This window comes from Erinaceus europaeus, chromosome 13 (genome assembly GCF_950295315.1).
Source record: "Erinaceus europaeus chromosome 13, mEriEur2.1, whole genome shotgun sequence".
Classification (NCBI taxonomy): Eukaryota; Metazoa; Chordata; class Mammalia; order Eulipotyphla; family Erinaceidae; genus Erinaceus; species Erinaceus europaeus.
In genome coordinates this window covers 63460369-63532457 of record NC_080174.1, presented here as the reverse complement: position 1 = coordinate 63532457, position 72089 = coordinate 63460369, and the positions used below count along the sequence as shown (strand labels likewise).

General features: G+C 40.8%; 5 protein-coding genes and 1 pseudogene across 5 annotated transcripts in view; 4 read left to right on the top strand and 2 right to left on the bottom strand.

Annotated features, from left to right (window-relative positions):
* The window catches only part of LOC103116264 (L-amino-acid oxidase-like), a 7032-nt gene extending 5306 nt beyond the window's left edge, over positions 1–1726 (top strand). Inside the window, exons 6-7 of the mRNA XM_007526120.1 lie at positions 223–359; positions 925–1726. Coding sequence (XP_007526182.1) covers positions 223–359; positions 925–1726 — 939 coding nt within the window. The remainder of the gene's footprint in view (positions 1–222; positions 360–924) is intronic.
* An 8507-nt stretch (positions 1727–10233) lies between these two features.
* LOC103116262 (olfactory receptor 2A12-like) lies at positions 10234–11251 on the top strand (annotated as a pseudogene).
* Positions 11252–33773: 22522 nt separating this feature from the next.
* Positions 33774–34721, top strand: LOC103116261 (olfactory receptor 2A12-like). Its single transcript, XM_007526119.2, has one exon. It carries the CDS (start codon positions 33774–33776, stop codon positions 34719–34721), a length of 948 nt encoding a protein of 315 aa, XP_007526181.1.
* A 19351-nt stretch (positions 34722–54072) lies between these two features.
* LOC103116260 (olfactory receptor 2A12-like) lies at positions 54073–55080 on the top strand. The gene has a single exon (XM_060204953.1). It carries the CDS (start codon positions 54073–54075, stop codon positions 55078–55080), a length of 1008 nt encoding a protein of 335 aa, XP_060060936.1.
* Positions 55081–58961: 3881 nt separating this feature from the next.
* On the bottom strand, positions 58962–59909 carry LOC103116235 (olfactory receptor 2A7-like). The gene has a single exon (XM_007526092.1). The coding sequence runs from the start codon at positions 59907–59909 to the stop codon at positions 58962–58964; it is 948 nt and encodes a 315-aa protein (XP_007526154.1).
* Positions 59910–69325: 9416 nt separating this feature from the next.
* Positions 69326–70297, bottom strand: LOC103116234 (olfactory receptor 2A5-like). Its single transcript, XM_007526091.2, has one exon. The coding sequence runs from the start codon at positions 70271–70273 to the stop codon at positions 69326–69328; it is 948 nt and encodes a 315-aa protein (XP_007526153.1). The 5' UTR covers positions 70274–70297.
* Between the last annotated feature and the right edge of the window lie 1792 nt (positions 70298–72089).

Sequence of the window (72089 nt, the reverse complement as noted above, 5' to 3'; positions counted from 1 at the left end):
AACAAAATTCCAGAACAGAGATGGACAGGGTCCATACTCAGCCTTGTTCTCTGGGGTTATTCCCTGCCTTGCAGGACTCTCTCCCACTATCAAAACCTCCACTTCCCTGGAGAGTCCTATGCTTGCCTGCCCCAGACTCTGAGGAAGCCCCTTCCTGTGTGCTGGATCCCCTCCCCTACTGCAATCTGGTACTTCCACCTACTGAGAAGCCCCTCCCCACAGGCTTACCTGTTGAAGGAAGGGCATCTGAGCCCAGGAGCAGTGAAGATGATTGGGGATGTGATGAATGAAGATGCTGGATACTCTAAGTCCCTCCTGGAGTCCTTGCGGATGGAAATCATCTTCTCCCAAAGTGATGAGTAAGATCCACCAGAACAAGGGCTTAAGCCTGCTCCTCCTCCAACACTCAGAGCAGAGAAAGGGAACTTTGATTCTGTCACAGATATTATGAACCAGACATTGTACCCAGCACTTTCCAAGAACTTTTGCATTTAATCCTCTGGCCACCTGGAAGGAAGGTATTGCAACTCACTTTTGTAAGTGAGGCTTCTGATGTGCCAAAACGTTTCTTAGCCATGTGCTTGCCTCTGGCAGCTCGGGTTTGGAATCTGAATCCAAACCACTGGCTATAGTAACCCTCCTGGGACCAGTCCAATTATTGGGCCATGGAGCTTGTCTACATGGGCCATCCTGAGAAAGTCCGAATTTTCTGCATGTCAGCTTCCAAGCCATAAAATAGACTGAAACAATAATCCCCTCTTACAGAGATTAATTAGGGCAATGAACATGAAAGAATTGTCACAGGTTGCAGGAAGTTTAGCTCCTCCCTTTTCAGACTAGAGATACCCCTGCAGGCAGAAAATGCCTCCCCCTCCCCCCTGTTTTCCCCCACACTCACCTACTCTTTTCTCTTTGCCACTGCAGCTTTTCTGAGATCACAGGTGGCTTTGACCAGCTCCCCAAAGCACTTGGTGCCAGTCTGAAACCTGGCACCATCCAGCTGGGCTCCAAAGTGGAAAGGGTAGTGAGGACTGGACCTGAGGTCCAGATTTCCTATCGGGCAGAGGGGTCCAACTCAAGGCTGCACACCCTCACTGCGGACTTCGTCATCATCTCGGCCTCGGCCAAGGCTACCCGCCTCATCACCTTTGAGCCACCGCTGTCTCGGGACAAGGAACGCGCGCTGCGCTCAGTGCATTACACCAGCGCTACTAAGGTGGTCCTAGCCTGCGACCAGCCCTTCTGGGAGCAGGATGGCATCCGGGGAGGCTTCTCTGTCACTGACCGCCCCTCACGCTACATCTACTACCCCAGCCACAGCCTCCCTAGTGGCAAGGGAGTCCTGATGGCCTCCTACACCGTAGACGATGACTCCCTCTTCTTCCTGTCCATGAAGGAGGAGCAGGTGTTGGAGATCGTCCTGGACGACCTGGCAGCTGTGCACCAGATGCCCAAGGAGGAGCTGCGACGCCTGTGCCCCACCTCCGTTATCAAGCACTGGTCTCTGGACCCCCACAGCATGGGCGCCTTCACTGAGTTCACACCCTACCAATTTGTGGACTATTCATGGCAGCTCTTTCAGTCCGAGGGCCTCATCCATTTTGCAGGAGAGCACACCTCCCTGCCCCATTCCTGGATAGACACTGCCATCAAGTCTGGCCTCCAGGCCGCCAGGAACATCCAGGCTGAGGTGGACATAAAGGCTGCAAAGAGGCCAAGACCTTGACCAATGCAAGGAATCTAACCTGTAGCGAATCCTTGAGGAAACTGGCAATAGACAGGGTGGGAAGTGGGAAGTGAAAGGTGAACTTCTAGAGTAGGTAGCTATCAGTCTCTCTGGCCTACAGTAAGAGACCAGAAAGGCCAAACAAAGATCTCCAGTGGCACTTCCTCAAGAAGTGCCAATTGCCTCCTTTCCTGCTTTTCTTCCCTGACAGCCCTTGGAGAAGGATGCAGTGGGGTCAAGGTACAGAGAGAGCTAAGGGGAGAAAAAATAAAAAACAAACACCAAACAAACAAACAAACCAAGAGTGGAGAATGCTAGAATCAGCCCTAAGCTTGGAGGAAACTAACTTCTATTGTATGGGGCCAACAGACAAAAAAGAAAAGTTTTAACACACTGATTTCTGTCATCTGATACCGGAAGTTCCCAGAGGAACGGGTAAAACCTGAACCACAGTGGTGTTAGTCCAGACCAACCACATCAACCCATAGTACACTCAGACCCCATCACTGTGTGCCAGCACCATGGGCCTCAAAGCTTGGCTCTATCAGCTAGACAGGATGGCTTCTCTTTTTGTTCTTGTTTAATCTGTGAGATCATAGTTTTGGCTTCCTAGAGGTTCTCCTGAATCACAGACTTTTCCTCTCCACCCTCACCTCCCCAACACTAACAAGAAATCTCCCCTTCCAGACCCTGTTGGTCCAGTCCACACATCCTCACATACCCAAGGAAGACACCCAGGGGATTGCCTGGGAGACATCAATCCACATTCCTGCTCTAAACCACACTTGCCCTTCCAGGTCCGGCTTAAGTTATTCCCTCTTCCCAACTCTCCCCTGAACCTTAGGGATCTTTCCCCTTTGAACTATGATTCCCTAAACCTTAGGGCTCTCTCTCTTTTGAACCATGACCCCACCTTGCCTAGGGCCTCTGCCTTTAGAACTGAGGGTCTTCTTGTACTGTTGCATAGTCCCTTTATGGGAGGTTATCATCTGTCCAGCTATACCAAAGTCTCCAAGGGCTAGGACTGTACCTTATATGACTTTTTGCATTTTTCTGGATAACTGCTAGGTATATGTTATTTCCCTCAAGCCTGTCAATAAATAGTTGTCATGCATCTACCATGTGTCAAGCACTGTGCTGAGTACTAAATACAAAGAATGTGCAGTAGTATGCAATTGAATCAAACTTCTGCCTCCACCTTTGTCCCTCCCCCTTCAAGGATACACTTCCAAGTTCTGTTCCTTTTTGTTTCAAGTTCTTGGGTACTAAATATAATTATTGCATTCTATTTGAGTTCATCTAGGCAAATGAACAAAGTAAAGAAAGTGGTCACTCTTTTTCCTGGGTAACATTTCTATTCTACTAGGAAAATTTCAATGCAGACATACACAGAGGAAATTTAGTCACGTGACAATAAAAGCAGTTGAAACGATTTATCATAAATTACTAAAATCTAGGAGAGAGACATGAAACAGTTTCTTCTACAGAGACCCCAATGGAAAATAACCCTGTTGCCATTTTGATTTTGAACTTCTTTTTTTTTTTTGGATTGATTTTTTAATGATGCAAGCATATCAATAGTATTTTATTTTCTATTTTTTTTAATTTATTTATTTAAGAAAGTAGACATTAACAAAACCATAGAAGATGAGGGGTACAACTCCACACAATTCCCACCACCCAGTCTCCATATCCCATTCCCTTCCCAGATAGCTTTCCCATTCTCTATCCCTCTGGGAGCATGGAACCAGGGTCATTGTGGGTTACAAAAGGTGGAAGGTCTGGCTTCTATAATTGCTTCCCCACTGAACATGGGCGTACTTCTAACCTAGTACTAATAGAAAAATAGTTTTTGCTACTTTGAGTCATATAATTGATAGAATGTTGTTCAAGTAGCCCAAGGAAACTAATATTTCTTTTGTCCAAGGTCCACACCTCAGCCTAGAAAGTAGGTAGAGTGAGTGGCTGTGCCATAATGAGACATTCATGGAGTTTGATTAGGAAATATAGCTGAGATGCTCTAGGATTTGCAGTGTGGGGGAACTAGAGAGCCCCACCTCATCTCACTGAGGATCTCACACATAATGAAGTGTGCACGCTACCTGCTGAGCTAACCAGGGAATTGAAGGCTGTGCCTCTGTGGAAACAAGAGAATTTTGACCCTTCTCCCCCATCTTATATGTTCTAGTAGAAGCTCTCATTGGGTTTGACCAACTGTGAAGTTCAGAGGATCCCAATAGCCTTCCATGAACCGTAATCACAGGGCTACTGCTGGAAGGGAGAGAAAGGGAATGCATAGGCTGAGTGTAGGCGTTACTGGGAGGCCTCAACATCCAGTCATGCTTTAGGGCAACAGGCAGTCACTTTGTGAGACCTCTATCCGTATACACCAGGACACTTACCCCAGCTAGTCACTCCACTGTGCACCTTGGAAACACAACATCCCACTTTCACTTTCACCTGGATCTGACCAGGCTCAGAAGGCTCCAGAGGTCCCATCAGACACTTCTACCCAAGGCTTCTTTAGCTTTCATCAACTGTGCTGGACCAAGATCTCTTCCTTCTTGCCCCCATGGGTCTAAGGGTAAAGTGAGCCTTTCCCATGAAAAAGTTATGTAAAGGGCAGAAGGTGGCCTAGAGGGTGGAGTACAGGATGTGCATGTGTAAAGTCTCTTGATTTGCTCCATTTTTCTTTTTTTTTTTTTTTCTCCTCCAGGGTTTTGCTGGGCTCGGTGCCTGCACCATGAATCCACCACTCCTGGAGGACATTTTTTCCCCCTTTTTGTTGCCCTAGTTGTTGCAGCCTCGTTGCGGTTATTATTGCCATTGTTGACGTTGCTTTGTTGTTGGATAGGACAGAGAGAAATGGAGAGAGGAGGGGAAGACAGAGAGAGGGGGAGAGAAAGACAGACACCTGCAGACCTGCTTCACCGCCTGTGAAGCGACTCCCCTGCAGGTGGGGAGCCGGGGGCTCGAACCGGGATCCTTATGCCGGTCCTTGCGCTTTGCGCCACGTGCGCTTAACCCACTGCGCCACCGCCCAACCCCCGATTTGCTCCATTTTTCAAGGGGATAAACAGTGACTGAGGTGGGGGGTTCCATGAACATATCTTTTCTGATATTTCTTTTTTTTTTAATTTTTTTTATTTTTGAGAGAGATGCAGAGAGAGACACACACAGAGAAACACCAGAGCACTGCTCAGCTCTGGCTTATGGTGGTGTGGGGGATTGAACCTGGGGACTTAGGAGCCTCAGGCATGAGAGTCTGTTTGCATAACCATTATGCTGTCACCCCACCCCTGATATTTCTTCATTGTCTCTAATTTAAGGCAATCAAATCCCAATTTCATTCCATTACTCAATATGCTTGTCACCTTTATGGTAGCCCCTAATAAATTATGGCTTGTACACATTATTTCTGCATTAATGTGGCAAGAACTACATATTAATTTGGAGAACATGAGGTCCCCTGTAGCAGCACAACTTTGCATCATTTTCTGATTCCTATTGTGCATACATACACCAAAGCTGGTTTCAAGATTCCAATGGACTTGAAGTTTGGGGAAAATATATCAAGCTGCTAAGCTGGTATAAACCAGCATACTTACTAGCATGTTTATGTATCAGAGTCCTGAATTATAAGAGCTGATATTTAGTTAGATCTGGCATAATACTTCATATATCTCTACAACTATCCAAATGAAATTGGGGGTGGGTGTAGGAGGGAGAGCATGGCTGGAAAACCAACAGCTTGATTTAGAGAGAAACATGAAGGGTCTAAAGTCTTTGGAGATTCCAGCCACCTGGACTCTGAGGGCCCTCTTCCAGCTTTTGAACCAATTTACATTCCCACCAACAGTGCAGAAGGATTCCTTCTTCCCCACATCCTTGACAGCACTTGTTTCTATCCTTTTAAGTTATGACTCTTTCACAGGTTTAAAGGGATATTTTTATTTACATTTCCCTTTTTATCATTTACATTTTTCTAATAGTGATTTTGAGTATTGTTTTTCCATATGTCTGTTGGTAATCTCAATATCTTTGGTGAAGATTCTATTCATGTCTTCTCCTTACTTTTAATGGAGTTGCCTGCTTTTCATTGCTGAGTTAGCAAACTCTTTATAGATAAGCTGGGTTTCTGAATTCATCCTGCTTGGCTTCTCCAGTAGCCCAACAATCTACAGGATTCTTTTCATTGTCTTCTTTTTGCTCTACCTGAGCTCAGTCCTGGGCAATGGACTCACTATCATCCTGATCTGCTTGGACACACATCTCCACACCCTGTGTAATTCTACCTCTGTATCTCAGCTAGATATGAGCTACATCACTTCCACAATGCCACAGATGTTTGTGCATCTTCTTGCTCACTCTCAGACCATCTCCTTTGCTGGTTCTCTACTTTAGAGATTTCAACTCTTGGGCAAGATCCTCACTCCAACGGGCTTCAACTCCCTCTTGCAGAACATGATACTGGCATATTTACTTCCAAGAGCTGTTTGCCAGGATTTAGTTGAAGCTGCTATAGTGTAGGTGCTGCATGGTCAGTTCTAAACTGTGAGGGAGATTAAGTAACATGTCTTGGTACCATCCTGGTGGGATACAGAGGAAGATATTTCTCATTCAAGGTTTTTCATTAAGGAATAGGGCTGTGACCAAATTGTGTTGTAATTGACAAGGCAGGGACAGGAATTTAGGTGAATTTCACAATAAGCCTTCAATTGTGGTATGGTTACAGCATGATCAGGTACTGACTTCTCTCTGGTTTGCTCATATTCCCTAGATGCAGGGGAAAAAATATCTCTATTCTCCCCCTACATTACCCTCACTAACCTGGGTTAATTTGCTCTTGCTCTGTCCCTAAGGGCTACTCCCTTGTGTGGTTGCTCTTGATAACATCAGGGAATCCCATCTTGGTATCTCTCTGGGGAAAGGCATAGTGGTGGCAGAGATGCAGTGGCTCTTCCTCAGCTTTCCTAGCATGTCTGCTGAGCAGGCAGAGCTATAAAACCATATGACTGGGAGTCGGGCTGTAGCGCAGCGGGTTAAGCGCAGGTGGCGCAAAGCACAAGGACCGGCATAAGGATTCCGGTTCGAACCCCGGCTCCCCACCTGCAGGAGAGTCGCTTCACAGGCAGTGAAGCAAGTCTGCAGGTGTCTATCTTTCTCTCCTCCTCTCTGTCTTCCCCTCCTCTCTCCATTTCTCTCTGTCCTATCCAACAACGATAACAACAATAATAACTACAACAAAAAAACAACAAGGGCAACAAAAGGGAATAAATAAATAAAATAAATATTTTTTAAAAAAAAGAAAAAAAAATATGATTTCAGAGCTCCCTCCGTTTACACCCTGGGACTCAACAATCAGGGATTTGAGAAACCAGAGCTAGTCCAGTGTGGGGAAATTGTGCAGATGTGGTTGAGTTAGGCAGGACCCACAAACCACCATATTTCCATGCGAGTATTATTATTTACATGTCAATCTTCTGCCTTGTTTTAAAAGTGACTCCTCCACCACCACATTATCCCCTCAGGGTATTGCCATTCCCTCCAGCAAAAACTATAGCAACCGTAACTAAGGAAATTCCCAGAATGCCTTTTTCTTTTCTCCACCCTATTCCCTAGCAAATTACATCCAACTTGCCACTTCCATTTTTACCCTATAAAACCCGCTGCTGATCCTGGTTTTGCCCCATTTTTTCTCTTCCGCTCCCAACCTGGAGAAGACCTGGAGAAGGGCTGGCATGCATAGTGGGAGGCAGTCATTTTGCTAGCTCCATGTGGCCTAAACTTGCTGCGTTCACATCCGACTCTAGGGTGTCTGCATGAATAAAGATTTGCGTTCAGCTCTGCCACGAGTTCCTGGTCTCTTTCTCTCCTGCTACACAACCCTGACAGTCCAGCCAGGTGCAGAGAGCTGCACAATGGAGACAAGACAGGAGCTTCTGCCTTTGATCCCTCAGAATTCTGGGTGTTTGTTTTTCTGGAGACTGAGTTGCCTGGAATTCTGGCTTCCTGGATTTGTCTACACATGGAGTTTGCTGTACAGTCATTTTCCCTTATGAGCAAGTGACAGATTCTTCACAAGTTGATTCTGTAGCTGCCCTAGAGGTGAGATGTTTTGCCATTGATGTCAAAGATGGGATCCAAGAATCTATGTGAGTCATTTGTCATCATAACCAGACCACCCATTATTGAGGTCCTCTCTGGGCTTAAACCAATATTACCCTAAATCTTGTCCGATATTTTAAAATTTTAATTTATATATTTATTTATTTGTTTTGCTTCCAGGGTTATTGCTGGGTCTCAGTGCCTGCATCACAAATATACTGCTCCTGGAAGCTATTTTTTCCCCTTTTGTTGCCCTTGTTGTTTTATCATTGTGGCTATTATTATTGTTGTTATTGATGTTGTTGTTGGATAGGACAGAAAGAAATGGAGAGAGGAGTAGAAGACCGAGATGGGGAGAGGAAGATAGATACCTGCAAACCTGCTTCACCTCTCATGAAGTGACCCCCTTGCAGGTGGGGAGCCGGGGCCTTGAACCGGATTCCTTATGCTGGTCCTTGCACTTCACTCCACATGCCCTTAACCCGTTGCACTACCACCCCCCCCATATTTCTATGTTATTTCCTTACCACCTCATGCTTCAGTGTATTCCCTTTTCTCCTAGACTCCATTCCTCCTTTAACCACTTACTTAACTTACTAATTTTAATTTTATTTTGTTATTATTTTAAATTTTATTACAAGAGCATTGTTCAGCTTCGGCTTATGATGGTTCTGGGTGTTGATCCAGGGTCTTTAGAACCTCAGGTACGAAAGTCTCACCATTATGCTATCTCCCCTGTCACTTAATTTATTCTTTAACCAAGCATAGACCAAGTGCTAGAGATAGAGAAGTTAATCATCCAGTTTCTTGAGAAAGGTCTCTGTGTAGGAGTACCTTTGAAAGAACAACTATCACTATCTTGGGAGAAAGCTTTTAATAGTTAGACAACTTCTGAGCTGACAGAACCTTCAAAGATACTTTCAAAACCATAGAAAATATGAAAGAAAACTACAAAGTCCTCTTGTATGCCAGACTTAGTACATTTTATATTTATCACATTCTTGTTTTTGAAATTTTCCAAACCATTTGAGAATAATCAAAGATCCTATCCCTTCATTATTTAATAGTTAATCAAATACTCTCAAATATATAAGAGAATAAGGGTATTGTCTTATAAGTAGTTATCAAATAAGGAAACTTAACTTGGCTCTTTCTTTTTAATTTTACCCATAAATTCACTTTTATCAGTTGCTTCAATGGTGTTACTTATAATGTACTCTCTTTCCAGGATAATGTATTCACGGTTATGTTGTTTCAGTCTTGTTGCATATAATATATATTGCTAATCTTTGTACTTTAAAATATTGAAAATTTTAAACATAAGAAGCTAGCTATTTTATAGGCACTCTATTTGGATTTCTTTGATGTTTCTTCATAGTTAGATACAGGTTTTTACATTTTCACTGAAATAATATAAAGGAAATAAAGTGTTAAGATTTTCAATATTTTAAAATTATTTTTAATCTTTTTTAAATTTTTACTTATTGGATAGAGACAGAAATTGAGAGGGAAGCAGGAGATACAGAGTTAGAGAGACAGAGAGACACCTGCATCCCTGCTTCACCACTTGTGAAGCTTTCCCCCTGCAGGTGGGGCCTGGGGGCTCAACCTTGGGTACTTGAGAACTGTAACGTGCACTCAACCAGGTGAGCCACCAACCGGGCCCTGTTAAGGTTTTCTATACGGAAACATGTTGTCTCTATCCACTTCTCATTTCTGATGCTAATCCTGGTCAATCAGTTAAGTTTTTTGTCCAGTTTTTCCATCTCTAGTTTCTATTTTTAATGTATTTGTAAATAATATATACTTATCTACATGTATTGCATGCAATTATGTAACATTTTGTCCCTTATCCAACTGCTTCTAATACATTTAGCCATTATACCACACATGAAGATTGAAGGAGAGTACATATTGATGGAACCTACCTCAAGTGGCCCCAGTCATGGTCCTCACCGCTGACACCCATGCCCTGCCATTAAGTATAAATTCAGACTTTCCAAGAGGGTGTAACTATAGGATTGTACAGCCTGCTTCTGACTGATGAGACCAGAAACCCCACCAAAGTGGTCACTGAAAGGAGTAGTGGCCTGAGTGTACATTCAGTACTAGTCTGTAGGTGGAGAGACAGTTGTCATGCTTGCCATGAAGCAACGTGTGTGTGTGTGTGTGTGTGTGTGTGTGTGTGTGTGTGTGTGTGTGTGTGTTAAGTACTATGTAGTTATAGATGATCAGTCGAGGTTAGTATTACTGAGCTTTCCACCCATCCACTGGCTCTCCACAGAGTGACTGAGGAAGGAGGAGGGAAGTCCCAGTGAAGTTTCTTCCTGCTATATCTAGAGTACTCTACTGACAAAGCCTCACATTTCAACTGGCATTATTCATATTTAGAACACACTATGTGAAAGCTTCCAGGACAGAATCAAAGCTGGGTTTCTGAATTCATCCTGTTTGGCTTCTCCAGTGATCCCACAACCAACAGGATCCTTTTCATTGCCTTCCTCCTGCTCTACCTGAGCTCAGTCCTGGGAAATGGGCTCATAGTCACCCTGGCCTGCCTGGTCTCACATCTCCACACCCCCATGTACTTCTTCCTCTGTATATTCTCCCTGCTGGATATGAGCTATGTGTCTACCACCATGCCCCAGATGTTGATGCATAGCCTTGTTCACTCTTAAACCATCTCCTTTGCTGGGTGTTGGGTGCATATGTATGTTTTTTTGTGCCCTGGGCCTAACTGAATGCATCTTCTTTGTAGTCATAGCTTATGATCAGTATGTGGGCATTTGTCACCCACTGCGTTACACTGTCATCCTTAACTGGGTTGTCTGCAGATGGTTGACAGCTGGTAGCTGGATCTGTGGCTTCTTCTTCTCTCTGATCCATATCTTCTTCACCATGAAGATGCCATACTGTGGGCCCAACATAATCAACCACTACTTCTGTGAAGGCCTCTCAGTATGGAGCTTGACTTGCATGGACACCCACTCCATTGAACTGGTGGACCTAGTCATCAGTGTCTTCATGGTTGTTGCCCCACTTTCCCTCATATTGGCCTCCTATATCCATATTGCATTGGCCATTCTCAAGATCAAGCCCACCAGGGGTCACTGCAAGGCTTTCTCCACCTGTGCTTCCCACCTGACTGTGGTCACACTCTTTTATGCTCCAGCCACCTACATCTACATGAGACCCAACTCAAGGGATTCCCCAGAAGAAGATAAGAAGATCTCACTCTTTTACTATGTGTTCACTGCCCTGCTTAACATTGTGGTGTACAGTTTGAAGAACAAGGACATCAAAGCTGTCCTTTGTTCTCAAAGTGAAGGGATGGGAAAGGGTGGCTTTGCAAACTGGAATGCAGGAGTAGGATGTCAAATGCTAAGGAACAAGATAGCATCTATAATGTATATGTGATAAATGCATGTATGTATGTACATGCATAAGGAAATATATACCACAAACATAAACACCCAGATAATGTGGCTAGTGGAACAGATAAGCAAGATAGCTCACTTGATCATCTTGCTGCATTGTGGTGCAGTGACAAACATCTCCATGATACCAGTATTTTACAGAAGCAAAACTATTCATTGTTCTTGTTGGTTCAATTTCCTAACAGTTGTATATAGACTTTGAATTTCTCTCATTCAACTCTTATCTGTGGCAGAAACATATGATGATTCTTATAGTTCTATTCAGGAATGATATATTTATTTGCTTATATTTTTTTCAACTATGATTACCTCTGGGACTATGCTGATTCATGACTTCGCTTTTTCCAGTAGCTTTTTTTTTCTTAGATAGATGGTGAGAGAGAGGAAAATAGAGACAGAGGAGAAACATCATAACACTGCTCCATTGTAGGTTGAGTTTCTTTCCTGGAAATGCTCCCTATGTTGGTCCGATGCTTGAATCTGGGTCTTTGTGCATAATGAAAACTATTCTTCACAGGGTGTGCCACCTACCTGTCCTCTTTACTCATATCCTTCAATGGACTAAAATCAAGCAAGGCAGATGGTCAAGTCTGATGACATGAAATGCAGGAAGTACATCCTTTCCTGAGAAAGTAATGCAAATTTTGTGGCAGTAGGTATGGATACATAGTCCATAGTGTGAGAACACACACACAATGAGGATATTGATGCATTCTGTCATTAGTGGCACTGGAGTAAAAAAAGAATACATATAGATAGTTTTAAACATTGTTATTCTAAGTGTCATGTCACATGGAATTTGTATAGGGTTAATATGGCACAGGCAATAGTGTGGCACATGGAAACAATATTTATAGCTAATAATAAAGTTAATCCTACTGTCTACAGAGTCAGTGCATCCCATTGACCTGACTTGGTATATATGACTTGGAACAGCAATGCAGCTCGTGGACTTACATGATGTATTCTTTGTTTTGTATCAATAGAAGAGCTTAGTGACTGATATTAGATAATTTGGTTTCTAGTTTGTTGTTAAAATTCAGAGGCTCTAGCTGGCTGGGCTAGCTTCATGGGTGGGTAACAGACGACCAGAGACATACAGCTGGGCAGGGAAGCTGTATTTCTTTATTCAGGAACAACGATTTATAAACTAAGACAAACTAATCACCAAACAGAACTCTGCTGCCTTTTTCCCCTGCGGCGGCGCCAAGCACTCTCCAACTCTGGAACTCTCTTGGGGTTCCTTGGGGTGGGGACAAGTGGGCCCGCGAAACTAGCAGGACTGAACCAATTTTCTTGGCAGGGGGAGAGCTAGAAAAACCCAATGTAAAGCATACAACAATTCCCCCCTTTTCTTTTTAACTAAATGACCACAGTATCAGGGGTGTGGGGTGAACAGAAACCTCTATCATACAGGCATTTTTTAAGAAGAAACTGGCACAAACATGGAGAAACATGTAAGCAAGTAACAAGAACCAGTGTGCTGCCAAGGGAAAGCCTGAGGGGGCCATTTTTTTGCCTCTGTGGGCAAAACTTTATCAGCTTAAAAGAAAACATTTCTTGACTCTGGGGGGGCGTACTTGCCTCGACAGGCATTTGCATGGGGGTGGGGAACAGCCTAGAGTCCCAAAGGCAGCTGGCTGTAATTTACTTACTATGAAACAAAACTTGTTATTAGCATAACCACAGCACAATCTAAAATTTCTAATAGAGAAGGAATTTGAGACTTTTACATATCAACAACGTCTTTTTAACCTTTTGTTACACCCATTCAAGATGGAGACACACCCTATGTGTGTGCAGGAAAGGAAACCTCAGGCATGAGAATAATTAGCATAGCCATTGTGTGATATACCATTTCTAATAGAGAAGGTAATGGAGAGTTTTACATATCAACAAGTCTATTTAACCTTTTGTTATACCCATTCAAGATGGAGACACACCCTAGATGTGCGCAGGTCTTTAGACCAACTTAGTTAAAATATATTGATTGTTAACTAATTTTTACCTCAGACTTTAAATGTAAGTTAATTTTATCTTTATGAGAATTACGTTGAAAACCTTTTTCATTTAACTTTGACTAATAAGAATTTAGCCTTAAAGTTACTGTTTACCAAACTTTAAACATACACATAAACATGGTCATTAATACACAAGGAGAGAAACCTTTGTTACAAAGACATGTCATTTTAAACACGAATTTAGATATGTACTGTCTTAGTTGTTGGGGGGGTTACCATCCGGAGGTGGCTTCCTGCGCAACTCCACTTCAAGGAATTGCAGGTTGCGATCTCTGCACGAATCTCTGCGTACTCCAGCTTGTCTGTCTTCAGACCGGAGCTGAGGATCTCGGCCAAAGTGTCCAGTTTGGGCAGGGGGCCTGGGGGGTCCAGGAGGTCCGGGATCGTTCCAGAATTCATAGCACGAGTGCGGGTGGGCCAGCCTTGTAGAAGGTGCAGGCCGAGGTGCCCAGGGGTGGCGGCCATGATAGGCTGCCGCGGCCCTGCCCCATGGCCCTGTCATGTCTGCTGCCCTGTTCGCAGTGGCTGAGCAGCATGGAGGGATCACGCGTCCAGTGCCCTGCGCCACGTGGTGGAGAGCTGGCTCCTGTGGGCTGGCCTGTGTGCTGGCATTGGGCTTCTGTGTGCTGACATCAGGCTCCTGCGTGTTGGCATCGGGCTCTAGCGTGTTGGCATTGGGCTCTTGCGTGTTGGCATCGGGCTCCTGTGTGCTGGCGTCAGGCTCCTGTGTGCTGGCATCGGCCTCCTGCGGGCTGCAGGGCTGCGGGACTGTGGGCGCGGTGTGCGGGATTGTCTGGGCGCAGCTGGCTGACTGGCTGTTCCACCAGGTGGAAAAGGCAGCTCCGTGCCTCGCCTCTTGCCCGCTGACTCTTCCTGACTCCTCTGGCTGTTTTGAGTGCGCCCGAGCGCATGGAAACCACAGAGTGGTCCAGAGATAAATGTTCCAGAAACAGCAAAACAGTCTTGTGAAGAAAGAGCAGAGGCCTTTGGAGATCTCTTCACAAGCAGAAGAGAAGGACATAGTACATAGGTAGCCAAATTGTCTTCACTTATCTGAGAGATGCGCAGGTCAGGTCCACATGGGCACCATTTGTTGTTAAAATTCAGTGGCTCTAGCTGGCCAGGCTAGCTTCATGGGTGGGTAACAGAGATGACCAGAGACATACAGGTGGGCAGGGAAGCTGTATTTCTTTATTCAGGAACAACGATTTATAAACTAAGACAAACTAATCACCAAACAGAACTCTGCTGCCTCTTTCCCCCGCGGCGGCACCAAGCACTCTCGAACTCTCCAACTCTGGAACTCTCTCGGGGTTCCTTGGGGCAGGGACAAGCAGGCCCGCAAAACTAGCAGGACTGAACCAATTTTCTTGGCAGGGGGAGAGCTAGAAAAACCCAATGTAAAGCATACAACACTAGTTTTAACTTTGTATGACTTTGGACGATTTAATTTATTTCTCTGTAAATGTCTTTGGTCATCTATTAAATATGTGTCTCCAGGACCTCTGGCTTTAAGATCACATTATATCACATTACTGGAAGTGTGCATTGAATTATAATACAATAATGTGAATCTTTTGTGAATATAAGATGATAATGAAACCCAATGAGAGTAAAATTTTCTGTGTGTTGCCTGTCTGTAAACTATATTGGGTAGAACATATAGCAAAGACTCTATTCTTTCCAAGGTCCTAAATGACAGTATGGGTCACTAAGAGTCTATAGTGTTAGCATGGACTTTTTCTTTCATATTTCATAGTGACACTAATATTTTAGGGAATAAGATACAATATTTCTTGAGGCTCTATTTTAGCCTATGAAAGATGCTGGATTGGATGGTACATGAATGGTAAGACTGAAAGAGGTGATCATGGAAGAATCAAGACCTCTTGATTGCTGGAGAAGGAAAGTAGAAGAAGATGGAGGCAATAATGTTATATGGGTTTTAAGTAAATTTGCCACTGTTTAAACTTTTCTAGAGTTCATTATTGTTTATCATTCATTGATTCTGGAATTACTGAAAGAAGCTAATCCCATGTTGTTGTGAAATTTGCTGTATATAAATCAACACCATTCATAGAAAGCAATTTTCATTTGGGTTAGAGCTGAAAATTCTTGTTGTTAAATAAAATATCTGATAAATTGGGTTTATGAAGTTTCTGTTGTGTGTGTTTACTTTTACTCCCAAATTTCCTTGCATAAAGAAAACATGGACAGAGTATGTAGTAGCTATCTAAGGTTGACAGAACAAAGTCCAGCAATTTTGAAGCAGGGCAGCAAACTGAATTATTTGTCCAATCAAGTTACTTACTAATGATCTTAAAATTATTTTATGTGATGACTGATAAGAGTATTCTACAACTCACTATTTGTCATTGTGCAAGAAACTGAAGTTCTTCCCATGTTCAGTGGAGAAGCGATTACAGAAGCCAGACCTTCCACCTTCTGCACCCCACAATGATCCTGGGTCCATACTCCCAGAGGGATAAAGAATAGAAAAGCTACCAAGGGAGGGGATTGGATATGGAAATGTGAGCATTGTGTGGAAATGTACCCCTTTTATATTTCCATTTTATAAATAAAAATTTAAAAAAGAATAGCAAGTTCAAACTATGCCCCCCCCCAAAAAAAGAAACTGAAGTTCTATTCCATTACACCTTCAAGAATGAACATTTTTGCATTAGAGAAATAGCTCACTTGCATAATGCACTGTTATGTCAAGTTCGTGATCCACATTCAAGCCTGGTCCCTACTACATTAAAAAAAGCTTTAGTGCCTTTTTTTTTCCTCCAGAGTTATTGCTGTGGCTCCTGGTAGTTATTTATTTTTATCGGATAGGACAGAGAGAAAATGAGAGGGGGAGGGGAGACAGAGAGAAAGAGAAGCACTTACATACCTGTTTTACCACTGGTAAAGTCACCTCCCTGCAGGTGGGAGCCTGGGACTTGAACCTGGATTCTTTCACAGGTCCTTGTGCTTTGTACTATGTGTACTTAACCTGGTATGCCACTATCTGGCCCCACTTTAGTGTTTTGGTCTCTTTCAGTCTCTTTCTCTGCTTCAGTCTCTGTGTCTCTAAGAAAAATATATATATATATAAAATAAACCTAAAAAATTATTAACACAAATATTTTTAAAAATCACAAGAGATTACTTTGCAGAGCTCTTTGAAAGGAAATTTGGAGTTCAGGTGAAATGGGTAATTTCCTTTGGAAATAAATATTACAAAAAATAATTATTTTAAGAAAGAGTTTAAACACACTAATTTCTATTGGAGAATAAGAAATAGTGAAAATAGTAAGAATAAGAAATAATAATAATACAGTAATATAACATAATAATAAAAATAATAAGAATACGAAACAGTGAAAGCTATTAAGTAGCTACCCAGCAATAAACTGGAAGATTGGTGACAAGAAATGGAAGGAATTCAAAGGGCCATTGAATCTCCCTTTATATTTTCCAAAGACGAAAATTCAAACCCTCTGTCTATATCACTATCCCACTTCATGATTGTTTTATGCACTGGTGGAAACAGTACTTATCATAGGACTAAATTCACTAAGCTATCAAAGTACAAAGCTATTGGAAGAGTAAGCAATTTTTCCTTCCACACTCCACCACTAATGGCATCAGATATGTTGCAATATATCATATTCTAATTAAATTTTATCCTGTATTTTCCCTTTCTTTATTTCTTAAGTGCAACCAATGAGTGATGTAGCCCAGTATATACCATTTTCTTTCTCACTTACTTCAGGTAAATTGATTTCTTTGGGTCCCATATAAGATATAGTGAATGAGAAGATTGTATCACTTCTTCTTTTTAAAATAATATTATTTATTTATTGGAAAGATAAGAGGAGAGAGAGAAAGAACAAGACATCACTCTGGTACATATGCTGCCCGGGAACAAGCTCAAGACCTTATGCTTGATAATCTAATGCCTTAGCCACTGTGCCACAATTGTATCACTTCCTTTTTTGAGAAAAAAAATTATTGCAAATACGTGCAAAGAACAGTGATTGCTTTTCTTTCAATTACCTTAAGGTATACAAACATACTCTGTTTTTGAAGGATCTCCTTCTTTGTGGGGGGAGATATTATTGAGATAGGCATGGCAATTAGTGTGTTGCCAATATTTTTAAATTTTATTTTATTTATAAACAGGAAACACTGACAAAAACCATAGGATAAGAGGGGTAGAACTCCATACAATTCCCACCACCAGAACTCCATATCCCATTCCATCCCTTGATAGTTTTCCTGTTCTTTAACCCTCTGGAAGTATGGACCCAGGGTCATTGTGGGATGCAGAAGGTGGAAGGTCTGGCTTCTGTAATTGCTTCCCCGCTGAACATGGGCATTGACTGGTCAATCCATACACCCAGCCTGCCTCTCTCCTTCCCTAGTTCTGGGGAATCAGAGCTTCAGGACACATTGGTGGGATTGTCTGTCCAGGGAAGTCTGGTTGGAATCATGTGAGCATCTGGAACCTGGTGGCTGAAAAGAGAGTTAACATATCAAGCCAAACAAGTTGTTGACTAATCATGAACCTAAAGGCTGGAATAGTGCAGATGAAGAGTTGGGGGGGGCCTCCATTTTGTAGATAGCTAGTAGGCATTTTTAGTTATATTCCAAAGGGCCTCTGGCTATACTAGTTTTTTCCCCCTGATCCTGAAATCTGATATGAAGGTGGATCCAAGTTATTGTCTGGGGAGATGACGTCATGGCTGGATAAAGGACCAGAAAGCTGAATCAGGCAAGAGAGTAGCTCCCAAATATGGGAACGGTGTATAAATATTGTTGACTGTAATTGTATCACTTCTTATAGATGATTTGTATTCCATTGTGCTTATAACACAACTTTCTTTACCATAAAACTAAGAAGAAAGTAAGACATCTCAAAGCAATTAAGAGATATTGAAAACAACAGAGACATATGGGATGACTTCAAAAGAAGTAATATATGCTTTACTGGCTTACCAGAGGAAGAAAGAAAGGGAGGGGAAGAAAGCATTCTATAGTACATAACAGCTGAGCACTTTCCTACTTTAGACAACATAAAATACATAAATGGGACTTCCGGGAGGTGTGGCCATGGAACAACTAGGATCCAGTTGCCTCTCCTCCCAAAACTACAAATAAATACAAGTGACCCAACTGAAGTTATAATCTACAGATGAAAGTTCTGTTGCCTCAGGTGGGTGCTCACATGTGGTTGGAGCAAAAAGGGGCACAGATTGAAGAACCGCAAAGTCAAATCAGAGGTCTGGGTGGCACGGGTGCTGAGCTGCGCCTTTTTTGTGATTTCATTTTAATGCAAGCAAGTAAAGTTGTTCCTAGTGCCAGAAGAAAAGAGACAGGAGCTTAAAACCTCTCAATCTTTGACTCAGGGGTTTTAGTCTTCTGAATTTAAGGCAAGGACACAACATAAAACAGGGCATTTGTGACACCAAAACAGCCCAAAGCAACTACCTCCTTCAACTCACCTGTTGCAGATCATACAAACCTCCCTCAACTCACCTGCTGCAGATCATACAAACAAGAGAAACCTAGATATCACAATAGCACCACCTGCTGGCCATCAATAACCAGCACAAAAAATGCGCAGAGAAACAGAAGTCCCAAACAGAATTCACCCCGGCTTAAAGACACCAAGACACATCATATTTAGAATGAAAAGAAATAAGGATAAAGAAAGTATCCTGAATGCAGCAAGAGGAAAGCAAAGAGTCACCTACAGAGGAAAACCCACAAGATTAGCAGCATATTTCTCCACACAAAAACTAAAGGCCAGAAGAGAATGACAAGATATCTATCAAGCGCTCAGTGAGACAACTTGATCCTCCTAGACTGTCATTCAGACTAGATGGAGGCATAAAAACCTTCTCTGGCAAGCAACAGTTGAAGGAAACCTGCCCTGAAAGAATTTCTGAAAGGTCTCCTGTGAACAACCACATCACCATAAACACACCATATATCAGAACATTCTAAAGGCCTGAATTCACCTATTAAAAGGCACAGAGCAGGAAGATGGATCAGAAAACACAATCCAACCATATATTGTCTGCAAGAATCCCACTTAAATCAATAAGACAAACACAGACTAAAAGTGAAAGGATGGAAAACCATCATACAAGCCAGTGGACCAGAAAAAAAGGCCAGAACAGCTATTTTCATATCTAACATGATAGACCTTAAAATAAATAAAATAAAAAATATAAGGGGGGGAGTCAGGCAGTAGCACAGTGGGTTAAGTGCATGTGGTGCAAAGCACAAGGACTGGCTTAAGGATCCTTGTTCAAGCCTCCGGCTCCCCACCTGTAGGGGAGTGGCTTCACAAGCAGTGAAGCAGGTCTACAGGTGTCTATCTTCCTCTCCCCTTTGTCTTCCCTCCTCTCTCCATTTCTCTCTGTCCTATTCAACAACAGTGACATCAACAACAATAACAATAATAACTACAACAATAAAATAACAAGGGTAACAAAGGGAAATAAATAAATATTTAAAAATATAAGGATGAACATTACTTAATGCTCAGAGGATCAGTCAACCAAGAGGACTTAATGATTATTAACATCTATACACCCAATGAGAGGCCATCTAAATACATCAAACATCCACTGAAAGAGCTACAACAGTATATTAACAGCAACACAGTAATAGTAGGGAACTTTAACACCCCACTCTCAACTTGATAGATCATCAAGGCAGAAAAGCAATAAAGAAATGAGGGAGCTAAATTAAGAGGTAAATAAACTAGAACTATTGGACATTTTCAGAGTCTTTCACCCCAAGAAACTTGAAGACACATTCTATTCATATCCACAAGGGTCATTCTCAAGGATATAGCATATATTAGGCCACAAAGATAGCGTCAACAAATTCAAGAGCATTAAAATCATCCCAAGCATTTTCTCAGACCACAGTGGAATTAAATTAACACTTAACAACAAAGAAAAATTAGTAAAAGTCCTAAAACATGGAAACACAACTTTCTTAATCATTCATCTGTCATTAAATATATGGGTTACTTCTGAATCTAGGCTATTACAAATGATACTGCAGTGAACATGCATAGATCTCTAGGTTTCTGTGTGTGTGTGTGTGCATGCGTGCGTGCGAGAGAGAGACAGAAAGAGACAGAGAGAGAGAGATACATTTAAAAGACCAGAAACAAGTTCTAGTGAGGATGTAGTGGAAAAGAAGTCCTGTTACACATTTCAAGGAATATAAATTGACCCAGTCCCTGTGGAAAATATCCTGGAAATCCCTCAAAACATTAAAAATATACTTACCACATATCTCACAATTCTTCTCTGAGCTATCTATAAACACACACTGCAAACTATTATGTACTCTTGCTTTCAGGTATATATTTCACCCTAATTTGTGGATACATGTGTACATATGTCCCATCTCATGGACCCTGGTCTATCTAGGTTTTGAAGTGCACCAGCCAAAATGGAATTAAGGAGTCCTATGAGCTAGGAAAGGTCTCACCAGGGTAATGAAGCTGAAGGGTTGACATCCCACACCACATCTGATGTCTCTGGACACAATACAAAGTGAAATATACTGAGGTGGTACTCGTTGCATTTATTAGGCTGGGATTAGCAGATGCTGTATCAGTCCGTATGAATTGAGAGAAGCATGCAGGAATGTGAGCCCCTACCTAGGGAATTCAATCCATTTTTTTGCTTCTCATATTAATTGAATAGTGATTTGTGAGACTGTAAGTTAATAGGAGTGTACAGCAACACCATTCCTACCATCAAAAGTTTTTGCCCCCCGACACACACACCACCCAGTGAGACTGAACATCTACACTCATCCTTCACCCAGAGATTTTTCACTTTGGTGTAATACTCCAATTTCAGTCATATTCTACTTTGAGTTTCCCTTTCTGTTCTTCTTTCTCAACTTCTGTTTATGAGTGGGATCATCCCATAATCATCTTTGTCTTTCTGACTTAGCTCACTTAACATAATTCCTTCTAGCTCCATCCAAGATGGGTCAGAGAAGGTGGGTATATTATTCTTAATAGCTGCGTAGTATTCCATTGTGCATATATACCACAGCTTTCTCAGCCATTCATCTGTTGTTGGACACCTGGTTTGCTTCCAGTTTTTAGTTATTACAAATTGTGCTGTTATTAACATAGGTGTACACATATCTTTTTGGTTTGGTGTTATGGAGTCCTTGGGATAAATCCCTAGGAGAGAAATTACTGGGTCATATGGGAGGTCTATTTCTACCTTGTGAGGGTTCTCCAGACTGCTGTCCACAAAGGTTGTACCAATTTACATTCCCACCAGCAGTGTAGGAGGATTCCTTTGTCCCCACAATCTCTCCAGCATTTGTTGCTGCTGTCATTTTTGATGTATGACATTCTCACAGGAGTGAGGTGGTATCTCAATGTTGTATTTATTTGCATTTATCTAACAATTAGTGATCTGGAGCAATTTTTCATATGTTTGTTAGTCTTTTGGATCTCTTCTGTAGTGAATATTCTGTTCAAATCATCTGCCTATTTTTGAATGGGATCTTTTTTTTTTTTTTGCTAAGTTTGGTGAGTTCTTTGTATATTCTAGTTATTAGTCTCTTGTCTGATGTATGGTATGTGAAGATCTCCCACTCTGTGAGGGGTCTCTTTGTTTGGGTGATGGTTTCTTTTGCTGTACAGAAGCTTTTCAATTTGATGTAGTCCCACTGATTTGCTTTTGTTTTAGTCTTTCTTGCAGTTGGGTTAGTATGATCAAAGATGTCCTTGAGGTTTAGGTCTAGGTTGGGAAAGTGTTCCACCAATGTTTTCCTCTAAGTATTTGACAGTTTCTGGTCTAACATCCAGGTCCTTGATCCATTTGGAGTTGACTTTTGTTTCTGGTAAGATAAAGTGATTCAGTTTCATTCTTCTGCATGTTTCAACCCAGTTTTCTCAATACCACTTATTGAAGAGTCTCCTTGCTCCATTTAATAAGTTGGGTCCTTTTATAAAAAATTAGATGTCCATATGTGTGGGGTCCAAAAATACATTTCTGAGAAAAATATTATGGACTATTCTGTCTTCCTTATATCTATTTCATAGTTTCTTGTGTGGCATCCAAGTCTTTGATCCATTTCAAATTGACTTTTGTGCATACTGAGAAGCTGTGGTCTTATTTCATTCCTCTGCATACTATAACCCAATTTTTCCTATACAGTATGGGATATGGAGAAAGGACTCCCATGCTTTCTTTAGGCACATCATCTGTTTCAGATTTCTAAATGCTTTCTAATTTAAAAGTGGAAGTTCTCCAAATACCACATGTATGTGGTTTTTTTTTTTTTTTTGGTTTTGTTTTTGTTTTTTGCCTCAAAGTTTCTTGCTGGATCTCAGTGCCTGCACTATAAATCCACTGCTCCTGGAGGGTATTTTTTCCATTTTGTTGTAATTGTTGCCATTGTTGTTATTATTGTTATTGCTGTTGTTGTTGGATAGGACAGAGAGAAATTGGGAGAAGGGGAAGACAGAGTAGGATACAGAAAGATAGACACCTGCAGACCTGCTTCACCACTTGTGAAGCCACTCCCCTGCATTTGGGGGCCAGGGACTCCTACCAGGATCTGTTCTGGTCTTTGAGCTTCATGCCATGTACACTTAACCTGCTGCACTACCACTCAGTCCCCTACATATGGGTTTTTATGGAAGCTTCATTACATATACATGATTGATTAAATCATCAGTCACTGGTGATTAAACTCACTGTTTAGTCTCTCTCCTCTTCTTGAAGGTAGAAACTAGCTGGTACTGATTTTTTTTTTTTTACCAAAGCACTGCTCATCTCTGGTTTATGGTATGGGGGATTGAACCAGGGTCTTTGAAGCCTCACGCGTGAGAGTCTCTTTGCATAACCACTATGCTCTCTACTCCCTATGGACTGAAACTTTTAAAAATTAAGTTACTTTTGGGGGTGAATGTTTATTTATAAAGCTGTTGTTGACACATGTGTACAGTTTCTTAGCTCTTAATGATAGATGTCAGCACCAAACCCTCTACCCAGTGTCCAGTGATGAAGAAAGAGGCCAAATATTACTTCACTTTCACACATAGTTCACAACATTTCTGAAAACTCAATAGTTGGCTCTGGCTATGGCTTCTCCATAGGGACCTTCAATCTTAGTCTTCTCATTTTTAATATAGCTGCCACAGTCAATCTGCTTGACGTTGTATCCATTTCAGGGTTTCTTGATCCTCATTCACACACTATTAATAGTGTTCCATAACCTCACTCGAATACAATGCTCAAATAGTTGTTTATTAACCTCTTATAAGTACTACGTGTGTGTGTGTGTGTGTGTGTGTGTGTGTGTGTGTGTGTGTGTGTGTAAAAACAGATCATTACAAAAGACAGTGACTAAACTCACAGACATATGGGCAAAGCCAGAACTTATGCAGGACCTAAACATACTATCTCATTTAATTATGTAAGAGGAGGAGGAGAGAGAGAGAGAGGCTAACTGAGATCTTTCTTAGTTGCTGTCCTGTGGGACCAGTGCAAATTATCTTGAAAGAACTTCAAGGGAACATGAGAGATAGGTATGTGATTTCCAAATCTTTCTTTATTAAGTTATAAGTAAGAGTTCATGCAGAAGTGAAATTTGAGAGAAGAGAAAGCTCAGTAACAGTCACCTGAGGGTCCTGGAGAAGTTCCAAGAAGCCCTTCCACATGAAAATCTTCTCATCTTAAATTCTGAACACACATCATACTTGAGCCAGCTATCTGTTGGCCAGTTGGAAGTGCCAAATGTGGTTACCTTACCCAAACTCTTCCCACAGTGTACACCTTTTGTACTCAAGTTCCCACTTTCCATGTGCTTGTGCAATATCCTTGTGCCCCAATTCCCTTGTCCCATGTGTGCTAACACAATACAGTTCCAGGATCTCACTATACCCCTGTGCTGTTCCCAACAATTCCCCCAGCAATCATAAGCTTGGGGGATTATTATTAGTTTATTAATTTCACAGAGTTCAAAATGAGTCAAAATAACAGCAAGTTGAAGATAACCTGTACTAGAATTTGATGGAGCCTTACAGATGTTGATTCTGAACTCAGAAGGTGTGAAATTTGGGGCAAGTTTTTAAATCTTCTTTGCTTCAACTACCCATGTGTATCATGGAGCTGAATGACTTAGCTTTCCAGATTTTGCTTGCCAGGGCTTTGTTGAGGACTTGGAATGGGGTATGTGCTCAATGTTCAACTCTTAATCCTCACCAAGAGATTTATTGCCCAAGGTACTAGCCTGATGTGGAATGGAAGAAAGATTTTCTTGCCCAAGGTCATTCAGCAAGGAATAAAGGTATAACAAAATCATAGTGTAACTGATGGAGTTTGGAAGGAAGAAGGGGAATCAAAATGCGCCTTCAATTCTTGATATTTTTATAATGTGATCAGGTGCCACTTTCCTCTTCCTAGGCTGGGCATATTTCTCATAATGAAGAAGGAAATGCTTTTTACCCCATTTTCTCAAACTCACTGTTTTCCCCTGCTCTGTCCCTAAGGGTGTATTCCTTGTGGAATTATAGTTCTTACTAACTCAGGGAATTCTACCTTAGTATCCCCTTAGGGACAAGGGCTATTGGTAGCAGGAGGGAAAGAGCTGATGATCTCCCAGAAAGTCTGCTGAGCAGGAAGGACAATAAAGCCTCCGTAGATTGACTCACATGTGGAACTTGATATAACTGAGGCTCCCTCTCTCTGTACCTCAAGACCCAACACGCAGAAAATTAAGGAGTCAGGACTGGTCTAGCCAGGTGCAAAGAGCTGTGTGATGGAGATAAGGTATCTGCTTTTGAGCTTTCAGAATCCTTGGGATTTTCTGGAGACTGAGTTGCTTGGAATCCTGGCTTATTGGAATCAGTTGCACAGGGGACCTCCCATTCAGTCCTTTCCCCTTAAGGGCAAGTGACAGCCTCTCTGACTTACTTTTTGTGGATTCCCAAGAGGTGAGGGTCAGGGCTGAGATCCACGTATCTGTGGGGGTCTTATGCCATATGTCATAAGTAGGCCACCCGTTCTCTGGGTCCTCTCTGTCTGTACCCAACACCCTTCTCTTATTTCTCCATGTTCTTTTCTCACTAGCTCTCAGTGCCCTCTATTCCTTCTTTTTAGGCACCTTTCATTCTTTTGTTTATTCATTTAATGTTATTTATAGATCTTCTCTGTCAAGAATGTTCTATGAAGAGAGAAATGAGAAAAACAATTTCCTAAATTTAAGAATCTTCAAGTACAGTTTAGAAATATCTCCATATGGAAGCAATTATAGAAGCCAGACACCTTCTGCCTCCCACAATGACCCTGGGTCCATACTCCCAGAGGGTTAAAGAATAGGAAATCAGGGAAGGGGATGGGATACAGAGTTCTGGTGGTGGGAACTATGTGGAGTTGTACCCCTTTTATCTTATGGTTTTGTCAGTGTTCCCTTTTTATAAATAAAAAAAGTTTAAAAAAAGAAATATCTCCATGAATAGATTATTACAGTTGTCATTTATGATCTTAGGAAGTTATCAACAGTTATGGTGTTTATGGTGATAAGGCCCTACTTTCATGCTGCAAAGTGCCTGAGTATTATAAATTAGACAAATGATAGGGCTGATAAAAAGACTTTTATAGAAACCATGTGATGGCCATGTCCAATGGAAATCAAGCTTGAATTATAGATGGGCCTTTAAAATGATATACCAAGCTCAAGAACGGTTATGATTTCTCAACACCACTTGAGGGATTCCCTTTGCTTCTTTGAAGTCTCTATGGTTTTTCACACCCAACTGAGGGGAACAGAGGGAGGAAATCTTATCATGAGACAATTTGTGGTTGCCACTTTAGCTCTTTGTTCTAGGAGGGTATGATTTAGTTTGTTCAATGGTTATATTTAACAGGTTGCAAATTTCTAGTTTTTTTTTTCTTTCAACTTCTAAGAAACTGAAATTAATGAGCTGATGGGGAAGTCTGCATTCTTTGCTCTTCTCATTTTAAGCCTGTTTTCTGGAAGCATAAGATAATGATTAACAGTTTTTTTTAATTATCTTTATTTATTTATTAAATAGAGATAGCCAGAAATCCAGAGGAAATGGGTGATAGAGAGGAAAAGGAACAGAGAGACACCTACAACACTGCTTCACCACTTGTGAAGCTTTCCTTCTGCAAGTGGGGACTGGGGGCTTGAACCAAGGGCCTTGCACACTGTAATATATGCATTCAACCAGGTGAACCACTACTCGGCCCTAATGACTAACTGTTGAGTTGGGTGCTATGGCTGAAGTAGCACCTAGGTGCAGGTCCCTAGGAATACTTCTGATTACCCTGCTAAAGTGATGGGGAGGCACTGGGCACTCTTAAAGGGGTTTAAGCAGGAGGACAAAGAGCACCAGTGTTGTATTTTGGACAACTAATTGCAGTAGTCCATATATAAATACACGGGTGGATGGTAGATAGCATAATGGTTGGCTTCTCATACCTGAGGCTCCAAAGTCCCAGGTTCAAACCCTCTCACCACCATCAGCCAGAGCAGTGCTCTGGGAGAGAAAGAGAGAAAGACAGAGACAGAGAGAATACACTACAGAAGTCTAGAGATGTAGACAAGGGCTGATGCAGGCATGTAGCTAATAAATAAAGGGGTCTTGATGAAGAGAAAGGAATGACTGGGGTAGAAGGTGGCATATGCATATGAATGACTGAGTTATATGTAGGTGGTACACTGGTAGGTGAGGTGGTGGAAGTAGGGACTATGAAAACTGAGGGAAGCATGAAGTCTGCTTCAAGGGTAACCTATCTATGAACATAGCGTAATGTCTTTGTGCAGGCTACTGTTGATTGATGATTAGTAGTTCCCTACTTTAGCAATTGTGACTAATGTTTTGAATGTTTTATATATATATTTTCTTGAAAATAACATGCTACATAGGTACATGGGGATACACAGAAATTAAAGTGTGAAGTAATGTGGTTTCATTAAAAAAAAATAACACCACATATCTTCTCACAGGATTAGACAAAATACTTTCCTCAGCAAAATTAATGGATCTTGCCAGCAGTAAGTTTTTTTTTTGTGGCATAAAATTATAAATAAGGCTTTTGTAAGGCTGACAGAATAGCTACAGTTCAGAGACAAACCAGTGAATACTACCAGTTTTAAGACATTTACAAATGAAAAAACTAGCAACCATCTTCTAGTTACTCTGAATATGAAAAAGAAAAGGCTTCAGTTCCTGACAACTGAATATGAGGCATTGAATAGGACAGAAATCTACCCCTGGGGGTTGGGCGGTGGCGCAGTGGGTTAAGTACATGTGGCGCAAAGCACAGGGACTGGCGTGGGGATCCCGGTTCGAGCCCCGGCTCCCCACCTGCAGGGGAGTCGCTTCACAGGCATGAAGCAGGTCTGCAGGTGTCTATCTTTCTCTCCCTCTCTCTGTTTTCCCCTCCTCTCTCCATTTCTCTCTGTCCTCTCCAACAATAAACAACATCAACAATGGCAATGATAATAACCACAACGAGGCTACAACAACAAGGGCAACAAAAAGGGGGAAAAAATGGCCTCCAGGAGCGGTGGATTCATGGTGCAGGCACTGAGCCCAGCAATAACCCTGGAGGGAAAAAAAAAAAAGAAATCTGCCCCTGACACCAGGGTGGCTAGAACAAAACCCAGTTTCATTAGAAGGGTATATAACCAATGCATTCCTACCTAGCAGGGAGGAAGTTGGCTCTCACTCTTTACAGGCATGCCTCCCTCTGTCTCACCTTTGGGGCAGATGACTGACTCCTTTTTACTGTACACCCTTCTTTTTTCTCTTGGTGAGTATTTCTTAATTTGCATATTCCAATACACTTACTATAACCTTTACTACCTTATTCTTGATAGCATCCAATTAAAATTAACTGTTAAGACAAAAGATAAGGAGTTGAAATAAGGCATTTTCCAGTTGACAGAACCACCTTAGAGGCAGCTCAAACCTCAAATATTTTCCAGTCCTTTATACCTGCCACAAAACTGTCCTCTTCATCCTTGGGCTGGCCTTAAGAGGTCCCAGTCTTTTTGTTGTCTAAACAAGGAAAAGAAGAGAATCTTTATAGGCAGATTAGTAAGCACTTCAAGGAAGTAGGGATAAAGAATGGGGAGGCTATCAAGGGAGGGAATTGGATATGAGCTCTAGGGGTGGGCATTGTGTGGAAATGTACCCCTCTTATCCTATAGTCCTATCAATATTTCCATTTTATAAATAAAAAATTTTAAAGAGGGGGGTGGGTGGTATCACAGTGGGTTAAGCACACAAAGTGCAAGAACTGGCATAAGGATCCTTGTTCCAGCCCCTAGCTCCCCACCTGCAGGGTGGTCGCTTCACAAGTTGTGAAGAAAGTTTGCTGGTGTCTATCTTTCTCTCCCCCTCTCTGTCTTCCCTGCCTCTCTTGATTTCTCTCTGTCTAATTCAACAACAACAAGGGCAACAAAATGAGAAAAATGGCCTCCAGGAGTAGTGGATTCATAGAGCAGGCACCAAGCCCCAGCAATAACCCTGGAGGCCAAAAAAAAAAAAAAAAGAATGTGGAACTAGGGAACTAGGGGACACAAGCATCTATAGATTTTAACAATTTTTGTAACTTAGCTAAACCAGGTGCGTCACCACCTGATCCCTTGATTATGACAATTTTGTACTAGAGAATTATTCTATTCATATTCCTTTGAAGTGAAGACCTAACTATCTCTTATATGCATGCTGCTTTACTCTCTCTCAGATCCCATGTATCTATTTCCATTCAGATAACAGCACAAATATGTCTTCACTTTTCATTTTAGTCAATCTAGTAGGTGTGTAATGGTGTTGTGCTATTGTCTTAAAGTGCAATTCTTGGTTGATTAACGATGGTAAGTCCCTTTTATTGATTAATGTTATAGAGATAGTCTCACTTGTGACATTATTTTAAAATCTTTGACTCATTTCACACTATTGGGTAAACTTTGTTTCTTGTAATTTGTGTGAGTTCTTTGTTTAATCTGGATTGAAATCTTTTAAATTCTTCACTTTAATCTGATCTATCATGTTTCTCTATATGATCAGCATTTTTGTGTCTCATTATCTTGTCACATATTCCAAGGCTACATAAATAATTTTTCTGTTTGATTAAATTATTTTGTCTTATTTTTCATTTAAAATGAAAAAAAAACATTAAAATATCTGGGATAAATTTGATAAAATATGGTTAAAAAATACTTTTCCTAGGGAGTCCAGCAGTAGCCCAGTGGGTTAAGCACATGTGGTGTGAAGCATAAGAACCAGCTTAAGGATCCTGGTTCAAGCCCCCCCCCCCCCCCGCCTCAGGCTCCCCACCTGCAGGGGAATTGCTTCACAGGCAGTGAAGCAGGTCTGCAGGTGTCTATCTTTCTCTCTCCCTCTCTATCTTTCCCTCTCCCCATTTCTCTCTGCCCTATCTAACAATGACAGCATCAATAACAACAATAATAATAACTACAACAACAATAAAAAAACAAGGGCAACAAAAGGGAAAATAAATAAATAAATAAGCCTGTTAAAAAATACTTTTCCTGCAACAATATTCATGATTTGGCAGAGTATACTGAAAAAAACATCATTTTTCCATTTTTTGTAGGATCAACTTTGTCATAAATTAGTTGATCACATGCCTATTCAGGATTTTATTCTCTGCTACCACTATTATGTTTAATTTTTAGCCAAATATACAATTATTTATTTATTTAAACTACATACTATGCCTTAATTGTTGATAAGTCACTATTTTGTCTTTTTATCACTTCAAGGTTTTTCAGAATTTCCTTATAATGCTTATAAGCAGGTTGTCAATTTCTGTAGAAAGAATAGCATTGACTTTTTTAAAATTCGGATTATACTGAATTTATACACCAATTTTGTGTCTTTATTGAATTCAATCATCTAGTATATAAATATGACATAGTCTCCCACTTACTTAGATCATCTCAATTTCTCTAAGGTCTTAAAACCATTTTATTAAACTTACTAAACATTTAATTTAAAATTTTTTTTATTATCTTTATTTATTTGTTTGGTAGAGATAGATAGAAATTGAGAAAGGAGAGGGTGATAGAGAGGGAGAGAGACCAAGAGAGACCTGCAACACTGCTTCACCACTTACAAAGCATAACCTGCAGGTGGGCACCAGGTACTCGAACCCAGGTCCTTGTACATTGTAACATGTGTACTCAACCAGGTGCGCCACCACCCAACCCCTAGATATTTAATTTTTTAAATATTATCATCATAAGTATTTTTTATATTTGATGGTATAGAGAAATACATTTGACATTTTGTGTATTTGTTTTTTAATTTCAGTTTCTTTGTGGGTTCTTAGATTTATTTTTTCTGGTTATATATTACCTAGTTATATAGTCCACTTAATGGCAGTTTTGTCTCCTTCTTTCAGTACTTTGGCTTTTTCTTTCTTTCACTGGCTAAGCCCACAGGTATAATGGTTAATAGAAATGAGCTTTTTTTGGTTGTTGTTGTTGTTAATTTACAATGTCAAAAGAATAAGTTTATCTTCATTTGCTAGGTCATTGTCATCCACTATAACATTTTCTATAAGTTGTTTCTTATTTTACTAGAGATAATCTCTGACATTTTGAAGACTTCCATTAACGTTTCTCATTTAAGGTTCTAATTGACTATAGGATACACTTCAGATCTCTATCTCTATCTCTCTGTATCTCTGTGTTTACCAGAACACTACTCAGCTTTGGTTATAGAGGTGTTTGGGATTGAGCCTGGCACTTTGGAGCCTCAGACATGAGACTCTTTGCATAACCATAATACTAATCCCCTACCTTACATTTCTAATCTTATTAGTTGATTTTCTTTTTTAAAAATTTATTTTGGGGGATCTGGGCAGTAGCAGAGCAGGTTAAGCGCACATGGTGCAAAGCACAAGGATTGGCGTAAGGATCCTGGTTCAAGCCTCTGGCTCCCCAACTGCAGGGGGGGTCACTTCACAGGCAGTGAAGCAGGTTTGCAGGTGTCTATCTCCCTCTCCCCCCTCTGTATTCCTGTCCTCTCTCGATTTCTCTCTGTCCTATCTAACAACAATGATAGCAATAACAACAATGATAATAATAACAATGATAAACAACAAGGGCAACAAAAGGGAAAAAATAGCCTCCTGGAGCAGTGGATTTGTAGTGCAGGCACCGAGCCCCAGAGGTAATCCTGGAGGCAAAAACAAAATTATTTTGCATAGAGACAGGTATAGATTGAGAGGGAAGTGGGAGGGAGACAGGGAGAGAGAGAAAGATGGAGGGAAGGGAAGGAGAGGTACTTGCTGCACTGTTTCACCACTCATGAAGCTTCTCCCCTTGTATATAGAAACCAAGGACTTGAGTCTGGATCCTTGCACACTGTAATGTGTGCATTCAACTAGGTGCAACACATCCAGCCCTGATAGTTGATTTTCATCTATGCTTTCTCTATGTCTACTGAACTAATTTTATACATTTCCTTCATACTTCAGTTAATGTAGTTAATTGTATGGTTAGCTTATCAAGTTCTAAATCAAGCCCTATTTGATTACCCTTTATATACCACCGAGATCAATTTACTAATGTTTTGTTTAAAATGTCTGCAATAATTTGTTTAAGAGATCTTAGTTCATAAATTTTCATTCTTAAAATATTGCTGGATTCGACTTCCGGAGGCAGAGCCACGAGCAGCAGATCGCTCTCTCTCCTCTCCTCTCCTCTCCTCTCCTCTCCTCTCCTCTCCTCTCCTCTCCTCTCCTCTCCTCTCCTCTCCTCTCCTCTCCTCTCCCGGATCAACTAGGAATACCAAAGGAGACCACCCGGACCAAAACAAGACAGGACTAGAATGACCACAGGAACCCAGTAAATCACCCGTGAGTACAAACATGCATGGCTGGTGACAGAGAGGAGAGAGGGGCCTAAGGAGAGATTAAGTGACTGCTAACAGTTCAACAGTTTATCAGTGGAGACACCACCTCCAGTCTGCTCCACAACAAGGGGACAGCTGAAGGGAGGAAAGGACTCCCCAGAGACTCACCAAGTGCAACTCTGAGTCTCCATTGCTACTACCCTCAGAATCTGGAGCAGCAACAGGGAGGGACACCAGGGGACAGAGATCTAACCGGGAAACTCAGGAGAAGACCTATACCTCGGTGGCATAGCTGAGGGGCTGTGAAAGCCTCTTTGCATAACCACTGGATTATCTCTGCCACACCCTGCTTTATCTCTTGGTCAGGAGTCAGTGATTAAGATAAGAAGCCTATTGATAGTTTAAAAGCCCTGAGGCTCCCATAGCCTATAGGGAAGAAAAAAGAAAAAAAAAGAGGCTTTTACACCACTGAGCTCCAACTCAGGGATTGAAAAAACTGTTAACTTCCACCACGGTAAAACCTTTAATTAAATTACTTAGACACAAGTCAATCCAGGCAATAGTGATCAATAATTTGAAAAGTACTGATAAAGGGAACTCATAACATAATATATAAAATGGTTAAAACAACAAGAAAAAATATTGGAGACTCGAACCAGGACAAGAGTCCAGCTAAAAGTCCTCCAGAGGGTGAAGCACAAAACAACGAGTTCAACATCCAAACATTAGCTTAAAATATTGCTGTTATTTTATTTTTAGTATTAAGATTATGCTGACTTCATAAATTATTTTTGAAAAATTCTCCTTTTAAAATAATGTTATTTCTTACTGGATAGAGACAGAGAGAAATTGAGAGCAGAGGAGGAGATAGAAAGGGAAAGAAACAGAGAGACACCTGCAGCACTGCTTCACCACTCATGAACTTTCCCCCTGCAGGTGGGGATCAGGGGTTTGAACCTGGGTGCTTGTGCACTGTAATGTGTGTGCTTAACCAGGTACACCACCACCTGGCCACAAAATTTCCTCCTTCTCATGTTTTTGAAGAGTTTGGTATGATTGGCCCTATTGGAGGAACTCACCAATTAAGCTATCAGAACCTGAAATTTTCATTCTAGGGGGAAAATGTTAACTATAAATTTAATTTCCTCTGTTTTATCTCTTATTTTCTCCTTGTCTCTTATTTCTTCTTTCCTTTTATGGAGCTAGAGCCTCCTCTGGGCCTTGTTATCATTCAAATAGACAGGGATATGCAGAGAGGTAGTGGGGGAGAGACTTCACAGCACAGGAGCTTCCTCCATTGCTGTAGCTCCTCCTATGTAGTGTCAGTGTTCAAATCTGCTTGGGTACAGGGGTGAGCTACCTCTCAGCCCTAGAGTCAATAAAGATAGTAGACTTTTATAACTTTAATATTTGATCTCAGAGATATTAAAAAAGTTGTTCAAGATTGCACAGCAGATGAGTTCTAGAGAGAGAATGAGAGGATCAGGCTTCTAGGGTTGACATTCTTGGTAGCCTATCATGCTTTAAAAGACATTTAATGTCTGTAGTTTCCCTACAGAATCACCATGTGGGAGCCTCCAGGACAGAATCAAAGCTGTGTTTCTGAGTTCATCCTGCTTGGCTTCTCCAGTGACCCCACAACCAACAGGATCCTTTTCATTGCCTTCCTCCTTCTCTACCTGAGCTCAGTCCTGGGCAATGGGCTTATAGTCACCTTGATCTGCCTGGACTCACATCTCCACACCCCCATGTACTTCTTCCTCTGTATCCTCTCCCTGCTGGATATGGGCTATGTGTCTACCACCATGCCCCAGATGTTGGTGCATCTCCTTGTTCACTCTCAAACCATCTCCTTTGCTGGGTGTTGGGTACAGATGTATGTGTTTGGTGCTTTTGGTCTGACCGAGTGTATCTTCTTTGTAGTCATGGCTTATGATCGATATGTGGCCATTTGCCACCCACTGCGTTACATGGTCATCCTTAGCTGGGACTTATGCACACAGCTGACGGTAGGAACCTGGACTTGTGGTTTCTTCTTTTCTCTGATCCATACCTTCTTCACCATGAAGCTGCCATACTGTGGGCCCAACATAGTCAACCACTACTTCTGTGAAGGCCCCTCAGTACGGAGCTTGGCTTGCATGGACACCCACTCCATTGAACTGGTGGACCTGGTCATCAGTGTCTTCATGGTTGTTGCCCCACTCTCCCTCATCTTGGCCTCCTACATCCATATTACATTGGCTGTTCTCAAGATCAAGTCTACCAGGGGTCGCTGCAAGGCTTTCTCCACCTGTGCTTCCCACCTGACTGTGGTCACATTCTTTTATGCTCCAGCTACCTACATCTATATGAGGCCCAACTCCAGCTACTCCCCAGAACAAGACAAGCAGATCTCACTCTTTTACAATGTGTTTACTGCTCTGCTCAATCCTGTGGTGTACAGTTTGAGGAACAAGGACATTAAGGGAGCTTTTCTCAAAGTAATGAGATGGGATAGTAAGAATATGTGAACTGGAAGTGAGGATAGTCTGGAGTGGAATGCCCAATGCTAAGGGATTAACTGCAACTATAATAATACTTACCACTTTTATTGTGCATTTTAATCATGATAGAGCATGGGGAATAATATGGAACTTGAAAGCAAGATAACTATCTTGATTAGTTTGTAACATTGTGGTTCTTTGATAAACATCTCCATAATATCAGTGGTTTTCAACACAATGTTCTTTTTTAAATTTTTTATATTTATTTATTTTCCCTTTTGTTGTCCTTGTTTTTTATTGTTGTTGTAGATACTATTTTTGTTGTTATCAATGCTGTCGTTGTTAGATAGGACAAAGAGAAATGGAGAGGGGAGGGGAAGACAGAAAGGGGGAGAGAAAGACACCTGCAGACCTGCTTCACACCTGTGAAGCGACTCCCCTGCAGGTGGGGAGCCGGGGCTCTAACCTGGATCCTTATGCGGGTCCTTGCGCTTTGCACCAACGTGCACTTAACTCACTGCGCTACCATCCTTTTTTTTCATTTTTATTAGTGATTTACAAGATTGTAAGATAATAGGGGTATACTTCCACACCATTCCCACCAAAGTTCTGTGTCCCCTTCCTTCCCCAGCAATAACCACTATATTTTTCTCAAGGTCTTGGAAATAGGTTGACTACTTTTTTTTCTTTCAAGTTCAGAAGTTTCAATTATCTATATTGCATATAGGAATGAAACCATCTGGTATTTATGGAACATTTCATTCTTATACCAATAATTAATAAATAACAAATTATACTGTAGCTCTAAAAACAAACATTGCTCAGATGTTACACGCATATCTTACCTTCTTTTTAAAAAAATATTAGCAATTCAATATTGATTTACAAAATTACATGTCAATAGGGTCATAATTCCATACCATTCCCATAATTCCATACCATTTCCATACTAGAATTCTGAATCCCAAGTCCCTCCACTGCAAACCACCACAGTTCCCCAAAAGTTGCAGATATGGGTTGTCATCTCTGCAACTGTATGTCTACATTTGTATGTAATTTCCCCCTTTTTATTCTTCCAGCTCCAATTCTCTCTTCCCTTCCAAGTCACATATAACCCTACTACTACATCCTAATATATCTCTTGTTTTCATCCTCTCTCCAGGACCTGATGGATTTGGAAGTCAGAGCTCTGTTATATTCTTCCTATCACTCCCCCCACACACTGGAAGTATGGATCAAAGTTGTTTTGGGGATGCAGAAGATAGGAGTTCTGGCTTCTGCAGTTGTTTCTCTGCTGCTTTTAGGCAATGGCAGGTTGATCCATATGTTCAAACTGTTTCTAACTTTCTCTAGTGTGCTAGGACTCTGGAAAGGTGAGGTTCCAGCATACACTGGTGAGGTCATCTTTTACTCACCTCCTTATGGTCTATGCAAGACATATGATCCAGCCTAGTGGGGAAAAAGACAGAAGTCCTTTGACATTATTTGTATATAGCTGTGTCTTATAGAGTAATGCCACCAGTTGCTTCTGTTCTCCCTGGTCTAAGCTTTTAAGAGAGTCAACATTTCAAAGACTCAGTCTATGATCTGTGCATTAAAAAGTTTTGAGATATTCAATCAATTTCCCCTTTCATATTAATTAAATAGTGATTTATATGACTACAAGTTAATAGCAGTGTACATAAACACCATTCCCACCACCAAAAGACTCTGTCCCATCCCATCCTCCCTCCTGCCCCCCAGGTGAAGCTGAACATCTACCCTTACCTTCAACCCAGAGATTTGTACTTTGTTGCCTTACTCCAAACTCAGTCAAATCCTGCTTTGAGTTTCCCTTTCTGTTCTTCTTTCTCAACTTTTTTTTATGAGTGGGATCATCCCATACTTGTCTTTGTCTTTCTAACTTAGGTCACTTAACATAATTCCTTCTAGCTCCATCCAAGATGGGTCAGAGAAGGTGGGTTCATTGTTCTTAATAGCTGCATAGTATTCCGTTGAGTATATATACCATAGCTTTCTCAGCCATTCATCTGTTTTTGGGCACCTGGGTCACTTCCAGACTTTAGCTATTATGAGTTGTGCTGCTGTGAACATAGGTATACACATATCTTTTTGGTTGGGCATTTTGGAGTTCTTGGGGTATATCCCAAGGAGAATTACTGGGTCATATGGAGGGTCCATGTTTAGCCTTGTGAGAGTTCTCCAGACTGCTCTCCACAGAGGTTGGGTCAATTTACATTCTGCATATCATGATCCTAAAGGCTAGAATATTGCAGATGAAGATTTGGGGTCTCCATTTTGGAAAAAGCTAGTAGGTTTATTTTCGGTATATTCCTAGGGGCCCATGACCCTACTAGTTTTTTTGCCTGTGCTTGATATCTAATATGCAGTTGATCTAAGTTATTGTCTGGGGGTGGTGGTGATGTCATTTTTGGGAAAAGGACCAGAAAGCTGGATCAGGGAAGAGAGTAGCTCCCAAATATTGGAAAAGTATCTAAATATTGTTAACTGTGAACCCCATTGATTTGAGCTGGGGTCAGCACAGAAGCCTGTGCAATCTCTGCATCCCTGTAGGTCTGAGATTCCATGGTCATGGCTAGGAACATTCCTGGCTGCGCCAATTTCAGGACCCATCATCCTCAGGTTTTATACAGAGTATGCTATGCTATCCAGTCTCCCTTCGGAGAATGGAACACTCCCCACCTTTGTTGATCCACACTGAGGGCCAGGTCCTATAGGAGCCCACAGAGGGGTCCATTATATTGTTCCATGGAGATGACCAGTGACAATAGTGAAAAGGATCTGTTAGAGGCCTAGGCCCATCGTTTCTGTGTGGGAACACCAGGACTCCCTGACTAGGAATCCTATGAGATAGGAAAGGTCTCACCAGAGTAGTAAAGCTGGTGGGTTGACATTCCATGCCTGATGTCCTTTGATATAGTCTGAAGTGAAACATGCCAAGGTGGTACTGGTTGCATTGATTGGGTTGGAGTCAGCAGTTAGAGTATCAGTTGGTATGAATTGGGAGAAGCATGCAGGAAAGTGAGCCTCACCCTAGAGGTTTCAGGACTGGGAGAAATATCACCATTTTTAATTAGTGTGCTTAACAAGGTGCACCACCACCCAGCCCTAGTAAGCATTTTTAAAACCAATATTTTGAAATATCCCTCTGGTAATCTGATCATCTCTGTTTCCTTAAGATCATTTTCTAGATTTTTTTTTTCATCTGGGTCCATATTCTTCTATTTTCCCACTTTGCCTCATCCTTTGTATTTCTATATTTTAGGCAACACTACTACCTATCTGGTAGGGAAAGCTAAATCTTATTCATGTGATGCCATGTGGAATTCAGTAACACTATGACTCCTGGCTTCCAGAGATAGTAGCTAGAAATATGTACCCTTTGTTGTAGCACCTGCTTTCCTATTATACTGGGATAGCACTGTGGGTAAAGTTGTCAAATGTTAGTCAGTGGTGTATAATAGTGAGTTTGCCCTTCATTCAGGTCTAAGGTAGATCAGTGGATAAAACTGTAACTCTGGTCTTGGCATGTGGTTGCTGCAATTGCTGTGAAAACTGTGCCAAGTTGTCTAAATTTCTTGTGACATTGGGGTTCAATGGGTCAGCAGCAGTTCACAGAGCTGGTAGCAGCCAACTGTGCCAAGTTGTTGGACTAGCTTCGCGAGCGGAGACAGACAACCCAGGACTCATGGCTGGGTAGTACGCAGTATCTCTTTATTCATGCAGAACGCAGCGCAATCTATGGCCAAACTAAGCTAAACTAAACTAAAAACTAAAATAAAATAAAAACACAATCCTATATATAATTGCCAAGTAGGGCGGAAACAAGATGTGACACAGAGAGGGTGGAGTGAAAAGTGACTGGTGCAAATCAGAGTGTACTACAAGAGGGGGCAGAGCAAAAAGACATCATGAACCAGTGGGGATTAAACCAATGCCATGCAGGCATGCTGGTGCTTAGTTATGTAAATAGAATAGTGTTAAGCAGGGGGGATTAAACCAAATGAAACAGAAGAGGTTTTTAGAAGCAGAATTAGAAGCAAACCAACACCAAGTAGACATATCTGCTAGAGTTGTGATATTTAACTTTGCAATAAGTTCACTAGTGCAGGTGTGCTGCATGGCAGGACTACATGAGACAAGTGGGTGTGAAGGTAGCTGTGGGAGTCATCTGGGGTTGGTGAAGAGGTAGTGGGCACAGGGTATAGAGTCTGACCATGGGGCAACAGGCTAGGGAATTAGGTGACGGGCCCACTTGCTAGTTTGGTTGTGCTATAGGAGGTCTACAGAGGGTTTAATGCTTGATGTGGCATCACTTACTTACTAAGAGATAGGTGGTGACTGGCAGGAGCTACATCTGCTTGTCTGCCAGTGATGTAAGCTCTTAATTGCTGTATCCCAGTTTCATCTGTTGGGTAGAGTGATCATCAGATATTTTCTATCAGGAATTAATGTATAGAAAGTAGATTCCAAAATGGGGCCCATCAACAAGGTGGGAGGATGTTACCAAGATGGCATTTACTGGGGACTCCAACCTCAGGGTGATGTCTAAATTTCCTTGCCTGTATGGATGGTGTCTGAATTTCTTCATCTATGTATTGGACCTATCAGATAGTTTTACTAAATTTGATCCCAGAGAAACTGAGTCTTCAATTGGGCTGGTTAAGCACATGCATTGCTATGAGGAAGAACCCAGGTTTGAGCTTTTGCTTTTCCCTGCAGAGGAGAAGCTTCATGAGTGGTGAAGTAGAGGAAGCACTGAGCCCAAGATAACCCTGGTGGCAATAAAAAAATTAAAATAAAAAACTGATTCTTAGACTCTATTTTCCTTGGCTTTCCTGTGTCTACTTCCCTCTAGTTCTCAGTGTATGAGTTACAGGGCTCTGCTTCCCTTATACTGGTTACTAGGGCTACGGTTCCAAGTGTTATGCTAATCTCATTCTTGCTTTCCTGGGAAACATACTCCAAACTTCCAAGATCTCTTCTTGGTTGTGTCACTATGTCCCTCGGTAGGGTTCCTTCTTCTTCTTCTAGCGTTTGCCCTTCTTCCGTAGCCAGTCAACAGCATCAGGTTGAGCCTGATGTAAAGTTTTTTTAAATTTTATTTATTTATTCCCTTTTGTTGCCCTTGTTGTTTTATTGTTGTAGTTATTATTGTTGTTGTGCCTGATGTAAAGTTTTGAGACCTCCTTTGAATCTGGAGAGGTGGCAGTCGTTGACTATGTGGGTCATAGTCTGTCTGTAGCCGCAGGGGCAGTTCGGGTCGTCTCTGGCTCCCTAGCGATGGAGCATAGTGGCGCACCTGCCATGGCCTGTTCGATAGTGATTGAGGAGGGCCCAATCATAATGTGCTAGGTCAAAGCCGGGTTGACACTTGCAGGGGTCTGTGATGAGGTGTTTGTTCTTTACCTCAGCTGACTGCCAACTCTGTTTCCAAGAGTCTGGAACAGAGAAGATCAGTGTAGGTATAGGAGACCAGATTGGATGATGAGACGTCAAGCGTTGAACAGGGTGGGTGAAGAGGGTGGGTGAAGATATCCACGTATATTGGCAGGTCCGGACGAGCGTAGACATGGGAAATGAACTTAGATGATGCCGCATCCCGACGAATATCTGGCGGGGCGATGTTGCTAAGAACTGGCAGCCATGGAACCGGGGTGGAACGGATGGTTCCAGAAATTATCCTCATGGAGGAATATAATTTGGAATCGACCAAGTGGACATGGGGGCTACGGAACCGTACTGGGGCACAGTATTCTGCAGTGGAATAGCATAATGCCAGAGATGATGATCGTAGTGTGGAAGCACTCGCACCCCATGAGGAGCTAGCCAGTCTTGCAATGATGTTATTCCTCGCGCCCACCTTTGCTGCAGTTTTTATGAGATGTTCGTGAAATGACAGAGTGCGATCGAGAGTAACGCCAAGATAGACTGGCTGGGCTTCATGCCGGATTCTCGTATCGTCAAGCTGCACATTAAGCTCACGCGAGGCTGAGGCATGGTGTAGATGGAAAACAGATGATACCGTTTTTGCAGTGCTAGGGATTAGTCGCCATTTTTTACAGTAATCAGATATCAGAGACATGTCTTTCATGAGTGTTTCCTCGAGGATGTCAAACTTGGATGCCTGAGTTGCACAGCAGATGTCATCGGCGTAGATGAACTTCCTTGAAGAAGTTTCTGGAAGGTCATTGATGTAAATATTAGATAGCGTAGGAGCCAGAACAGAGCCCTGGGGGAGGGCACTTGAGACAAGTCTCCATCTGCTAGACTTGTCACCCAGATGTACCCGGAATCTTCTGTTCCTTCATTGACAGGAGCATATTTGTATTTTTCCTATTTGTTTGTGTGCTATCTTTTAACCCTCTATTATGGAAGTTATATTTTTATAGATTTGAAGTCCATTTTTTGAAAGATTAATCTAATTTAGCTGTTGATTTTTAACAATGAAATATGAGTCCAGGGTCTTCCTTTTAGACTATATTTGATTTATCTATAATTTTCTTATCTTATGTTCTTCTTATTTCATTTTGGTATCAACAGTAAATTTGTATTGTAAGATGAATTGAGTAATTGTCCCCCATCTCTGTCTCTGGAACAGAGTAATAGGAATTCTACCCACTAAACTTCTTTGCCAACTGGGTAATATGATGCATCATAGGAATGCAGCCTGACAGTATTTGAATGGCAGTAACTAATAGATATGTTTTTTGAAATTTTTGGCATCAGAGTATTGTACTATTTGTAGCTCTGTTGTTTTTTTTTTTTTTTTTGTTGTTGTTGTTGTTGTTGTTTCTTTCTTTGATTATTTTTATTTTTGTTTTTTTACCAGATCACTGATCATCTCTTGTTTATGGTGGTGCAGGGAATTGAATGTGAGTCCTTGAAGTCTCAGGTATGAGTGTCTCTTTGCATAACCATGAAGCTATATACTCCCGTCTGCTCTGGGGGTTATAAATCCTCAGGACTCAGGATTCAAAGGGCAATATGTGGGCAGATTTCTGCTGTTGACTAATTAATTTTGAGAGATGTCAGACAACTCTTTATTCAACTTTCCTGAGAAGAACTTAGATGGGGGAGTTTGGAGATGATGGAAAGGATCCAGAGCTGGGAGGCAGGGCATCTTGGTCTTTCTTAGTCCTTCACTAATTCATGTAGATAAATGGTTTGTCCTTTTCTGGAATTTATTTATTTATTTTAATATTTATTTATTTCCTTTTGTTGCCCTTGTTTTTTTATTGTTGTAGTTACTATTGTTTTCATTGCTGGATAGGACAGAGAGAAATGGAGAGAAGAGGGGAAGACAGAGGGGAAGAGAAAGATAAACACCTGCAGACCTGCTTCACCACCTGTGAGTGACTCCTCTGCAACTGGGGAGCCGGGGGCTCAAACCAGGATTCTTATGCGGGTCCTTGCACTTTGCGCTGCATGTGCTTAACCCGCTGCGCTACTACTTGACTCTCTCTGGAATTTATTTTTTCATGGCTGTAAAGAAGAGAGGATGGCAAATGCTAGTAGTAGTAGAAGAGGGGATCTGAGTATGTAACCTTTCTTCTGACTTAGAGAACAGTGAAGTGATCAAATGCAGCATCAATGCTTTCTCAGACTTGATGAGTACAAGGGTTCAGCAAGTATCTGTCATCATCATTGACTCATCTGTAAAAGTGAAATCATATTACCTCCCTCCCAAAGTCTGTGAGGATGTCCCAAAGGGCCATTAAGATGATCTTGATCATTAGTATCATCACCATCTCCTGCTAGTCCCTTAAGGTCCTTCCCCGGGCATAAATCCAGAAATTTTTTGGTGCCCAAGTCTCAGCAAATGAGATACAATTCCCACAAGGTCCCTCCCAGAGATGTTCTCAGCTAGGGGCCAATTAAGGAATCCCAGAGTGTTAGAACCTCAGTCTAGCACACCCTTCTTATAAACTATTTTTCCCCTTATGTTCTGGTGCCCATCTAGATCAGAACAAAACATCTAGAGTCCAGTCTTTTCACTCTTGCCAACCCCTACTCTGCTTCAGCTCCACTGGTGATCAAGACCAGCTCTCTGGACAGGAGGAAAATTCAGCTAAAGTTGATGTGCTGCCATCAGTTTAGACTGAAGCACTAAGGCACGTGATATCATGGGCACAACCCAGCATTAGAGATAAGTGCTGAGCTCTTGTGGGGATGTTTGTGGGGATGTTCACAATAGTCCAGAGGAAGTGGGAGATGGGCCTATGTCAGACTGAGTACTTTCCAAGGTGCAGGAAGGAGGACAGGGTCAGCAAGGGCTGTACTCAAGAGTTGTGCCACTCCTAGGCCAGTGCTGCTCATTGAGGATTCTACAAACCCCTGTCAATATGGAAGGGATGTCTCCAGCGTTATATGTCCTGGAATTACTGGATTCTTAGGACTGGGGTCAGGAAACAGTGGTGTGCTCAAAATGCTTAACAGTCCTGAAAGGGGAGCAGTGGGCTTGCTATTTTATTTTCTGATATTCATAGTATAAATAAACATACTGTAGTCAATTATAATCTAGTGTTATGATATCACCGATATTGGAGGTGGGGACAGATATGCAGAGCACACATGATTGAGACTTTCCACCTTAAACTCCAGTGGATGAAGGCAATGTCTAGAGCAAAGATACCAGACATTTGTGCAGGGATTGAACACATTATCTTTTTAAATCCTCCTATCAGGCTGAAGACCAGGAATATTGAGTGATTATTGTGGTGGTTTTACAGAAGGGAGAAAGCTGACCTTGAATCCCACAACTCCCCCGTGTAGGGTGACTTGTAGCTTTGGATGCAGAAATAATAAAAGATTACTTAAGACTCTAGCTTGGTCTTAAGAGAACCAACACTCCCTTACTCTCCTAAAGATGAATGGTAAGTATTAAAAGCCCACTTACTGGGCCCCCTGTCTTTTATTAGTTCATTATCAAGACCAATCAAAGGAATTTTAAGATAGTTCATATCAACACAATAGTCTGATAAAGGCAACAATTGGAGTGTTAAATCTGGCGTAGGGTAGTGCCACTATTAAGGGAAGTCTCCTTTAAGTAACATTCAACGTCTATTCTAAGTAGCATTCTTCTTTTATTATTTTTTTAGAATATTTTTCCTTTTTCATATTTTATTATTCATTTTACATATTAATGAGAAATACAGAGAGAAAGACTAGAGTACTGCTCAGTTCTGGTTTATGTTGATACTGGGGATTAAGCCTGGGACTACAGAACCTTAGTCATAAGGGTCTTTTGCATAACCATTATGCTGTCTCCTCAGCCTTTCAGTAGCATTCTTAAGGGAATTTCAACAAATTTTACGGCTGCAATGGCCAGCAAATAATGTTCTCCTTCATTTACATCAAGCACCAATTGGTGGTTGCCAGGCACTTTGGCACCCAGAGCTTTGGTTCCATCAGCACCAAAAGCTCTTTGCTGGTCATGCAGAATAATTAGAGGCCACCTCCATACTATATTAGATACCCATACTCTAAACCTATAAGTATCATCCCTAAGTGCCCTTATATTCCTACTATGCTAAAGGTTCTGGTTTTTTTTTAAATTTTTTATTTAAGAAAGGATTAATGAACAAAAACATAAGGTAGGAGGGGTACAAATCCACACAATTCCCACCACCCAATCCCCATAACCTATCCCCTCCCATGATAGCTTTCCCATTCTCTAGCCCTCTGGGAGCATGGACCCAGGGTCGTTGAGGGTTGCAGAAGGTAGAAGGTCTGGCTTCTGTAATTGCTTCCCCGCTGAACATGGGCGTTGACTGGTCGGTCCATACTCCCGGTCTGCCTCTCTCTTTCCCTAGTAAGGTGTGTCTCTGGGGAAGCTGAGCTCCAGGACACATTAGTGGGGTCTTCAATCCAGGGAAGCCTAGCCAGCATCCTGGTGGCATCTGGAACCTGGTGATTGAAAAGAGAGTTAACATATGAAGTCAAACAATTTGTTGAGCAATCATGGATCCCAAGCTTGGAATAGTGGAGAGTAAGTGTTAGGGAGGTACTCACTGCAAACTTTAGTGTACTTCTGCTTTCAGGTATATATTTTGCAGTAGTTTATGGATACGTGTGCACATAAGCTCTCTCTCACAGAAACTGGTGTATATCTAGGTTATGGGACTTTGTTAGAAAGTAAACTACCTGAGATGAAATTAGAGTGTACTATAAAAGGAAAGGTCTCACCCGAGTAATGAAGCTGAAGGGTTGTCATTCCACACGTGAAGTCTCTGGATACAGCCTGAGGTGAAGCATGTTGAGGTGGCAATCATTGCTTTGGTTAGGTTGTGATCGGCGGATGCAATATTATTTGGTTTGGATTGGGAGATGCATACGGGAAAGTGGGCCCTATCCAAGGGTTCCAGGACTGGGGGAAGTAGGGGCTCTATAGTGTAGATGTGAGGTTCCTGCTGTCTTAGGGTTCAAAAAGACAATCGATAGTTAATATTATCATCACATTATTTGTTAATTGGGTTAACTTTGAAAAGTCCCTTTGTTATGGTTTGCTGTACAGTATCCAGTATCTTGTATATAGCTGTGCTATTGGATGCTTCTAATCTACTTGGTCTAGGCTTTTGAGAGAGTCCGCATATCAAAAATACATATCCTATATATTAAAAAGATTCAGTTTGTCTTTTGAGAAACTTTGAGACATACAATTGATTTCCCCCTCTCATATTAATTAACTACTGATTTATATGTCTACATTTTGCTAGGAGTGTACATAAACACCATTCCCACCACCAAAGGACTCTGACCCATCCCTCCCACCCACTCCCACCCCCCACTGGCCCAGGAAGCTACATGTATACCCCTCACCACTGGGTTTTTACTTTGGTGCCCTACTTACAATTTGATCAGGTCCTGCTTTTAGTTTCCCTTTCAGATCTTCTTAGTCAGCTTCTGTTGATGAGTGGGATCATCCCATACTCATCTTTATCTTTCTGACTTAGTTCACTCAACATAATTCCTTCTAGCTCTGTCCAAGATGGGTCAGAGAAGGTGGGTTCATTGTTCTTGATAGCTGCATAGTATTCCATTGTGTATATATACCACAGCTTTCTCAGCCACTCATCTGTTGTTGGGCACCTGGGTTGCTTCCAGGTTTTAGCAATTGTGAATTGTGCTGCTATGAACATAGGAGTACACACCTCTTTTTGGTTGGGTGTTATGGAGTCCTTGGGGTATAACCCCAGGAGAGGAATTATTGGGTCATATGGAAGGTCCATGTCTAGCCTTCTGAGAGTTTTCCAGACTGCTCTCCACAGAGGCTGTACCAATTTACATTCCCACCAGCAATGTAAAAGGGTTCCTCTGTCCCCACATCCTCTCCAGCATTTGTTGCTGCTGTCCTTTTTGATGTATGCCATTCTTACAGGAGTGAGGTGGTATCTTAGTGTTGTCTTAATTTGCATTTCTCTGACAATCAGTGACCTAGAGCAGTTTTTCATATGTTTGTTAGCCTTTTGGATCTCCTCTGAGGTGAATGTTTTGTTCATTTCCTCTGCCCATTTTTGGATGGGGTCATTTGCTTTTTTGGTGCTAAGTTTGCTGAGCTCTTTATATATTTTGGTGATTAGTTTCTTGTCTGATGTCTGGCATGTGAAGATCTTCTCCCATTCTGTGAGGGGTCTCTCTGTTTGTTTAATAGTTTCTTTGGATGTGCAGAAGCTTTTCAATTTGATGTAGTCCCATTGGTTTGTTTCTGCTTTAGTCTTCCTTGCAATTGGGTTTGATTCATCAAAGATGTCCTTGAGGTGTATGTGGGAAAGTGTTTTACCAATGTTTTCCTCTAAGTATTTGATTGTTTCTGGTCTAACATCTAGGTCTTTGATCCATTTGGAGTTGATTTTTGTTTCTGGTGAGATAAAGTGGTTCAATTTCATTCTTCTGCATGTTTCAACCCAGTTTTCCCAGCACCATTTATTGAAGAGAGCCTCCTTTTTCCATGTAATCCTTTGGGCCCCCTTATCAAAGATTCGATGCCCATAGGTGTTGGGATTTACTTCTGGGCTTTCAATTCTGTTCCACTGGTCTGTGTGCCTATTTTTGTTCCAGTACCATGCTGTTTTGATGATGATGGCTTTATAATATTGTTTAATGTCTGGGAGTGTGATGCCTCCATTTCTGTTTCTTTTCCTTAAGATGGTTTTGGCAATTCTACGTGTTTTCAGGTTCCAGATAAATGATTGTAGTGTTTGTTCTACTCTCTTAAAGAAGCTTGGTGGAACTTTGATGGGTATCACATTAAATTTGTATATGGCTCTGGGGAGAATATTCATTTTGATGATATTTAGTCTTCCAATCCATGAGCATGGGATATCTTTCCATTTCTTGTTATCAGTTTCTATCTCCTTGAGTAGCGACTCATAGTTTTCAGTACACAAGTCTTTCACTTCTTTGGTCAACTTTATTCCTAGGTATTTGATTGATTTTGCTGAAACAGTAAATGGGAGTGATTTCTGGATGTCGTCTTCTTCAGATTTAGTGTTTGCATAAAGATATGCCACTGACTTTTGTACATTTATTTTGTAGCCTGATACCTTGCTATATTGCCTAATAACTTCCAGTAATTTTCTACTGGATTCTTTAGGTCTTTCTATGTATACTATCATATCATCTGCAAATAGTGAGAGTTTGACTTCTTCCCTTCCAATCTGTATTCCTTTGATTTCTTTCTCTTGCCTGATTGCTATGGCAAGAACTTCCAATACTATGTTGAAGAGTAACGGTGACAGTGGACAGCCCTGTCTAGTCCCCGATCTGAGGGGGAATGCTTTCAGCTTCTGTCCATTGAGTATGATGTTGGCTGTAGGTTTGCTATATATAGACTCCACTATCTTGAGGAATTTCCCATCTATTCCCATTTTTTGGAGAGTTTTGAGCATGAATGGGTGTTGGATTTTGTCAGAAGCTTTCTCTGCATCTATTGAGATAATCATGTGGTTTTTGGCTTTGCTTTTATTGATGTGGTGAATGACATTGATTGACTTACGGATGTTGAACCAGCCTTGCATTCCTGGGATGAATCCCACTTGGTCATGATGAACAATCTTTTTGATGTGTTGCTGTATCCAGTTGGCCAAGATCTTGTTTAATATTTTGGCATCTATGTTCATCAGAGATATTGGTCTGTAGTTTTCCTTTTTTGTTCTGTCCCTATCAGCTTTTGGTATCAGGGTGATGTTGGCTTCATAAAAGGTGGAAGGGAGTATTCCTGTTTCTTCAATCTTATGGAATAGCTTAAGAAGTATGGGTATTAACTGTTTCCTGAAAGTTTTGTAGAATTCGTTAGTGAAGCCATCTGGTCCAGGACTTTTGTTGTTGGGGAGATTCTTAATAACGGTTTCAATTTCTTTGTCTGTGATTGGTGCATTTAGATTTTGTAGTTCTTCTTGGTTCAGTTTTGGAAGTGCATAGGTTTCTAGGAATTGTTCCATTTCTTCCAGATTCCCTAGCTTGGTGGCATATAGTTCTTTATAGAAGTTTCGCAGGATTCTCTGGATTTCTGTGCTGTCAGTTGTGATATCTACTCCATCGTTTACAATTCTATTAATTTGAGTCTTCTCTCTTTTTTGTTTGGTGAGTCTAGCTAGGGGTTTGTCAATTTTGTTTAATCTTTCAAAGAACCAACATTTGGCTTCATTGATCTTTTGTATGGTTCTTTTATTTTCGATGTTGTTTATTTCTGCTCGAACTTTAGTGATTTCTGTCCTTCTGGTTGCTTTAGGGTTCCTTTGTTCCTCTTCCTCTAAGTCCTTGAGGTGTGCAGTAAGGTCATTCATTTGGGCTTCTTCTTGGTGTTTAATATGTGATTGTATGGCTATAAGTTTCCCTCTCAGTACTGCTTTAGCTGTGTCCCAAATATTTTGATAGGTTGTGTCTTCATTTTCATTAGTTTCCAGGAACATTTGAATTTCCTGTTTGAGTGAGTCTCTGACCCAGTGGTTCTTAAGGAGCATGTTGTTTAGTTTCCAAATTCTGTGTCTTTTAATAATTTTCCGTTTGTTGTTAAATGTTAGTTTTACTCCACTGTGGTCTGAGAAGATACTTGGGATGATTTCAATGCTCTTGAATTTATTGATGCTGTCTTTGTGGCCTAACATGTGGTCTATCCTTGAGTATGTGTTATGTGGATTTGTAAAGAAGGTGTATTCCAGTTTTTTTGGGGGGTGGAGGCGTCTGAAAATGTCCAAGAGGTCTAGTCTGTCAATCTCTTCATTCAATTCTCTTGTATCTTTATTGGTTCTCTGCTTTGTTGATCTGTCTAAGTGTGAGAGTGGGGTATTGAAGTCTCCCACTATTATTGTATTACTATTGATGTATTTTTGAAATTCTTTCAGTAGATGCTTAATGTATTTAGATGGTCCCTCATTGGGTGCATAGATGTTAATAATTGTTAAGTCTTCTTGGCCGATTGATCCTCTAATCATTATGTAATGTCCTTGCCTATCTTTTATTACTTTATTTAATTTAAAATCTATCGTGTCTGAGATGAGAATGGCTGTTCCTGCCCTTTTTTGTGGACCGTTAGCCTGTATGATAGTTTTCCATCCTTTCACTTTAAGTCTGTGTTTATCTTGTTGTGACAGATGGGATTCTTGCAAGCAGCATATGGTTGGGTTATGTTTTCTGATCCATCCCCCCACCCTGTGCCTTTTGATGGGTGAGTTTAAGCCATTGACATTTATTGATATTATGGATTTAATGTATTGTAGTGCCATTGTTCTAAAAAGCAATTTGTTTACTCTGATATATTGCAAGTATTATAGTGATGTTCTTGTTTATAAGAGGTCTTTTAGTACCTCTTTCAGGGCCAGCTTGGTGATGGTTGCCTCATTTAACTGTTGTTTGTCTAAGAAGGTTTTGATCCCTCCATCTAGCTTGAATGAAAGTCTAGCAGGATATATTATCCTTGGTTGAAACCCTTTTTCATTCAGGGCTTGATAGATATCTTGCCACTCCCTTCTGGCTTTTAGAGTTTGAGTGGAGAAATCTGCAGATAATCTTATGGGTTTTCCCTTGTATGTGACTTTTTGTTTCTCTCTTGCAGCCTTTAGGATCCTTTCTTTATCCTTACTTCTTCTCATTGTGACTATGATGTGTCTTGGTGTCTTCAGGTCTGGGTTGATTCTGTTTGGTACTCTCTGGGCCTCTTGAACCTTGATATCCTTTCTGTTATTCAGGTCTGGGAAGTTTTCTTGTATTATTTCCTCTAGAATGTTTGCTTCCCCTTCCTCTCTTTCTTCCTCTGGCAGGCCAATTATACGAATGTTACTTCTTTTGAGATCATCCCATATGTCTCTGTTGTTGTTTTCAGTGTCTCTCAATCTCTTTTTTAACCTCTTTCACCTCTTTCTTTGTTTTCTCTAACTCATCCTCTGTCTGACTAATTCTGTTTTCTGCTTCTGTTAGTCTGCTTTCCCTTGCCTCAGCCTCTTTCTTCATTACAGCTATCTCAGCTTTCAGTTCTCTAGTTGCCTCAAGATAATCAGTATTTTCCTTGGGGGTCTCAACTGTTGTTTCCCTAATACTGCCATTCCTTTCCTCCAATGTTGTTTTCATTTCTGTGATTAATAAGTTTATTATTGCTTGCATACTTTTCTTATCTATGGTTACTTCTGACTGATTTGTAGTTTCTTCTGGGCTCTTGTCTTCATTCATTGGGGTAGCAGTTTTATTTGTTTTTAATCTACCCATTTTTTTATTTATGTGTTTCTTTCTTTTTTATGCTCTTCTGTTCCTCAGTTGTTGTGTCTTGAGTACAAGTAACACTGTACTAAATACCTTTATGACAATTGCACTCACCAACCTCCGGAATTACAGTAGCAACTGAAGTAAGTATTGAAGTAGTTTAATCGTTACCAGTTAGCCAAACAATTTCTCCAGTCCGTGAAAAAATAGTAACCAAATCCCAGTGAAGAAAGAGAGAAGAAAGAGAGGATAGCAAGAATAGACAGTTATGCAAATCTACTATCCAGTGTATATTCTAGGGGTAACAAGAGGGGAAAGGGAACTAGAGCAGAGATACACACCTAGAGAGTCCACTCTGAGTCAGATTTCTTCCCCAAAGTAATTCACAAATTCAGAAAGGCAAAGAAAAAAGAAGAAGTGTATGACAAGATTTAAAAAAAGAGAGAGAGAGAGATAAGAGAGAGAAAAGGGAGAAGATAAGAAGAAGAGTTGTAATTAAAGAGCAGTGCAAGGAACTTCCCAAATGTGTATCAGTGAATTCAAAAAAAAAAAAAAAAACACCCTGTTTGGTGGTATGGGGTATCCTGCTAGGAGCTGGTCCCAGGGACTGCTTATGGGGGGGGGGGGGCAGTGGGAAGGATGTATGCTTGAAAATTAAAAGGAAGAAAAAAGAATTTTTTTCCCTACTCTAATTCTTAACCCAAATTAAGTTATAGTCACCTCCTTGGTGTCTAAGGACACCTTATTGGCTGGCCTGCTAAATGAAGAAAATCCTATTGTCTCCAGGGGAGTGCGTTCGGAGCTCAGAGGCTAGCAGCTTCTCCGTCCACCATCTTCCGGGAAACCCCCCCCTCCAGACTTGTTTAAAGGATTTTTCGAAAATGAAAACTAGCTCCAAGTCCTTTGATCCAATGAGATCTATACTTAAGAAGTCTTTGGATCCGCCCTCATGGTCGCGGTGGACCCTGGAGACTCCCAAGAGAAAGCCCCCGAGCTAAAGTGCTCTCTCCCGGTCCTCTGCCCGCCGCGCTCTGCAACCAGCGGAGGAGCCACCTTCCCGGGCGGAGGACAATGCCCGGCGCACTCGCCTTGCCCGGCGCCGCCTGGGAAGTCTGGAGCCCCGCTAGTCCATGTCACCTTTACTCTAATTCTTAACCCAAATTAAATTATAATCACCTCTTTGGTGTCACCCCTTATTGACAGGCCTGCTAAAGGCAGAAAATCCTACCGTTTCTTGAAGATGTGATTAGAGAACACGCTGTTAGCAGTTTCTCAGTCCGCCATCTTCCAAAGGTTCTGTTTTTAATCTTAATTGTTTATTAATGTTTACCAAATATTCTTTCTGTATGATTTATATTATTATTCTCTCTCTTTCTTTATTGGGGGATTGATATTTCACAATCAACAGTAAATACAGTAGGTTGTACTGATTTTAGGGTCAATTTTGGTAATTTGGATTTCATTGTATTGTTCATTTCATGCATTAAGTGGCTAAAGTCTGTAGTAGTGTTCCCACTTTTCCCCTACTCTGGTAATTTGAGTTTTATTTCATTTCTTTGTCAGTTTTTGTTTTGTTTTGCTTTCTATCCATTTTTTTATTTGGCAGGGCAGAGAGAAATTGAGAGAAATTGAGAAATTGAGAGAGTGAGAGAGAAACAGACTCCTGCAGACCTGTTTCACTGCTTACAAAATGGCTTCCTTGGAGGTGCAGAGCAGGGACTCAAACTGGGTCCTTAAGCATGGTGATTTATGCACTTAACCTAGTGTGCCACTTCCCAGGCCCCAAATTTTCTTACTTGAAAAAGTTATTTGTTATCTTTTACAGAGACAGTGAAGCAGAGAAGTAGAAAGAAAGTGAAAGAGAGCAGCACTGGAGGACTAGTGGCCCTTCAATGCAGTAGAAGCCAGGTTTGAATTTGAGTTTTGCACATGGCAAAACAGCATACCATCCAAGTGAGCTATTTTACTAACCCTTTTGTTTGTTTAGTTAATGGGAGAGAGAGAGAGAGAGAGAGAGAGCTGTAGCATCACTCTGACATACACCTAGTCAGGCATCAAATGTTTGACTTTATACATGCAACTCCTTTGCTTTACCACTGAGTCACATCAGCCACAAGAAAGATTTACTATAAAGAGTGTTATTAATATAATTTGAAAAGTGAGTAACTGCTAAAAGGGACAAAAGAGGATTCTACTAAATCCAGAAAGAGAAAATGAGTAAAAAGCAACTACTTGGTGGGTAAAGAGGATACATTGAAGGCACAATGGACTGAGGTGACTCCTTTCTACATCACTCTACTCTACCAACTCTTCTCAAATCCCTTGCAGGATAAGTGTACACTTTTCAGAGGGGGTGTAACTACCACAGAAATATCCTGTCATCTGCTGGTGGGTAAGACCAGAGCTAAAAGTATGATCACTGGGTGGGGAAATGGTCCTGAGTGTGCAGCAGTAGAGCGATTTGTCCCATGGGAAGGCAGTGGCTGGAAGAATGGCCAGAGTCTCCATGAAAGCAACTGTTGGAGCTTCCAACAATGTGTTTGTTGTGAGAGGATTGGTGCTGAGTGTGTGACTATAGTTGGTGAGTTGAGGTGAGTGCTATTGACCCTTCCACATAGCCACCCACTAAGTGATTGAAGAATGAGAATGGGAGCTTCACAGAAGTTCCATTTTAACAGTCTAGTGCCCTCTGTTGATAGACCTCATGCTGCCAACTGTCAAGGGAGTGATGTTTATGGGGTGAGAAGCTACAGCTCCTCAGAAAAATATTCTCCCAGGGAGAGGGGAACTCCTCCACTAAAGGACTGGGGACAAGAACTGATACGGTATAAACTAACTGCTTCCCGTGGTCTGGACATGGTGTATCGCATCCAAGCAAAAGGCTCTGGGAAGGAAGGAAGGCAGAGGTGGAAGAGGATTGTAGGGTTCTAATGCATAATGAAATTTTACTCATATGTCAATGACTGCACTATAAAGCATCAAACACCTCAGTAATAATTTAAAAATGTTTCTAATTGTCTCTAAATATTTGAAAGGTCTATTTGCTCACAACGTGTGGAGAATAAGATTGGGGGGAATTCAATCTAGAACTTTACCTGTCATTTTCTGTCTCTTTAAGACATGGCATTAGATATTTCATGTAAAGCTATGCTAGCTAAACAACGTTTTTATCAACAAGGAATAGCTATATAGGAAGTGACAGGATTCTCTTAGCCCAGTGACTTTGTAATTTTAGGTTCATATACAATGGCAGCACCTTCACATACCTTATGTTTATTGAACCTCTTAATAGTATGATTTTCCCTTGTGCTTGATTTAATCTCATGATGTTTTGTTCATCACAGGCACTAAGCATAGAAATTATCTTCATAGTTGTGCTGGTACAAAACCAAAATCACTTAGTGATGCATCTTCCAAGATGTATCCAGATTATTAATTGATGCATGAATGTAATTTGCCTCTATTCCTCATTAAAATCACTGGGAGATGAGTATTCTTACTTACATTTACTGATGAAAGAATGAAGTTCAGAATTTAAAATTACACAGCAGATGAGTTCTAGAGAGAGAATGAGAGGATCAGGCTTCTAGGGTTGACATTCTTGGTAGCCTATCATGCTTTAAAAGACATTTAATGTCTGTAGTTTCCCAACAGAATCACCATGTGGGAGCCTCCAGGACAGAATCAAAGCTGTGTTTCTGAGTTCATCCTGCTTGGCTTCTCCAGTGATCCCACAACCAACAGGATCCTTTTCATTGCCTTCCTCCTTCTCTACCTGAGCTCAGTCCTGGGCAATGGGCTTATAGTCACCTTGATCTGCCTGGACTCACATCTCCACACCCCCATGTACTTCTTCCTCTGTATCCTCTCCCTGCTGGATATGGGCTATGTGTCTACCACCATGCCCCAGATGTTGGTGCATCTCCTTGTTCACTCTCAAACCATCTCCTTTGCTCGGTGTTGGATACAGATGTATGTGTTTGGTGCTCTAGCTCTGACCGAGTGTATCTTCTTTGTGGTCATGGCTTATGATCGATATGTGGCCATTTGCCACCCACTGCGTTACATGGTCATCCTTAGCTGGGACTTATGCACACAGCTGACGGTAGGAACCTGGACTTGTGGTTTCTTCTTTTCTCTGATCCATACCTTCTTCACCATGAAGCTGCCATACTGTGGGCCCAACATAGTCAACCACTACTTCTGTGAAGGCCCCTCAGTACGGAGCTTGGCTTGCATGGACACCCACTCCATTGAACTGGTGGACCTGGTCATCAGTGTCTTCATGGTTGTTGCCCCACTCTCCCTCATCTTGGCCTCCTACATCCATATTACATTGGCTGTTCTCAAGATCAAGTCTACCAGGGGTCGCTGCAAGGCTTTCTCCACCTGTGCTTCCCACCTGACTGTGGTCACATTCTTTTATGCTCCAGCTACCTACATCTATATGAGGCCCAACTCCAGCTACTCCCCAGAACAAGACAAGCAGATCTCACTCTTTTACAATGTGTTTACTGCTCTGCTCAATCCTGTGGTGTACAGTTTGAGGAACAAGGACATTAAGGGAGCTTTTCTCAAAGTAATGGGATGTGGAAGCATGACTTTGCAAACTGGAAGCAGGAGGGCCTGGATTAGAATATCCAATATTAGAATTAGGAAGCACATATAGTGTATGCAACTAACATTGTACAGTTGAGCCAACATAGTACTTGGCTGTTGGAGTATGTATTCCTTTGAAAAGTAGATACCCTATCGGACAGGGAACTTTGGTGGTAGGAACTGTATGGAATTGTAGCCCTGCTATCTTACAATCTTGTTAATGATTATTAAATCACTAATAAAAAAATTTAAGAAAGAAAAGTAGTTACCCTTTTTGTCAGTCGATGATCAAAGATCCTTTACTTAATAAGCATATTTTGCTCTGCTCATGTTTAGTACACAAGTAAGTGGCAAGCCATACTTCTCTAGTGCTAAAAAATTACACAATGTAATAGTTGTACCTGAGTAGTATCTGATTTAATTATGTCTGTAAAATCCTTATATCTCATGTTGTACCAAAGTAAAAGACTCTGGGGTGGGTAGGGGGGAGAATACAGGTCCAAAAAGGATGACAGAGGACCTAGTGGGGGAGTGTATTGTTATATAGAAAACTGAGAAATGTTATGCATGTACAAACTATTGTATTTACTGTCAAATGTAAAACATTAATTCCCCAATAAAGAAATTTTTAAAATTCCTTATATCTCAACTTTAAGGCTATAAGAAGAGGAAAAATACATAAAATGCTCTATTATTTCTTACCTCCCAGATTTTATGAAGGCTTTTCAAATGAAAATAGGGATCATGAATCTTCAGCTGGTTGTAGTTTCCATTTTTAGTGTTTTTATCATGTGTATTAAAATACTTCTATCTGATAATTTTATAAAAACAGTTTTAGAACACCAATAAAAAGAAAGCATTTATTGAAAGTAACTATAAATTAATAACTTTAATCTAAGTTATGAGTAGTTTTAAGACACAGATATCTAAACACTTGTAATAAGATTTGTGTAGGTCATGAAAGCATTTACTCTAAAACAATATTTGGAGAACTAAACTTCTCAACTGCTCACTGGTTCCAGACTACTGATTTTTACCTCCAGGAATAAGATTTACAGAGAAACATGCCCTTTTACCAAAAAAAATAATACACTTCAGAATGACTGTTTTGAATAAATAAATACTAACTCAATTTTTTTTCTTTCTTTTCTTTTCTTTCTTTTTTTTTTTTTTTTTTTTTTGCCTCCAGGGTTATTCCTTGGGCTCGGTGCCTGCACTACGAATCCACTGCTCCTGGAGGCCATTTTTTGTTGCCCTTGTTGTAGTTATTATTGTTATTGTTGGATAGGACAGAAAGAAATTGAGAGTGGAGGGGAAGACAGAGAAGGAGAAAAAGATAGACACCTGTGGACCTGCTTCACTGCTTGTGAAGTGACCCACTACAGGTAGGAAGCTGGTGGCTGGAAACTGGATCCGTACACTGGCCCTGACACTTTGCACCATGTGCTTAACCCACTGCACTACCACCCAGCTCCCTGACTCAAATTTTTTAACTAAATCAAGCAAGCCAAGGCATGCTCTATAGAATTGTATGACTTTAATTTTTCATGAAATTAAGAGATATTTTCTTTTCTAGCATTTAATGTGACTCTATTATTGATTTAAAAAATATCTTCCCCTGGAGAAACCACTTCTCAGATTCAGAATTACAATTAATAGTAAATTTACTGACTTAATCTAGCATAAGTGGGAAGTAGTATTTTTAATTCTAGCTTGTTTATTGACCTGTATACTGTTAGATGTACATTTGGATTAAGAGTAAAATATCTTGTGATTTAATATCATTTAATGTGTTAATATGTTTACATTATACACAGGAATTTCTCTTAGTGAACAACAATGAAAACCTCTTGAGATTTGCTTTGGACAAACTTAAATCTGTGCTTAATCATTTACTTCTGAGGCTATAAACAAGCTATTAAGCTGCTAGAATAATTTATTAATCTGATGGTATCTTATGGGCCACTATAAATAAAAATAAGAGGATTAATGCAAAATGTCTTAGATGGTATCTGATATTCCAAGTATACATAATAGATAGTAAGGGATATGTCACTGCATTGGAGGTTGTACACATGGACTCAACAATTTTGCCTCTTCTTGCCAAAGGTGACCTAACCACCACTACTACTCAATGTCTGCAAACAACAGAGACCAACATGGAGTCCCCAGTATACTATAATCTCTCTTCACGGATAACTAGCTGCCACTTGAAGCAGTATGATTATACTGGATCTTTTGGCAAAGGGTTTTGACACAAATAAGAAAATCCAGTACCATTAAAGTCAGTTTATTTGCTATACTTGTAGATATCCTCTTGAGTCTATTACTCTGTTAACACCATTACTGCACAATTCATATTTGAACAGTTTTTTTTTTAAGTCCTAGCATGTCAGGGTATGGATGAAGAAATCTTTGAGTAATGCTGGCTGTTTTTAATATGGAATTTCTTTCTTTGGTATCTTGAGGGGGTTTTATAAATTTAAAAATTGTCACCAACTCAGAGTCCATGAGTTGTTTTTTTTTTTTTTTTTGGTTGACAGATCTAAAATTGCTGTATCCACAGCAGAATAAAGTATAAATCGATGCCTACATTTACACTATGTATTAACTATTTCTAGAGAGCAGAACAATTACTATATGTGCAAGTTGAAAAAAATCTGTTTTTTGCTTTGTAATTGTGGTATTAGGGAAAAGACATAGACTATAATAAGAGAAATAGCAATGTTTGTATATAGCATGCAATATATCAAGCATTGTTTTGAGAACTTCATCTATAGTAGTTTCTTTTTTAATTTCCTTTGAATTTTTTTTCTTTTATTGTGGCATTAATGTTTTACATTCAACAGTAAATACAATAGTTTGTACATTCATAAGATTTCTCAGTTTTCCACATAACAATACAGCCCCCACTAGGTCCTCTCTCATAATTTTGAAATCTTTTTATTTTATTTTATTTTATTTATTTATTGTTGGATAGAGACAGAGAAATTGAGAGGGGAGGGGGAGATAGATATATATAGAGAGAGACAGAGAGACACTTGCAGATCTGCTTTGCCACTTGAGAAGCTTTCCCCTTGCAGGTGGGGACCAGGGGGGCTTGAACCTGGGTCCTTGAACTGTGATGTGTATGCTTAATCAGGTGTGCCACCACCAGCTTCCCTCCATTTGCAGTAATTTCTCACAACAATACTTACCATACAATGGTTTCCTGCAAAGTATAAGCTCTTTACCCACTCTGGTATGTTTTGGGTGTTTCCTCTGTACTGAGATGCCTCAGCATATCTCTTTACTAAGGTAAGGGTTCACCTCCCTATGACCAAGATGGAACATGCCCCCTAGGACCCAAACTGCAGTAGACATGCAGGATAGACCATGACCAACTCCTGAATCCTAAGCATAGGGTCACTTTCTTTTTCACTTAAATTGCTTCTTTAGTTCATCTGTGTCTTGAGCTGAGGAGATAATAATGCATAGGACTTGCATTCAAGAGGTGAAAGGTATGATCCCTACTACCACCAATAGCCAGAGGTGAGTGGTGCTCTAGTTTTTTTTTTGTCTTAAAAGAAAAGTTACTGATGTGGGTCCTATGAGTCATCTTTTCCCAACTATCCTGAGTTGAATTTATAGGGCAGACCCTCATGCTTTCAGTTACTCACTCAGCAGATATTAGCAAAACTGTGCTTGCACTGAGCCCTTTGTTTGGGCCCTGGGGAAAGAGAAATTAATCAGACTTAGGTACTGCCTTCGTATTCTGTCTATAGCCAACCTCTTGCTAATTGAGCATAGTCAGTTACTGGATTCATTAACTCCCACAACAGGAATATCTTCATACTTCACTATCAGTTAGTAGTTCTTACTTGTCCAGTGGCTGATGGGAAAGAATAACATTGAAGAACTAAAGAACCTGTGGTTTCAGGTACAGCTGTGGCTTTCGGTGCTCCAGTGATTTCACTCAGGAGCCTTGCCCCACCTTGTTAACTTAAGGAAAGCTCTCTTCACATCTTTGTTTCTGAGGCTATAGATGATGGGGTTGAGAAAGGCAGAGATGACATTGTAGAACAGAGCCAGTTTCTTATCTCTCTCTGGAGAGGCATTGGCCCCAGGGTTCATGTACATAAACATGGCAGGTCCACAGAACATGGTGACCACAGTGATATGGGAGGCACAAGTAGAAAAAGCCTTGAGTCGACCCTGAGCTGAGCGGATTTTCAAGATGGTGCCAAAGATGCGAATGTAAGAGGCAAGAATGAAGGAAAGTGGCACCAAGAGAAGGATAAAGCCCAAGATGAAATCTACTTGGTCATTGAGGGATGTGTCTGCACAGGCCAGTTTCAGAACAGCAGGGACCTCACAGAAAAAGTGATTGATCTCATTGGGGCCACAGTAGGGCAGGCACATTGTAAAGACAGTATAGACTAGGGAACAACTGACACCCCACAAACCACAAAAGACCACCATTGCCCCACACACCCATGAACTCATGATAAGCTTATACCTGAGTGGGTAGCAAATGGCCACATATCTGTCATAAGCCATGACAGAGAACAACCAGCCCTCGGTGATTCCCAGAACCAGGAAGATGTACATCTGGGCCACACATCCAACATATGAAATGGTTTTCTTCTGGGAGACTAAATGCACCAACATCTGTGGGACTGTGGTTGTGACATAGCTCATGTCCAGCATGGAGAGGACACTGAGGAAGAAGTACATTGGTGTGTGGAGGCGGGAGTCCAGGTAGATCAAAGTGACAATGAGTCCATTGCCCACAAGCGTTGAGAGGTAGAGAAAGAAAAAGATGTTGAAGAGGATAATGTTAACTTGGGAATTCCTGGAGAAACCCAGAAGAATGAACTCAGATATGGAGGTATGGTTCTTCCAGGGGAAATCCTGCATTCTCTTTCATCTGTAGAGAGAGAAATGGATCTAGTAGTGGCACATCATAGGCTCCATATCAGGTTCCACAACTACTCAGTTGCTGGCAATGTCAATGACTATTTGGATACTACTTAAGATTATCAGGTCAGAGTTTGAATTCTATTTAAAATGAGGCCAAAGTTGAGGAAACTTAGACAAAACTTTGTTTCTCAGACCAAATCCTTTATCAAGACTTCTAGGGTTTTGTTTCATTCCATTTCTCAGCCCCAACAAAGGCAACTGGTTTCCTCTCTTTCAAGTTACCAGCTCCTACCACCTCACTTAAGGACTATGCTCCCTTAGTTCTGGTTGTAGGTGGGGTAATGAAAATTCAAAGCTCTCCCTCAACTCTGCTCCAAAAACAAGAACTTGAATCCTTCCCTGCACATACATAGGACAAGTTAGAAGTTTTGGAGAAATATATGACTTCAGAAATGCTTATGTTTATGGGGGGGATGCCTGGTTCTGTGTTTCTTGAACCTTTGGGGCCTTAGTAGACTTCCTGAAATCTACTTTATTTTAGATGGAGTTGTCTTGTTTTATTTACAGGTAGACTTGGCAAGAATACTTTTCTCAGTGGTGACATATCTCTGGAATCCTTTCTCTGACAGAGTTAATATTTTTTGATAAGTAGTCAACTCCTACTAATAGCTTATTCTTGCGTTTAGTTTGTATTTTAAAGTTAAGGTGACAACTTGACTCAAGCAAATTGATTCTTTGTTTGTGGGCCCCTAGGAGGTTGGGTGCTCCAGTGGAAGAACATGGAATTTCGAACCAGAAGACTTGAGTTAAAGTCTCAATATTTTTATGGTGACCCTATTCAATTAGTTAAATCTCCTTGATTCTCAAGTTCTTTCTCTGCAAAAGAAATATAATACCTACCAAAAAGAGATCATGTGAGATATAATACAAGAAACGTGTGAATCACATTGGACTAGCACAGAGCAGGAGATCAACAATGTTAGTTTCCATCAAATCTTCTTCCCCATGCTGTCATTCATCAAATGGTCAACAAACAATGACTAAGCACCTACCACCTATCAGGTCATTTCCTAGGAACTATATTTACAAGAAAAAACTGTGTGTTTTTACTTTTTAAGGAATTCACACTCTGGTTGGGAAAATAGAGAAATATAGACACATGTCACATTTAAAATTAGTTAGCACTATGATGGAAATATGTACTGACAATCAAAGCCAAACAATAGGGGTCCAAACACAAAATTCTTCAAATAGCATACACAGGGAGGAGAAGGTCACACTGAAAGGTATACCATGGTAATCAAATCACAGAATAGGAGATAAATCTTAGGAATACTTTGTAGACTCCAAAAAGTCAAATTGGGAGGGGGCTTAGGTGGTGGTATACCAGGTTGAGCACACATGGTAATATGCATGAAGAGCCAGGTTCAAGCCTCTTTCTCACTCCTCACCTACAAAAGGGCGGGTGGGGGAGACTGCACAAGTGGTGAAGCAGGTCTGCAGGTGTCTCTCTTTTAAATCTTTTTAATTATTTTTATTTATTTATTGACTAGAGATGGCCAGAAATCAAGAAGGAATGGGGATGTTAGAGAGTGAGAGAGAGAGAGGCACCTGCAACACTGTTTCACCACTAGCTAAGCTTTTCCCCTGCAGGTAAGGACCAGGGGCTTGAACCCTGGGCCCTGTGCATTGTAACATGTACACTCAGCAAGGTGTGCCACCACTTGGCCCTTCTTTTTTATCTATCTTCCTTCCCCCTCTTCAATTTTTATTTGTCCTATCAAGTAAAAAAATATTTTTAAAAAGTGTGTGTGTGGGGGGGGGATTTCTGCTGGAAGCAATGGATTCGTAGTGTAGGCACCAAGCCCCAGCTATAACTCTGCTGAAAATTTTAAAAAGCATCAAATTGGGGATTATAATCACTGGAGAGATCAGCAAAGAAAGAGGCAGGGCTTGATCAAGAGCATCCAGGGAGGTAAGAGAGCTTGATTTTATCAACCTAGTTTGCCAGTGTCTCAAGGAGAGAGGAGTGCCAGTGGGGCCAAACAGTACTTGGATATAGAAAATTCCCATGGAATGATGAAAGCTGAAGTCAGCTATCAGTAGATTGAAAGGTATGAATCAGTTTTTAGAGAGAAGGACATAAGAAGACATCTAAGATTAAGAAATAAGGCAGGGTGAGTGTTTTGTTTCATTTTTAGAAGACAGTATAGAAGGTATGTAGACTGAGGAATGGGGGAGTCAAAAGAGAGCAAAAGTGAAAATAAGACACTACAAGGTCTCTGAGGAAGCAGATAGTAACAGCACTGAGACCTTTAAGTCATGAAAGATGGCTTCAATAAGAGTAGAATGTGAGGGGAGGAGGTAAGAATGAGTTCTATCTATACATATATCACTTAACTGTGATCACTAGAACATGCAATTGACATTTTCTATGCAACAGTCAGTTTCTGTTCTTCCTTCACAAAATTTTATATAGATGGTGAGAAAGATTATCTGATCCAATGATTGAAAATGGATTTTCTGTGTATTGCACCAAAATAAAAGACTGGGGTGGGGGAGGGGGAGAGTGCAGGACCAAAAAATATGACAGAGGACCTAGTGGGGGTTGTATTGTTATGTGGAAAACTGAGAAATGTTGTACATGTACAAACTATTGTATTTACTGTCGAATGTAAAACATTAATCCCCAATAAATAAATTTTTTTAAAAAAGAAAGAAAGTGGATTTTCAAGTCTCAATTGAATAGACCAAGAGCCTTCTGTCAACACAGTGAAATATTAGAGCATCAACACTATCTTTCCCTTTGTTCAAAAAGCCAACTATGCGTAATGGCTATGCAGAGAGACTCTCATGTCTGAGGCTCTAAAATCCCAGGTTCAATTCCCTGCATCACCATAAGCCAAAGCAGAGTAGAGATCTGGTTTAAATAATAATAATAAGTTAAATTAATGATATCTAATAATTTTAACTGAAAGCATATATTGATTACGGAAGATAAACTGCTCAACTAAATTCTGGCTTATGGTGGGACAGAGAACTGACACTGGTATTTAGCAGCCTCAAGTGTGAGAGTCTCTTTGCATAACCACTATGCTATCTACCTTCACCTGAGTAACTGTTTTCTATATGGTACCAGGAATTAATTTCCAAAGGGAAGACATGCTATTCTACCATTTATAATTAAAAATACATATGCAATTTTTAAAAAGACAACTATACTAAACTCATGGTGGGTAGCAGGGAAATGACTAAGTACAGAACCTGGATCACATAAGGAAACCTCTACCAAGTTATTGTGAAGTGATACCAGTGAGAAATCATGCTAGCAGGTGACACAGAACTCTATCTGCAGTAGCCAGTTTATATGGTATAACTTTCTTCAGAGATTTCACTTTAGGGGTGAGTGGGCAGGTTGAAACAGGGTTACAAGGAAGTATCTGGAGTGGCTGGGAAAATGACTCTACTGGTCAAGCATTGGATTTGCATGCCTGAGGCTCCTGATTTGATTCCTGGCACTGAATATATTATAGTGGTGCTTAGGTCTGTCTCTCTCTCAGTCTCTCTCTCTCTCTCTTTGTGTGTGTGTGTGTGTTTCATGTGAAACGCTCTATCATATGTATAAATAAAATAAATCTTTTTGAAAGATCTTTTTTTAAAAAATAAGGGTCTATAAACCACATAATGTGAGGAAAAGCTGAGCAAAGAGAGATGTTTCCTGTCGAGAATGGAAGGCAAACAGTGACTATTATGAATAGTTTTATGGGAGAGATAGCTGAGACTTGTCCTGGCTGATCTTCAGAGGTACAGTTCAGTGTCATACCAGAGAGGCAGGTGCTAGTGTAATATGACCAGTTTACATTAATGAGGGTAGTTCTCAGATAGGATAGACTTACCTGCAAGGTAATGAAATTGCTCGCCTCATGAGATAAAACAAAATGTCAAGGTTGCATTGTGACCAGTCCTGTAGGGAAGGCAAGAGGGTCCTGGTGAATATTGTCTGGAAAAGTTGAGGACTTTGTTGTCCCTCTGTGATCTTCTTTTTCTTGCTTCATTTGAAGCTGATAGTTGATAACTGGACCATTGCAAGAGTCATTCAGTATGAATCCTACTCCAAGTCACTGCTGCAGCCAACAGAGTATGGTGCAAAATTGAGGAACAGAGGACAAAGCAAAGGGAAAGGGGCATTGTTGGGCAGTCCCCCTGCTCCATCCTCCATTGCTGACACTATGGTCTATTTACATAATCATTGTTTTGCCTGATAGATCCCCACCTTTGATCTATCTTCTTTCTACCTTGAGACCCGCCCTGCCTGCAGGGTATTAATTAATCCCACTGGTTAAAACCTTCGCAACAGTTGCTACGGAAGTTTTCTACCTTCCCACTCTTTCCTTTCCTCCACCCCCCTTTTCTAGCCATTTCCTTTTCTGACTTGCCACTTCCAGTTCTAAATATATAAAAGTGTTGTCTCTGATCAATAAAGACACAATGTGTTCCCACTCCACCATGAGTTCGGATGGTCTCTCTCCTGCATTGCTGAGTAAGCAGCAACCCAAGTTGGCTCTGGTTGAGTTCTCTACAACCCAGAGAGCTTTTGCCTGGGAAGAAACACCCTCACGCTAGCACAGCAGGGCATAGAGGTCAGGAATAGATGAAGGAGAGCCTATCATAAGTATCCTTCCAGCCATCCCACCTCTTAGCCTAGGGATATGCCAGACAGGAATGCCAGGATCTTACTATTCTACTTGGAGGCATTAACCTCTTTCCCCAATAAGACCATCACAGTTCCAACATCTCCAGCTCTCTGGTTCTTATGACCCTTCAAACAACCCTTAAAACTTATAAAGCATTTATAACTTGCCATACCTACCTTTATCCCTCATTTCAGTATATTGTCCTGTATTCTCAGTCAACTGCATAAAAGTCAAATGCCTCAGCATCATAGCTACCATTAGCACCAAGCTCTGACTTCTGTTCACTTTCTCTCTCATCCACCAAGGAGAATACATACAAAACTAAGAGAGTAAGAGGAAGAAAAAGAGGCAGGCTACTATACAGAGATATCTATGAACAGTGAAGGGCAGAGATCTGGGAGTAGAACAGATGCCCAGGCCTGTAGGGGTTTGGAAAGAAAGACAGGGAGGTACGTAGTCAAATAAATTGGACAGGTGGGAAGTGCCAAGCAAGTATGCCAATGGTGAGACCATTGACCTAAAGGCCTTGCTTCTGCCCCTCTCTTCCTTACCTGATGCTGGATTCAGTCAAGTATGATTCGGAAGCCTACTGGGTCATCTTTGATATTCTGCTCTTAATCTCCAAGGAGAAGAAATCAGACAGCTTCTTAATGAGCCCTATTCTGTGGGGTTCACCAGCCTCCACCCCTTCCCCCAATAACTTCCCCAAGCCCTGAGCACAAACATAATCATCTCAGATTGTTACTCATATTTATACATTCAGGTCCCCTGACTCTCTCAACCCAACCTTCCCTGTTCCCCACAGATCTTTCCCTCTCTCCAGTCCCAGGGGACAGATGTATGAGCATCAATTAAAGTAAAAGCAATGACTGTGAAGTGTAAGCACCAAGAACTGAGGAGGTATGCCAGGGAAGGAATCTATAAACCATAGACAGTGAGGGTTGGAAGAGAGGAGGATGGCAGGGAAAAGCTCCACTCTGCTCTTGAATCAGGTCCTTGATCCCTTCTCTGTATCATTCCTGCTGGGTACTGGGCTTCATGTATCAATACATATATCTTATGACCTTTCAAAATTGTACATTCCCACAGAGAAGGGGATATGCTCCTTCTCACAAACAACTATGAGATCTTTTATGGAATCTGATTGAGGACAAAACAGTGGATAAATTTTTTTCTTTTTTTCTTTATTTATTTATAAAAAGGAAACACTGGCACAACCATAGGATAAGAGGGGTACAACTCCACACAATTCCCACCATCAGAACTCCATATCCCATCCCTTCTCTTGATAGCTTTCCTATTCTTTAACCCTCTGGGAATATGGATCAAAGGTCATTATGGGATGCAGAAGGTGGAAGGTCTGGCTTCTGTAATTGCTTCCCTGCTGAACATGGGCATTGACAGGTTGATCCATACTCCCAGCCTGCCTCTCTCTTTCCCTGGTGGGGTGGGTTCTGGGGAATTGAGACCAGTGTAGGGCTCCCCACCTGTAGGGAGTTGCTTCACAAGTGGTGAAGCAGGTCTGCAGGTGTCTATCTTTCTCTCCCCCTCTCTGTCTTCCCCTTCTCTTTTTATTTCTCTCTGTCCTATCTAACAGTGACAACATCAGTAACTACAACAACAAAGAAAAACAACAAGGGCAACAAAAAGGAAAATAAATAAATATTTAAAAAGAAAAGAAAGAAAAAAAAAGAAAATTATGAACAATCTACTACTGAGGCCAAATGGTTCACCTGGTAAGATACATGCCTTTCTGTGTTCATGGACTTGGTTCAGTCTCTGACACCATTTGGGAGTATCTCTGCCCCACCCTCCACAGCCCCTACCTTCCAAATGAAAAAATCAATCCAGAACTGGTGAAATCTGGTTGAATAGCACTGAAAGAAAGGAGAGGGATGGGAAGAATCGCTCATGGGTGTGCTACAATTAACCTGTAGTGATAGTTGCACAGCTTTATGAATATCATATGAAATGCTGAATTTGGTTGAAGAGTAGATAGCATAATGGTTATGCAAAGAGACTCTCATGCCTGAGGCTCCAAAGTTTCAGGTTCAATTCCACCCCACACACACACAAACACAACTATATGCCAGAGATTAGCGGTGCTCTGGTAAAAAAGAGAGAGAGAGAGAAAGAGAGGAGAGGGAGAGAGAGAGGAGAGAGAGAGAGAGAGAGAGAGAGGAGAGAGAGAGAGAGAGAGAGGAGAGAGAGAGGAAGGAAGGAAGAGAGAAAGAAAGAAAAAAGAAAAGAGAATACTGAATCACACACTTTAAATGGATGAATTGTATAGTTTGAATTTTATTTCAACAGTTGAAAGTAAATGGTAATGGTGGTCATAGCTGGAAAAAGGTCTAAAAAGCTGGATCAAGGAAGAGAGTAGCTCCCAAATATGGGAAATGTGTATAAATATTGTTAACTGTAAACTCCATTGATTTGACCTGGGGCCCATGTTCAGCACAGGAGTCTATGTAACCTCTGCATCCCTGTAGGTCTGAGCTCGCATTCTGTAGTCACAGCTAGGAACATTCCAAGCTGCACTAATGTCAGGACCCATCTTCCTTGGGTGGTAGGTAGAATATGTTGTCCAACTTCCCTTCAGAGAATGGAACATTCCCTACCCTTGTTGATCCACATTGAGGACAAGGTCCTATAGGGGCCCACAGTGGGGTCCATTATATTGTTCCTGATGGAGATAACCAGTGACAGTGGTGAGAGGTATCTATTAGAGGTCTAGGTCCATCATGTCTGTGTGGGAATCCCAGGACTCCCTGACTAGGGCCCCCGGTGATGAGGTGGCCTGGTAGAATTTGACTAAATTTGGAGTATGGCACCAAAGTAAAAATCTCTGAGTGGAGGGTGAGGGTAGATGGTCTGCTTCACTGTGTGTGTGGGGGGAGGACCACAGACCTTTGATGGTAGGAAAGGTGTTAATATATACTCTTATTAATGTATAGTTCATAAATCACTCTTTAATTAATATGAGAGGGAAAATGGATCAAATGTCTCAAACTTTTTGATGCATAGACCATATGTATATGTTCTGAGTATATGTTCCTTCAGTCTAAACACTTAAAACTTCAAAGTGGTAATCAGATTGAATTTTAACAGTGGTATCAAATTGTTAATGCATTTCTAATAATGACTTATTCTTTGAAATATTAAATATCCTAAAAGCAACTTGTTTTTTTAAATATGGTTAAAACCCTCTTAACAAGGTTTTTCAGAAAATTTATTATGTCAATTTTTTATTTTATGGATTGTGTTTTAGAAGAAAGTCTAAGAAATCATTTAATTGTAGGTCATGAAAATTATCTCCTATTTTTTTTTAAAGTTCTTTAGATTCACATTTTGCATTTAGATCTATGGTCCACTTTGAGTGAACATTTTTATAAGGTTTAAATTGAGATTTATTTTTTTTCTCATGTTCAGTTGTTCTGACACCACATATTGAAAAAACTATTTTTCCTCATTCAATTTCTTTTAGAATTTCATCAAATACTAGTTTGTCCATACTTTTGTGACCTATTTCTTGGCTATTTTGTTTTATCAGTATATGTGCCTAGATATCTACCAATACTTTCTATTTTGATTACAGTAGTTACATGCCTTAAAACATAATCATGACACTTCTACCTCTATTTCTTTTTTCTCAAAATTTCTTTAGCTATTCTAACTCTTTTGCCTTTTCCAAATACCATTTCAGATCAGTTACTTCATCATTATGATGCTTGTTAAAGCTTTTTTCTTCTCTTTCTTTTTTTTTAGTCAGAGTAAATAAATGTTTGTTTGCCCTAAGTTTTATGAGAAATTTATTTTTAACTCATAAATGAAAGGCAATTTCAGTCCATCAAGCATTTGAGTTTTATGCAAAAATATTTGAAATGATATGTTATTGATAGTTGTCACAGAGACTCAATGCCAATATCAGGGCTGGACTTTTAAATCTCTTCCAGCCTATGTTTCTTTTATTTTTTTTTAAATTGATTTAATAATGATCAACAAGCCCGTTGGATAAGAGAGGTACAATTCCCACCACCAGAGTTCTGTATCCCATCACCTCCCCCTTGCTTATAGAGTCAACAGGAGGGAGCCTATGATAATGACAAAGGTGCCAATGGCTTTACATTTTATGGGTTTGGGGAGGACTTTTCTAAAAGCCAAGGTTAATGTAGACATTGTCTGTGCCAGAGTCTTGAGTATTTCAGTTTACTACTGTAAATTCCAGTAACCAGGTTGATGCAAAATGACATCACAACATGTTGATATAACTACAGTATAGTGTACCACAGGCCACTGGTGCTCACAGTTGGCTTGAAGTTGGCAGCAAATGTGCCTGAGGCTTCAAGCCCTCCTGGCACACTTAATTTAACCACAGTCCCACTTGTATCCCCAGATATGACCAGCTTTGTGATGAAATTAAATTTAGTTATTATTATTTAGGCATAATGAACATCACAAAACACACTTCACAGATATGAGAATTAAATTCCAGAGAATTAAGATGACTTTTCTAAAGTCACAGAAGGTCAGTGATATATTCATCCTTGAAAATGGTTCTTCTCACATCCTTTCCAAATAATTCCATGACCAAATTAATGCAAAGATTTTTTTTTTTAAGATGTCTTCCTCATCCTGGACTCTGTTAAGTCTTAAAACTTCTGCAAAAGTGTGAGTGGTGTTGACAGTGTCCAGAGTCATTGCAGACAGTCCTAGTTACGACTACTGAGTGTCCTCACTCTTTCCAATCAACTTGAGGAATGCCCTCTTTACATCTTTGTTCCGAAGACTATAGATGATTGGGTTCAGAAAAGCAGAGATGACATTGTAGAACAAGGCTAACTTCTTGTCATCTTCTGAGGAGGCTTCAGAGCCAGGCCTCATATACATAATCATGCATGGAATACAGAACATGGTAACCACAATGATGTGGGAAGCACAAGTGGAGAAGGCCTTGATTCGTCCTTGTGTGGAGTGAATTTTTAAGATAGCCATGAAGATGCGAACATATGAGGTGAGAATGAGGGATAATGGGATCAGGAGCAGTATAAAACCCAAGATAAAGTCTACTTGGTCATTCAGGGAAGTATCTGCACAGGCCAACTTTAAGATAGCAGGAATTTCACAGAAGAAGTGGTTGATCTCACTGGGACCACAGTAGGGAAGTTTCATTGCAAAGACAGTGTAGACAAGGGCACATGTGAGACCACAAAGAGCAGAGCTGACAGCCAAGAGGACACACAGAATCTGGCTCATCTTCACCCCATAGTGGAGTGGATAGCATATAGCAACATACCTGTCAAAGGCCATGGCTGCAAAAATCCAGGTCTCAGTGATGCCCAAAGTCAAGAAAACATACATCTGGACCACACACCCAACATAGGAGATGGTCTTATTCTTGCTTACTAGATGAACCAGCATCTGGGGTACTGTAGTGGTGGCATAACTGAAATCCAGTAGAGAGAGAATACTGAGGAAAAAGTACATGGGGGTGTGTAGACGTGCATCTACTCTGATCAGAGTGACAATGAGCCCATTGCCCAGGACAGTAAACAGGTAGAGGAAAAAGAAGAGGAAGAAAAGGATCCAGTTGATCCTGGGGTTTCTGGAGAATCCCAAAAGGATAAACTCAGTTACAGAGCTGTGATTTTTCCAGCCATGACTTTGCATGGCCTTCCTTCTGAGGAAAGAGGAGAACACATATATTTATTCCTTTGTAGTCAAAATGACAGAATACTATGTGAGAGCCACCGATGTGGGGACCACCTCGGAGCTAAAAAATCAAACCAAGATATAAACATCCACACCCATGGAACAATCTGTATAAATTGTCATCTCATTGTTGTAGGCATTTAGTATAATTCTATAAATACTTGTCATGGGTTCTGTGAAAAAAAGTTGTTCACACTGGAAGTCTATTTTGAAAAACATACATATATGCAAATATACATCATAAAGTATTAAAAATAAGGAGGGTGGAGTAATACAAACTGATTGATGAGAGCCCAGGGAGGCAGTTCAACTTAAGAAAGAACTTCTATGCCAGAAATCTTAGTCTCCAGGTTCATTCCCAGTACCACCATATGCTAGATCTGAGAAATACTCTTAATCCTTCATCTGTCCCTAAATGATTAAACCAGAATGCTAACACCAGGATGTATAACACATACATCATTTTCAGACCCAAATGAAGGAAACTATTGTCTATGAAATGGCACTCTATATAATATTGTCTCAATGAATGCCATCTCATTAGATTATCACTATAACCTACTGAGGTGAGTATCACTGTTTTCATTATGAAGTCAGCTATCCACAGAGAGACAGAGTAAGTGATGGGCCCAAGACTCAACCTCCAGGCTGTAGGCTCTTACCAGCATATTAAGCTGGGCTGTGGCTCTCACATCACCAAATTTTGATCAGATTCTATCAGATCACTTAACACAAAGGAGGCACATTTTAGGTGACATTATCAGAGAAAACCAGCCTGTGTTTTAATGCTTTTAGAAGGCAGGAAATGCATATTAAACAGGATTGCAGTGTAGTTTAGTTTAGTTTTGTTTTGTTTTGTTTTTCATGAAAAAAAAGCTTCCAGTAGAATGTCAATATCTGAGACATTACACTAGTATTTAGTATAAATAAGTATGTCCAAATAACAACAAAAATAGGCATGGACAGGATTCAGGGTCAACCAAAAGAGAAAAATTATATCAGTACTCATTCTCCCACAGAAAATTCTGCCTAGCTTACTCCCAACAAAATCCAAATTCCCATTGTGGCAATTTGTTAGCATGAGTAGCATTACATGGATAACAAGAGAAATGAAAGCAAGGATAAAAGGACTATCTTTATATTATCTTCCTCAAATGCTCTCTCCAGTGTCATAGTCTAAACATTAAGTACATTAAGGTTCATTAAGGTGCATTAAGGTGAGGGGGTGGTGCAAGTATAGAACTCATTTCATTTCCTTTTTTCATCAAGCACTTGCCATGAATGAGTTGCTTTACATTCAAGACAGGACAATGGTTAAGGAGTATAGAAACTAGAATCAGATTTGGATTCTAGTCCTGATGTCATTGCCTATTAGCAGAATAATCTTGGGAAAGTCATCTAAAATTTGTATGTTGTCCTCTTCTAGAAGCCAGTATAATAAACTTCCCTCAAAGCTTGTCCTGATGATTAACTAAAATAGTGCATGTAAAGTCATTTGACATTGTGCCTACAGACTGGCCCCAAAAGAGTGACTATTATTTAGTGTCATATTATTTTAGTCTGTGGTGAGTTTCTTTTCCCTCCAGCATCTCTGGTTTTTTGAAGAAAAATTTGGATCCAGAGAGAGTAATTAACCTGATATTGCATAGTACTGAGGTATACAACCACCATGTGCCTTTCTCCAGTGACCTCTCTTCACTGGACTCTGCTACTCCTGCACCATCCACTGGAGACACCGGAGCTATGACTGAAAGTGGCCTGGTGTGTGTGTCTG

What these genes read in the sequence shown, in the direction of transcription:
- LOC103116261 (XM_007526119.2), top strand. Translation starts at nt 33,774, where the DNA reads ATGTGGGAGCCTCCAGGACAGAATCAAAGCTGTGTTTCTGAGTTCATC.
- LOC103116260 (XM_060204953.1), top strand. Translation starts at nt 54,073, where the DNA reads ATGTGGGAGCCTCCAGGACAGAATCAAAGCTGTGTTTCTGAGTTCATC.
- LOC103116235 (XM_007526092.1), bottom strand. Translation starts at nt 59,909, where the DNA reads ATGCAGGATTTCCCCTGGAAGAACCATACCTCCATATCTGAGTTCATT.
- LOC103116234 (XM_007526091.2), bottom strand. Translation starts at nt 70,273, where the DNA reads ATGCAAAGTCATGGCTGGAAAAATCACAGCTCTGTAACTGAGTTTATC.